The sequence below is a fragment of the Pseudophryne corroboree genome, unplaced genomic scaffold (assembly GCF_028390025.1).
Source record: "Pseudophryne corroboree isolate aPseCor3 unplaced genomic scaffold, aPseCor3.hap2 scaffold_1261, whole genome shotgun sequence".
Taxonomy (NCBI): Eukaryota; Metazoa; Chordata; class Amphibia; order Anura; family Myobatrachidae; genus Pseudophryne; species Pseudophryne corroboree.
Window position 1 is genome coordinate 8,485 of NW_026967887.1, and position 68,482 is coordinate 76,966.

The 68,482-nt window shown below is 42.2% G+C and overlaps 20 non-coding genes and 3 pseudogenes across 20 annotated transcripts; 1 reads left to right on the forward strand and 22 right to left on the reverse strand.

The window, feature by feature from the left end:
* Window positions 1-28,683: 28,683 nt before the first annotated feature.
* On the reverse strand, window positions 28,684-28,846 carry LOC134993209 (U1 spliceosomal RNA). The gene has a single exon (XR_010197090.1). It is a non-coding gene; the product is annotated as a U1 spliceosomal RNA (small nuclear RNA).
* Window positions 28,847-28,998: 152 nt separating this feature from the next.
* On the reverse strand, window positions 28,999-29,162 carry LOC134993197 (U1 spliceosomal RNA). Its single transcript, XR_010197079.1, has one exon. It is a non-coding gene; the product is annotated as a U1 spliceosomal RNA (small nuclear RNA).
* A 671-nt stretch (window positions 29,163-29,833) lies between these two features.
* On the reverse strand, window positions 29,834-29,996 carry LOC134993203 (U1 spliceosomal RNA). Its single transcript, XR_010197085.1, has one exon. It is a non-coding gene; the product is annotated as a U1 spliceosomal RNA (small nuclear RNA).
* Window positions 29,997-30,148: 152 nt separating this feature from the next.
* Window positions 30,149-30,312, reverse strand: LOC134993215 (U1 spliceosomal RNA). The gene has a single exon (XR_010197094.1). It is a non-coding gene; the product is annotated as a U1 spliceosomal RNA (small nuclear RNA).
* Window positions 30,313-30,983: 671 nt separating this feature from the next.
* On the reverse strand, window positions 30,984-31,146 carry LOC134993214 (U1 spliceosomal RNA). Its single transcript, XR_010197093.1, has one exon. It is a non-coding gene; the product is annotated as a U1 spliceosomal RNA (small nuclear RNA).
* Window positions 31,147-31,298: 152 nt separating this feature from the next.
* LOC134993202 (U1 spliceosomal RNA) lies at window positions 31,299-31,462 on the reverse strand. Its single transcript, XR_010197084.1, has one exon. It is a non-coding gene; the product is annotated as a U1 spliceosomal RNA (small nuclear RNA).
* Window positions 31,463-32,108: 646 nt separating this feature from the next.
* LOC134993210 (U1 spliceosomal RNA) lies at window positions 32,109-32,271 on the reverse strand. The gene has a single exon (XR_010197091.1). It is a non-coding gene; the product is annotated as a U1 spliceosomal RNA (small nuclear RNA).
* Window positions 32,272-32,423: 152 nt separating this feature from the next.
* On the reverse strand, window positions 32,424-32,587 carry LOC134993216 (U1 spliceosomal RNA). Its single transcript, XR_010197095.1, has one exon. It is a non-coding gene; the product is annotated as a U1 spliceosomal RNA (small nuclear RNA).
* A 698-nt stretch (window positions 32,588-33,285) lies between these two features.
* Window positions 33,286-33,421, reverse strand: LOC134993206 (U1 spliceosomal RNA; annotated as a pseudogene).
* A 152-nt stretch (window positions 33,422-33,573) lies between these two features.
* Window positions 33,574-33,737, reverse strand: LOC134993198 (U1 spliceosomal RNA). The gene has a single exon (XR_010197080.1). It is a non-coding gene; the product is annotated as a U1 spliceosomal RNA (small nuclear RNA).
* Window positions 33,738-34,417: 680 nt separating this feature from the next.
* Window positions 34,418-34,571, reverse strand: LOC134993211 (U1 spliceosomal RNA; annotated as a pseudogene).
* Window positions 34,572-34,723: 152 nt separating this feature from the next.
* On the reverse strand, window positions 34,724-34,887 carry LOC134993200 (U1 spliceosomal RNA). The gene has a single exon (XR_010197082.1). It is a non-coding gene; the product is annotated as a U1 spliceosomal RNA (small nuclear RNA).
* A 671-nt stretch (window positions 34,888-35,558) lies between these two features.
* Window positions 35,559-35,721, reverse strand: LOC134993204 (U1 spliceosomal RNA). Its single transcript, XR_010197086.1, has one exon. It is a non-coding gene; the product is annotated as a U1 spliceosomal RNA (small nuclear RNA).
* Window positions 35,722-35,873: 152 nt separating this feature from the next.
* Window positions 35,874-36,037, reverse strand: LOC134993196 (U1 spliceosomal RNA). Its single transcript, XR_010197078.1, has one exon. It is a non-coding gene; the product is annotated as a U1 spliceosomal RNA (small nuclear RNA).
* A 671-nt stretch (window positions 36,038-36,708) lies between these two features.
* Window positions 36,709-36,871, reverse strand: LOC134993208 (U1 spliceosomal RNA). The gene has a single exon (XR_010197089.1). It is a non-coding gene; the product is annotated as a U1 spliceosomal RNA (small nuclear RNA).
* Window positions 36,872-37,023: 152 nt separating this feature from the next.
* LOC134993199 (U1 spliceosomal RNA) lies at window positions 37,024-37,187 on the reverse strand. Its single transcript, XR_010197081.1, has one exon. It is a non-coding gene; the product is annotated as a U1 spliceosomal RNA (small nuclear RNA).
* A 665-nt stretch (window positions 37,188-37,852) lies between these two features.
* Window positions 37,853-38,015, reverse strand: LOC134993213 (U1 spliceosomal RNA). Its single transcript, XR_010197092.1, has one exon. It is a non-coding gene; the product is annotated as a U1 spliceosomal RNA (small nuclear RNA).
* A 152-nt stretch (window positions 38,016-38,167) lies between these two features.
* On the reverse strand, window positions 38,168-38,331 carry LOC134993207 (U1 spliceosomal RNA). Its single transcript, XR_010197088.1, has one exon. It is a non-coding gene; the product is annotated as a U1 spliceosomal RNA (small nuclear RNA).
* Window positions 38,332-39,002: 671 nt separating this feature from the next.
* On the reverse strand, window positions 39,003-39,165 carry LOC134993205 (U1 spliceosomal RNA). The gene has a single exon (XR_010197087.1). It is a non-coding gene; the product is annotated as a U1 spliceosomal RNA (small nuclear RNA).
* Window positions 39,166-39,317: 152 nt separating this feature from the next.
* On the reverse strand, window positions 39,318-39,481 carry LOC134993217 (U1 spliceosomal RNA). The gene has a single exon (XR_010197096.1). It is a non-coding gene; the product is annotated as a U1 spliceosomal RNA (small nuclear RNA).
* A 699-nt stretch (window positions 39,482-40,180) lies between these two features.
* LOC134993212 (U1 spliceosomal RNA) lies at window positions 40,181-40,315 on the reverse strand (annotated as a pseudogene).
* A 152-nt stretch (window positions 40,316-40,467) lies between these two features.
* LOC134993201 (U1 spliceosomal RNA) lies at window positions 40,468-40,631 on the reverse strand. The gene has a single exon (XR_010197083.1). It is a non-coding gene; the product is annotated as a U1 spliceosomal RNA (small nuclear RNA).
* A 1,671-nt stretch (window positions 40,632-42,302) lies between these two features.
* Window positions 42,303-42,376, forward strand: TRNAN-AUU (transfer RNA asparagine (anticodon AUU)). The gene has a single exon. It is a non-coding gene; the product is annotated as a tRNA-Asn (tRNA).
* Window positions 42,377-68,482: the final 26,106 nt, after the last annotated feature.

Below are 68,482 nucleotides of genomic sequence, written 5' to 3' on the forward strand. Positions count from 1 at the left end.
CCTAACAGGAGGCTTTAAAATTTTCTTTCTAGTGTCCTTCGTTTGGGAGAAAAATGCAATGGTACAAGACAGCTTTTCCTTGCCAATATCTCTCTTTTGCAAAGAGCTGCGCATTGGAAAATTCAGGGCTATGTCGTGTAGATGATGGCCTAACAGGAGGCTTTAAAATGTTCTTTCTAGTGTCCTTCGTTTGGGAGAAAAATGCAATGGTACAAGACAGCTTTTCCTTGCCAATATCTCTCTTTTGCAAAGAGCTGCGCATTGGAAAATTCAGGGCTATGTCGTGTAGATGATGGCCTAACAGGAGGCTTTAAAATGTTCTTTCTAGTGTCCTTCGTTTGGGAGAAAAATGCAATGGTACAAGACAGCTTTTCCTTGCCAATATCTCTCTTTTGCAAAGAGCTGCGCATTGGAAAATTCAGGGCTATGTCGTGTAGATGATGGCCTAACAGGAGGCTTTAAAATTTTCTTTCTAGTGTCCTTCGTTTGGGAGAAAAATGCAATGGTACAAGACAGCTTTTCCTTGCCAATATCTCTCTTTTGCAAAGAGCTGCGCATTGGAAAATTCAGGGCTATGTCGTGTAGATGATGGCCTAACAGGAGGCTTTAAAATGTTCTTTCTAGTGTCCTTCGTTTGGGAGAAAAATGCAATGGTACAAGACAGCTTTTCCTTGCCAATATCTCTCTTTTGCAAAGAGCTGCGCATTGGAAAATTCAGGGCTATGTCGTGTAGATGATGGCCTAACAGGAGGCTTTAAAATGTTCTTTCTAGTGTCCTTCGTTTGGGAGAAAAATGCAATGGTACAAGACAGCTTTTCCTTGCCAATATCTCTCTTTTGCAAAGAGCTGCGCATTGGAAAATTCAGGGCTATGTCGTGTAGATGATGGCCTAACAGGAGGCTTTAAAATTTTCTTTCTAGTGTCCTTCGTTTGGGAGAAAAATGCAATGGTACAAGACAGCTTTTCCTTGCCAATATCTCTCTTTTGCAAAGAGCTGCGCATTGGAAAATTCAGGGCTATGTCGTGTAGATGATGGCCTAACAGGAGGCTTTAAAATGTTCTTTCTAGTGTCCTTCGTTTGGGAGAAAAATGCAATGGTACAAGACAGCTTTTCCTTGCCAATATCTCTCTTTTGCAAAGAGCTGCGCATTGGAAAATTCAGGGCTATGTCGTGTAGATGATGGCCTAACAGGAGGCTTTAAAATTTTCTTTCTAGTGTCCTTCGTTTGGGAGAAAAATGCAATGGTACAAGACAGCTTTTCCTTGCCAATATCTCTCTTTTGCAAAGAGCTGCGCATTGGAAAATTCAGGGCTATGTCGTGTAGATGATGGCCTAACAGGAGGCTTTAAAATTTTCTTTCTAGTGTCCTTCGTTTGGGAGAAAAATGCAATGGTACAAGACAGCTTTTCCTTGCCAATATCTCTCTTTTGCAAAGAGCTGCGCATTGGAAAATTCAGGGCTATGTCGTGTAGATGATGGCCTAACAGGAGGCTTTAAAATTTTCTTTCTAGTGTCCTTCGTTTGGGAGAAAAATGCAATGGTACAAGACAGCTTTTCCTTGCCAATATCTCTCTTTTGCAAAGAGCTGCGCATTGGAAAATTCAGGGCTATGTCGTGTAGATGATGGCCTAACAGGAGGCTTTAAAATTTTCTTTCTAGTGTCCTTCGTTTGGGAGAAAAATGCAAAGGTACAAGACAGCTTTTCCTTGCCAATATCTCTCTTTTGCAAAGAGCTACGCATTGGAAAATTCAGGGCTATGTCGTGTAGATGATGGCCTAACAGGAGGCTTTAAAATTTTCTTTCTAGTGTCCTTCGTTTGGGAGAAAAATGCAATGGTACAAGACAGCTTTTCCTTGCCAATATCTCTCTTTTGCAAAGAGCTGCGCATTGGAAAATTCAGGGCTATGTCGTGTAATGATGGCCTAACAGGAGGCTTTAAAATTTTCTTTCTAGTGTCCTTCGTTTGGGAGAAAAATGCAAAGGTACAAGACAGCTTTTCCTTGCCAATATCTCTCTTTTGCAAAGAGCTACGCATTTGAAAATTCAGGGCTATGTCGTGTAGATGATGGCCTAACAGGAGGCTTTAAAATTTTCTTTCTAGTGTCCTTCGTTTGGGAGAAAAATGCAATGGTACAAGACAGCTTTTCCTTGCCAATATCTCTCTTTTGCAAAGAGCTGCGCATTGGAAAATTCAGGGCTATGTCGTGTAGATGATGGCCTAACAGGAGGCTTTAAAATTTTCTTTCTAGTGTCCTTCGTTTGGGAGAAAAATGCAAAGGTACAAGACAGCTTTTCCTTGCCAATATCTCTCTTTTGCAAAGAGCTGCGCATTGGAAAATTCAGGGCTATGTCGTGTAGATGATGGCCTAACAGGAGGCTTTAAAATGTTCTTTCTAGTGTCCTTCGTTTGGGAGAAAAATGCAATGGTACAAGACAGCTTTTCCTTGCCAATATCTCTCTTTTGCAAAGAGCTGCGCATTGGAAAATTCAGGGCTATGTCGTGTAGATGATGGCCTAACAGGAGGCTTTAAAATTTTCTTTCTAGTGTCCTTCGTTTGGGAGAAAAATGCAATGGTACAAGACAGCTTTTCCTTGCCAATATCTCTCTTTTGCAAAGAGCTGCGCATTGGAAAATTCAGGGCTATGTCGTGTAGATGATGGCCTAACAGGAGGCTTTAAAATTTTCTTTCTAGTGTCCTTCGTTTGGGAGAAAAATGCAATGGTACAAGACAGCTTTTCCTTGCCAATATCTCTCTTTTGCAAAGAGCTGCGCATTGGAAAATTCAGGGCTATGTCGTGTAGATGATGGCCTAACAGGAGGCTTTAAAATGTTCTTTCTAGTGTCCTTCGTTTGGGAGAAAAATGCAAAGGTACAAGACAGCTTTTCCTTGCCAATATCTCTCTTTTGCAAAGAGCTACGCATTGGAAAATTCAGGGCTATGTCGTGTAGATGATGGCCTAACAGGAGGCTTTAAAATTTTCTTTCTAGTGTCCTTCGTTTGGGAGAAAAATGCAATGGTACAAGACAGCTTTTCCTTGCCAATATCTCTCTTTTGCAAAGAGCTGCGCATTGGAAAATTCAGGGCTATGTCGTGTAGATGATGGCCTAACAGGAGGCTTTAAAATTTTCTTTCTAGTGTCCTTCGTTTGGGAGAAAAATGCAAAGGTACAAGACAGCTTTTCCTTGCCAATATCTCTCTTTTGCAAAGAGCTACGCATTTGAAAATTCAGGGCTATGTCGTGTAGATGATGGCCTAACAGGAGGCTTTAAAATTTTCTTTCTAGTGTCCTTCGTTTGGGAGAAAAATGCAATGGTACAAGACAGCTTTTCCTTGCCAATATCTCTCTTTTGCAAAGAGCTGCGCATTGGAAAATTCAGGGCTATGTCGTGTAGATGATGGCCTAACAGGAGGCTTTAAAATTTTCTTTCTAGTGTCCTTCGTTTGGGAGAAAAATGCAAAGGTACAAGACAGCTTTTCCTTGCCAATATCTCTCTTTTGCAAAGAGCTACGCATTGGAAAATTCAGGGCTATGTCGTGTAGATGATGGCCTAACAGGAGGCTTTAAAATTTTCTTTCTAGTGACCTTCGTTTGGGAGAAAAATGCAAAGGTACAAGACAGCTTTTCCTTGCCAATATCTCTCTTTTGCAAAGAGCTGCGCATTGGAAAATTCAGGGCTATGTCGTGTAGATGATGGCCTAACAGGAGGCTTTAAAATGTTCTTTCTAGTGTCCTTCGTTTGGGAGAAAAATGCAATGGTACAAGACAGCTTTTCCTTGCCAATATCTCTCTTTTGCAAAGAGCTGCGCATTGGTAAATTCAGGGCTATGTCGTGTAGATGATGGCCTAACAGGAGGCTTTAAAATTTTCTTTCTAGTGTCCTTCGTTTGGGAGAAAAATGCAAAGGTACAAGACAGCTTTTCCTTGCCAATATCTCTCTTTTGCAAAGAGCTGCGCATTGGAAAATTCAGGGCTATGTCGTGTAGATGATGGCCTAACAGGAGGCTTTAAAATTTTCTTTCTAGTGTCCTTCGTTTGGGAGAAAAATGCAATGGTACAAGACAGCTTTTCCTTGCCAATATCTCTCTTTTGCAAAGAGCTGCGCATTGGAAAATTCAGGGCTATGTCGTGTAGATGATGGCCTAACAGGAGGCTTTAAAATTTTCTTTCTAGTGTCCTTCGTTTGGGAGAAAAATGCAATGGTACAAGACAGCTTTTCCTTGCCAATATCTCTCTTTTGCAAAGAGCTGCGCATTGGAAAATTCAGGGCTATGTCGTGTAGATGATGGCCTAACAGGAGGCTTTAAAATTTTCTTTCTAGTGTCCTTCGTTTGGGAGAAAAATGCAATGGTACAAGACAGCTTTTCCTTGCCAATATCTCTCTTTTGCAAAGAGCTGCGCATTGGAAAATTCAGGGCTATGTCGTGTAGATGATGGCCTAACAGGAGGCTTTAAAATGTTCTTTCTAGTGTCCTTCGTTTGGGAGAAAAATGCAATGGTACAAGACAGCTTTTCCTTGCCAATATCTCTCTTTTGCAAAGAGCTGCGCATTGGAAAATTCAGGGCTATGTCGTGTAGATGATGGCCTAACAGGAGGCTTTAAAATTTTCTTTCTAGTGTCCTTCGTTTGGGAGAAAAATGCAATGGTACAAGACAGCTTTTCCTTGCCAATATCTCTCTTTTGCAAAGAGCTGCGCATTGGAAAATTCAGGGCTATGTCGTGTAGATGATGGCCTAACAGGAGGCTTTAAAATTTTCTCTCTAGTGTCCTTCGTTTGGGAGAAAAATGCAATGGTACAAGACAGCTTTTCCTTGCCAATATCTCTCTTTTGCAAAGAGCTGCGCATTGGAAAATTCAGGGCTATGTCGTGTAGATAATAGCCTAACAGGAGGCTTTAAAATTTTCTTTCTAGTGTCCTTCGTTTGGGAGAAAAATGCAATGGTACAAGACAGCTTTTCCTTGCCAATATCTCTCTTTTGCAAAGAGCTGCGCATTGGAAAATTCAGGGCTATGTCGTGTAGATGATGGCCTAACAGGAGGCTTTAAAATGTTCTTTCTAGTGTCCTTCGTTTGGGAGAAAAATGCAATGGTACAAGACAGCTTTTCCTTGCCAATATCTCTCTTTTGCAAAGAGCTGCGCATTGGAAAATTCAGGGCTATGTCGTGTAGATGATGGCCTAACAGGAGGCTTTAAAATTTTCTTTCTAGTGTCCTTCGTTTGGGAGAAAAATGCAAAGGTACAAGACAGCTTTTCCTTGCCAATATCTCTCTTTTGCAAAGAGCTACGCATTGGAAAATTCAGGGCTATGTCGTGTAGATGATGGCCTAACAGGAGGCTTTAAAATTTTCTTTCTAGTGTCCTTCGTTTGGGAGAAAAATGCAATGGTACAAGACAGCTTTTCCTTGCCAATATCTCTCTTTTGCAAAGAGCTGCGCATTGGAAAATTCAGGGCTATGTCGTGTAGATGATGGCCTAACAGGAGGCTTTAAAATTTTCTTTCTAGTGTCCTTCGTTTGGGAGAAAAATGCAAAGGTACAAGACAGCTTTTCCTTGCCAATATCTCTCTTTTGCAAAGAGCTACGTATTGGAAAATTCAGGGCTATGTCGTGTAGATGATGGCCTAACAGGAGGCTTTAAAATTTTCTTTCTAGTGTCCTTCGTTTGGGAGAAAAATGCAATGGTACAAGACAGCTTTTCCTTGCCAATATCTCTCTTTTGCAAAGAGCTGCGCATTGGAAAATTCAGGGCTATGTCGTGTAGATGATGGCCTAACAGGAGGCTTTAAAATTTTCTTTCTAGTGTCCTTCGTTTGGGAGAAAAATGCAAAGGTACAAGACAGCTTTTCCTTGCCAATATCTCTCTTTTGCAAAGAGCTACGCATTGGAAAATTCAGGGCTATGTCGTGTAGATGATGGCCTAACAGGAGGCTTTAAATTTTTCTTTCTAGTGTCCTTCGTTTGGGAGAAAAATGCAATGGTACAAGACAGCTTTTCCTTGCCAATATCTCTCTTTTGCAAAGAGCTGCGCATTGGAAAATTCAGGGCTATGTCGTGTAGATGATGGCCTAACAGGAGGCTTTAAAATTTTCTTTCTAGTGTCCTTCGTTTGGGAGAAAAATGCAAAGGTACAAGACAGCTTTTCCTTGCCAATATCTCTCTTTTGCAAAGAGCTACGCATTGGAAAATTCAGGGCTATGTCGTGTAGATGATGGCCTAACAGGAGGCTTTAAAATTTTCTTTCTAGTGACATTCGTTTGGGAGAAAAATGCAAAGGTACAAGACAGCTTTTCCTTGCCAATATCTCTCTTTTGCAAAGAGCTGCGCATTGGAAAATTCAGGGCTATGTCGTGTAGATGATGGCCTAACAGGAGGCTTTAAAATGTTCTTTCTAGTGTCCTTCGTTTGGGAGAAAAATGCAATGGTACAAGACAGCTTTTCCTTGCCAATATCTCTCTTTTGCAAAGAGCTGCGCATTGGAAAATTCAGGGCTATGTCGTGTAGATGATGGCCTAACAGGAGGCTTTAAAATTTTCTTTCTAGTGTCCTTCGTTTGGGAGAAAAATGCAATGGTACAAGACAGCTTTTCCTTGCCAATATCTCTCTTTTGCAAAGAGCTGCGCATTGGAAAATTCAGGGCTATGTCGTGTAGATGATGGCCTAACAGGAGGCTTTAAAATGTTCTTTCTAGTGTCCTTCGTTTGGGAGAAAAATGCAATGGTACAAGACAGCTTTTCCTTGCCAATATCTCTCTTTTGCAAAGAGCTGCGCATTGGAAAATTCAGGGCTATGTCGTGTAGATGATGGCCTAACAGGAGGCTTTAAAATGTTCTTTCTAGTGTCCTTCGTTTGGGAGAAAAATGCAATGGTACAAGACAGCTTTTCCTTGCCAATATCTCTCTTTTGCAAAGTGCTGCGCATTGGAAAATTCAGGGCTATGTCGTGTAGATGATGGCCTAACAGGAGGCTTTAAAATTTTCTTTCTAGTGTCCTTCGTTTGGGAGAAAAATGCAATGGTACAAGACAGCTTTTCCTTGCCAATATCTCTCTTTTGCAAAGAGCTGCGCATTGGAAAATTCAGGGCTATGTCGTGTAGATGATGGCCTAACAGGAGGCTTTAAAATTTTCTCTCTAGTGTCCTTCGTTTGGGAGAAAAATGCAATGGTACAAGACAGCTTTTCCTTGCCAATATCTCTCTTTTGCAAAGAGCTGCGCATTGGAAAATTCAGGGCTATGTCGTGTAGATGATGGCCTAACAGGAGGCTTTAAAATGTTCTTTCTAGTGTCCTTCGTTTGGGAGAAAAATGCAATGGTACAAGACAGCTTTTCCTTGCCAATATCTCTCTTTTGCAAAGAGCTGCGCATTGGAAAATTCAGGGCTATGTCGTGTAGATGATGGCCTAACAGGAGGCTTTAAAATTTTCTTTCTAGTGTCCTTCGTTTGGGAGAAAAATGCAAAGGTACAAGACAGCTTTTCCTTGCCAATATCTCTCTTTTGCAAAGAGCTACGCATTGGAAAATTCAGGGCTATGTCGTGTAGATGATGGCCTAACAGGAGGCTTTAACATTTTCTTTCTAGTGTCCTTCGTTTGGGAGAAAAATGCAATGGTACAAGACAGCTTTTCCTTGCCAATATCTCTCTTTTGCAAAGAGCTGCGCATTGGAAAATTCAGGGCTATGTCGTGTAGATGATGGCCTAACAGGAGGCTTTAAAATTTTCTTTCTAGTGTCCTTCGTTTGGGAGAAAAATGCAATGGTACAAGACAGCTTTTCCTTGCCAATATCTCTCTTTTGCAAAGAGCTGCGCATTGGAAAATTCAGGGCTATGTCGTGTAGATGATGGCCTAACAGGAGGCTTTAAAATGTTCTTTCTAGTGTCCTTCGTTTGGGAGAAAAATGCAATGGTACAAGACAGCTTTTCCTTGCCAATATCTCTCTTTTGCAAAGAGCTGCGCATTGGAAAATTCAGGGCTATGTCGTGTAGATGATGGCCTAACAGGAGGCTTTAAAATTTTCTTTCTAGTGTCCTTCGTTTGGGAGAAAAATGCAAAGGTACAAGACAGCTTTTCCTTGCCAATATCTCTCTTTTGCAAAGAGCTACGCATTGGAAAATTCAGGGCTATGTCGTGTAGATGATGGCCTAACAGGAGGCTTTAAAATTTTCTTTCTAGTGTCCTTCGTTTGGGAGAAAAATGCAATGGTACAAGACAGCTTTTCCTTGCCAATATCTCTCTTTTGCAAAGAGCTGCGCATTGGAAAATTCAGGGCTATGTCGTGTAGATGATGGCCTAACAGGAGGCTTTAAAATTTTCTTTCTAGTGTCCTTCGTTTGGGAGAAAAATGCAATGGTACAAGACAGCTTTTCCTTGCCAATATCTCTCTTTTGCAAAGAGCTGCGCATTGGAAAATTCAGGGCTATGTCGTGTAGATGATGGCCTAACAGGAGGCTTTAAAATGTTCTTTCTAGTGTCCTTCGTTTGGGAGAAAAATGCAATGGTACAAGACAGCTTTTCCTTGCCAATATCTCTCTTTTGCAAAGAGCTGCGCATTGGAAAATTCAGGGCTATGTCGTGTAGATGATGGCCTAACAGGAGGCTTTAAAATTTTCTTTCTAGTGTCCTTCGTTTGGGAGAAAAATGCAAAGGTACAAGACAGCTTTTCCTTGCCAATATCTCTCTTTTGCAAAGAGCTACGCATTGGAAAATTCAGGGCTATGTCGTGTAGATGATGGCCTAACAGGAGGCTTTAAAATTTTCTTTCTAGTGTCCTTCGTTTGGGAGAAAAATGCAATGGTACAAGACAGCTTTTCCTTGCCAATATCTCTCTTTTGCAAAGAGCTGCGCATTGGAAAATTCAGGGCTATGTCGTGTAGATGATGGCCTAACAGGAGGCTTTAAAATTTTCTTTCTAGTGTCCTTCGTTTGGGAGAAAAATGCAAAGGTACAAGACAGCTTTTCCTTGCCAATATCTCTCTTTTGCAAAGAGCTACGCATTGGAAAATTCAGGGCTATGTCGTGTAGATGATGGCCTAACAGGAGGCTTTAAAATTTTCTTTCTAGTGTCCTTCGTTTGGGAGAAAAATGCAATGGTACAAGACAGCTTTTCCTTGCCAATATCTCTCTTTTGCAAAGAGCTGCGCATTGGAAAATTCAGGGCTATGTCGTGTAGATGATGGCCTAACAGGAGGCTTTAAAATTTTCTTTCTAGTGTCCTTAGTTTGGGAGAAAAATGCAAAGGTACAAGACAGCTTTTCCTTGCCAATATCTCTCTTTTGCAAAGAGCTACGCATTGGAAAATTCAGGGCTATGTCGTGTAGATGATGGCCTAACAGGAGGCTTTAAATTTTTCTTTCTAGTGTCCTTCGTTTGGGAGAAAAATGCAATGGTACAAGACAGCTTTTCCTTGCCAATATCTCTCTTTTGCAAAGAGCTGCGCATTGGAAAATTCAGGGCTATGTCGTGTAGATGATGGCCTAACAGGAGGCTTTAAAATTTTCTTTCTAGTGTCCTTCGTTTGGGAGAAAAATGCAAAGGTACAAGACAGCTTTTCCTTGCCAATATCTCTCTTTTGCAAAGAGCTACGCATTGGAAAATTCAGGGCTATGTCGTGTAGATGATGGCCTAACAGGAGGCTTTAAAATTTTCTTTCTAGTGACCTTCGTTTGGGAGAAAAATGCAAAGGTACAAGACAGCTTTTCCTTGCCAATATCTCTCTTTTGCAAAGAGCTGCGCATTGGAAAATTCAGGGCTATGTCGTGTAGATGATGGCCTAACAGGAGGCTTTAAAATGTTCTTTCTAGTGTCCTTCGTTTGGGAGAAAAATGCAATGGTACAAGACAGCTTTTCCTTGCCAATATCTCTCTTTTGCAAAGAGCTGCGCATTGGAAAATTCAGGGCTATGTCGTGTAGATGATGGCCTAACAGGAGGCTTTAAAATTTTCTTTCTATTGTCCTTCGTTTGGGAGAAAAATGCAAAGGTACAAGACAGCTTTTCCTTGCCAATATCTCTCTTTTGCAAAGAGCTACGCATTGGAAAATTCAGGGCTATGTCGTGTAGATGATGGCCTAACAGGAGGCTTTAAAATTTTCTTTCTAGTGTCCTTCGTTTGGGAGAAAAATGCAATGGTACAAGACAGCTTTTCCTTGCCAATATCTCTCTTTTGCAAAGAGCTGCGCATTGGAAAATTCAGGGCTATGTCGTGTAGATGATGGCCTAACAGGAGGCTTTAAAATTTTCTTTCTAGTGTCCTTCGTTTGGGAGAAAAATGCAAATGTACAAGACAGCTTTTCCTTGCCAATATCTCTCTTTTGCAAAGAGCTACGCATTGGAAAATTCAGGGCTATGTCGTGTAGATGATGGCCTAACAGGAGGCTTTAAATTTTTCTTTCTAGTGTCCTTCGTTTGGGAGAAAAATGCAATGGTACAAGACAGCTTTTCCTTGCCAATATCTCTCTTTTGCAAAGAGCTGCGCATTGGAAAATTCAGGGCTATGTCGTGTAGATGATGGCCTAACAGGAGGCTTTAAAATTTTCTTTCTAGTGTCCTTCGTTTGGGAGAAAAATGCAAAGGTACAAGACAGCTTTTCCTTGCCAATATCTCTCTTTTGCAAAGAGCTACGCATTGGAAAATTCAGGGCTATGTCGTGTAGATGATGGCCTAACAGGAGGCTTTCAAATTTTCTTTCTAGTGACCTTCGTTTGGGAGAAAAATGCAAAGGTACAAGACAGCTTTTCCTTGCCAATATCTCTCTTTTGCAAAGAGCTGCGCATTGGAAAATTCAGGGCTATGTCGTGTAGATGATGGCCTAACAGGAGGCTTTAAAATGTTCTTTCTAGTGTCCTTCGTTTGGGAGAAAAATGCAATGGTACAAGACAGCTTTTCCTTGCCAATATCTCCCTTTTGCAAAGAGCTGCGCATTGGAAAATTCAGGGCTATGTCGTGTAGATGATGGCCTAACAGGAGGCTTTAAATTTTTCTTTCTAGTGTCCTTCGTTTGGGAGAAAAATGCAATGGTACAAGACAGCTTTTCCTTGCCAATATCTCTCTTTTGCAAAGAGCTGCGCATTGGAAAATTCAGGGCTATGTCGTGTAGATGATGGCCTAACAGGAGGCTTTAAAATTTTCTTTCTAGTGTCCTTCGTTTGGGAGAAAAATGCAATGGTACAAGACAGCTTTTCCTTGCCAATATCTCTCTTTTGCAAAGAGCTGCGCATTGGAAAATTCAGGGCTATGTCGTGTAGATGATGGCCTAACAGGAGGCTTTAAAATTTTCTTTCTAGTGTCCTTCGTTTGGGAGAAAAATGCAATGGTACAAGACAGCTTTTCCTTGCCAATATCTCTCTTTTGCAAAGAGCTGCGCATTGGAAAATTCAGGGCTATGTCGTGTAGATGATGGCCTAACAGGAGGCTTTAAAATGTTCTTTCTAGTGTCCTTCGTTTGGGAGAAAAATGCAATGGTACAAGACAGCTTTTCCTTGCCAATATCTCTCTTTTGCAAAGAGCTGCGCATTGGAAAATTCAGGGCTATGTCGTGTAGATGATGGCCTAACAGGAGGCTTTAAAATGTTCTTTCTAGTGTCCTTCGTTTGGGAGAAAAATGCAATGGTACAAGACAGCTTTTCCTTGCCAATATCTCTCTTTTGCAAAGAGCTGCGCATTGGAAAATTCAGGGCTATGTCGTGTAGATGATGGCCTAACAGGAGGCTTTAAAATTTTCTCTCTAGTGTCCTTCGTTTGGGAGAAAAATGCAATGGTACAAGACAGCTTTTCCTTGCCAATATCTCTCTTTTGCAAAGAGCTGCGCATTGGAAAATTCAGGGCAATGTCGTGTAGATGATGGCCTAACAGGAGGCTTTAAAATGTTCTTTCTAGTGTCCTTCGTTTGGGAGAAAAATGCAATGGTACAAGACAGCTTTTCCTTGCCAATATCTCTCTTTTGCAAAGAGCTGCGCATTGGAAAATTCAGGGCTATGTCGTGTAGATGATGGCCTAACAGGAGGCTTTAAAATGTTCTTTCTAGTGTCCTTCGTTTGGGAGAAAAATGCAATGGTACAAGACAGCTTTTCCTTGCCAATATCTCTCTTTTGCAAAGAGCTGCGCATTGGAAAATTCAGGGCTATGTCGTGTAGATGATGGCCTAACAGGAGGCTTTAAAATTTTCTTTCTAGTGTCCTTCGTTTGGGAGAAAAATGCAAATGTACAAGACAGCTTTTCCTTGCCAATATCTCTCTTTTGCAAAGAGCTACGCATTGGAAAATTCAGGGCTATGTCGTGTAGATGATGGCCTAACAGGAGGCTTTAAATTTTTCTTTCTAGTGTCCTTCGTTTGGGAGAAAAATGCAATGGTACAAGACAGCTTTTCCTTGCCAATATCTCTCTTTTGCAAAGAGCTGCGCATTGGAAAATTCAGGGCTATGTCGTGTAGATGATGGCCTAACAGGAGGCTTTAAAATTTTCTTTCTAGTGTCCTTCGTTTGGGAGAAAAATGCAAAGGTACAAGACAGCTTTTCCTTGCCAATATCTCTCTTTTGCAAAGAGCTACGCATTGGAAAATTCAGGGCTATGTCGTGTAGATGATGGCCTAACAGGAGGCTTTAAAATTTTCTTTCTAGTGACCTTCGTTTGGGAGAAAAATGCAAAGGTACAAGACAGCTTTTCCTTGCCAATATCTCTCTTTTGCAAAGAGCTGCGCATTGGAAAATTCAGGGCTATGTCGTGTAGATGATGGCCTAACAGGAGGCTTTAAAATGTTCTTTCTAGTGTCCTTCGTTTGGGAGAAAAATGCAATGGTACAAGACAGCTTTTCCTTGCCAATATCTCCCTTTTGCAAAGAGCTGCGCATTGGAAAATTCAGGGCTATGTCGTGTAGATGATGGCCTAACAGGAGGCTTTAAAATTTTCTTTCTAGTGTCCTTCGTTCGGGAGAAAAATGCAAAGGTACAAGACAGCTTTTCCTTGCCAATATCTCTCTTTTGCAAAGAGCTGCGCATTGGAAAATTCAGGGCTATGTCGTGTAGATGATGGCCTAACAGGAGGCTTTAAAATTTTCTTTCTAGTGTCCTTCGTTTGGGAGAAAAATGCAAAGGTACAAGACAGCTTTTCCTTGCCAATATCTCTCTTTTGCAAAGAGCTACGCATTGGAAAATTCAGGGCTATGTCGTGTAGATGATGGCCTAACAGGAGGCTTTAAAATTTTCTTTCTAGTGACCTTCGTTTGGGAGAAAAATGCAAAGGTACAAGACAGCTTTTCCTTGCCAATATCTCTCTTTTGCAAAGAGCTGCGCATTGGAAAATTCAGGGCTATGTCGTGTAGATGATGGCCTAACAGGAGGCTTTAAAATGTTCTTTCTAGTGTCCTTCGTTTGGGAGAAAAATGCAATGGTACAAGACAGCTTTTCCTTGCCAATATCTCCCTTTTGCAAAGAGCTGCGCATTGGAAAATTCAGGGCTATGTCGTGTAGATGATGGCCTAACAGGAGGCTTTAAAATTTTCTTTCTAGTGTCCTTCGTTCGGGAGAAAAATGCAAAGGTACAAGACAGCTTTTCCTTGCCAATATCTCTCTTTTGCAAAGAGCTACTCATTGGAAAATTCAGGGCTATGTCGTGTAGATGATGGCCTAACAGGAGGCTTTAAAATTTTCTTTCTAGTGTCCTTCGTTTGGGAGAAAAATGCAAAGGTACAAGACAGCTTTTCCTTGCCAATATCTCTCTTTTGCAAAGAGCTACGCATTGGAAAATTCAGGGCTATGTCGTGTAGATGATGGCCTAACAGGAGGCTTTAAAATTTTCTTTCTAGTGACCTTCGTTTGGGAGAAAAATGCAAAGGTACAAGACAGCTTTTCCTTGCCAATATCTCTCTTTTGCAACGAGCTGCGCATTGGAAAATTCAGGGCTATGTCGTGTAGATGATGGCCTAACAGGAGGCTTTAAAATGTTCTTTCTAGTGTCCTTCGTTTGGGAGAAAAATGCAATGGTACAAGACAGCTTTTCCTTGCCAATGTCTCTCTTTTGCAAAGAGCTGCGCATTGGAAAATTCAGGGCTATGTCGTGTAGATGATGGCCTAACAGGAGGCTTTAAAATTTTCTTTCTAGTGTCCTTCGTTTGGGAGAAAAATGCAAAGGTACAAGACAGCTTTTCCTTGCCAATATCTCTCTTTTGCAAAGAGCTGCGCATTGGAAAATTCAGGGCTATGTCGTGTAAATGATGGCCTAACAGGAGGCTTTAAAATGTTCTTTCTAGTGTCCTTCGTTTGGGAGAAAAATGCAATGGTACAAGACAGCTTTTCCTTGCCAATATCTCTCTTTTGCAAAGAGCTGCGCATTGGAAAATTCAGGGCTATGTCGTGTAGATGATGGCCTAACAGGAGGCTTTAAATTTTTCTTTCTAGTGTCCTTCGTTTGGGAGAAAAATGCAATGGTACAAGACAGCTTTTCCTTGCCAATATCTCTCTTTTGCAAAGAGCTGCGCATTGGAAAATTCAGGGCTATGTCGTGTAGATGATGGCCTAACAGGAGGCTTTAAAATTTTCTTTCTAGTGTCCTTCGTTTGGGAGAAAAATGCAAAGGTACAAGACAGCTTTTCCTTGCCAATATCTCTCTTTTGCAACGAGCTGCGCATTGGAAAATTCAGGGCTATGTCGTGTAGATGATGGCCTAACAGGAGGCTTTAAAATGTTCTTTCTAGTGTCCTTCGTTTGGGAGAAAAATGCAATGGTACAAGACAGCTTTTCCTTGCCAATGTCTCTCTTTTGCAAAGAGCTGCGCATTGGAAAATTCAGGGCTATGTCGTGTAGATGATGGCCTAACAGGAGGCTTTAAAATTTTCTTTCTAGTGTCCTTCGTTTGGGAGAAAAATGCAAAGGTACAAGACAGCTTTTCCTTGCCAATATCTCTCTTTTGCAAAGAGCTGCGCATTGGAAAATTCAGGGCTATGTCGTGTAAATGATGGCCTAACAGGAGGCTTTAAAATGTTCTTTCTAGTGTCCTTCGTTTGGGAGAAAAATGCAATGGTACAAGACAGCTTTTCCTTGCCAATATCTCTCTTTTGCAAAGAGCTGCGCATTGGAAAATTCAGGGCTATGTCGTGTAGATGATGGCCTAACAGGAGGCTTTAAATTTTTCTTTCTAGTGTCCTTCGTTTGGGAGAAAAATGCAATGGTACAAGACAGCTTTTCCTTGCCAATATCTCTCTTTTGCAAAGAGCTGCGCATTGGAAAATTCAGGGCTATGTCGTGTAGATGATGGCCTAACAGGAGGCTTTAAAATTTTCTTTCTAGTGTCCTTCGTTTGGGAGAAAAATGCAAAGGTACAAGACAGCTTTTCCTTGCCAATATCTCTCTTTTGCAAAGAGCTACTCATTGGAAAATTCAGGGCTATGTCGTGTAGATGATGGCCTAACAGGAGGCTTTAAAATTTTCTTTCTAGTGTCCTTCGTTTGGGAGAAAAATGCAAAGGTACAAGACAGCTTTTCCTTGCCAATATCTCTCTTTTGCAAAGAGCTACGCATTGGAAAATTCAGGGCTATGTCGTGTAGATGATGGCCTAACAGGAGGCTTTAAAATTTTCTTTCTAGTGACCTTCGTTTGGGAGAAAAATGCAAAGGTACAAGACAGCTTTTCCTTGCCAATATCTCTCTTTTGCAACGAGCTGCGCATTGGAAAATTCAGGGCTATGTCGTGTAGATGATGGCCTAACAGGAGGCTTTAAAATGTTCTTTCTAGTGTCCTTCGTTTGGGAGAAAAATGCAATGGTACAAGACAGCTTTTCCTTGCCAATGTCTCTCTTTTGCAAAGAGCTGCGCATTGGAAAATTCAGGGCTATGTCGTGTAGATGATGGCCTAACAGGAGGCTTTAAAATTTTCTTTCTAGTGTCCTTCGTTTGGGAGAAAAATGCAAAGGTACAAGACAGCTTTTCCTTGCCAATATCTCTCTTTTGCAAAGAGCTGCGCATTGGAAAATTCCGGGCTATGTCGTGTAGATGATGGCCTAACAGGAGGCTTTAAAATGTTCTTTCTAGTGTCCTTCGTTTGGGAGAAAAATGCAATGGTACAAGACAGCTTTTCCTTGCCAATATCTCTCTTTTGCAAAGAGCTGCGCATTGGAAAATTCAGGGCTATGTCGTGTAGATGATGGCCTAACAGGAGGCTTTAAAATTTTCTTTCTAGTGTCCTTCGTTTGGGAGAAAAATGCAATGGTACAAGACAGCTTTTCCTTGCCAATATCTCTCTTTTGCAAAGAGCTGCGCATTGGAAAATTCAGGGCTATGTCGTGTAGATGATGGCCTAACAGGAGGCTTTAAAATTTTCTTTCTAGTGACCTTCGTTTGGGAGAAAAATGCAAAGGTACAAGACAGCTTTTCCTTGCCAATATCTCTCTTTTGCAAAGAGCTGCGCATTGGAAAATTCAGGGCTATGTCGTGTAGATGATGGCCTAACAGGAGGCTTTAAAATTTTCTTTCTAGTGTCCTTCGTTTGGGAGAAAAATGCAAAGGTACAAGACAGCTTTTCCTTGCCAATATCTCTCTTTTGCAAAGAGCTGCGCATTGGAAAATTCAGGGCTATGTCGTGTAGATGATGGCCTAACAGGAGGCTTTAAAATTTTCTTTCTAGTGTCCTTCGTTTGGGAGAAAAATGCAAAGGTACAAGACAGCTTTTCCTTGCCAATATCTCTCTTTTGCAAAGAGCTGCGCATTGGAAAATACAGGACTATGTCGTGTAGATGATGGCCTAACAGGAGGCTTTAAAATGTTCTTTCTAGTGTCCTTCGTTTGGGAGAAAAATGCAATGGTACAAGACAGCTTTTCCTTGCCAATATCTCTCTTTTGCAAAGAGCTGCGCATTGGAAAATTCAGGACTATGTCGTGTAGATGATGGCCTAACAGGAGGCTTTAAAATTTTCTTTCTAGTGTCCTTCGTTTGGGAGAAAAATGCAAAGGTACAAGACAGCTTTTCCTTGCCAATATCTCTCTTTTGCAAAGAGCTGCGCATTGGAAAATTCAGGGCTATGTCGTGTAGATGATGGCCTAACAGGAGGCTTTAAAATTTTCTTTCTAGTGTCCTTCGTTTGGGAGAAAAATGCAATGGTACAAGACAGCTTTTCCTTGCCAATATCTCTCTTTTGCAAAGAGCTGCGCATTGGAAAATTCAGGGCTATGTCGTGTAGATGATGGCCTAACAGGAGGCTTTAAAATTTTCTTTCTAGTGTCCTTCGTTTGGGAGAAAAATGCAATGGTACAAGACAGCTTTTCCTTGCCAATATCTCTCTTTTGCAAAGAGCTGCGCATTGGAAAATTCAGGGCTATGTCGTGTAGATGATGGCCTAACAGGAGGCTTTAAAATTTTCTTTCTAGTGTCCTTCGTTTGGGAGAAAAATGCAAAGGTACAAGACAGCTTTTCCTTGCCAATATCTCTCTTTTGCAAAGAGCTGCGCATTGGAAAATTCAGGGCTATGTCGTGTAGATGATGGCCTAACAGGAGGCTTTAAAATGTTCTTTCTAGTGTCCTTCGTTTGGGAGAAAAATGCAATGGCACAAGACAGCTTTTCCTTGCCAATATCTCTCTTTTGCAAAGAGCTGCGCATTGGAAAATTCAGGGCTATGTCGTGTAGATGATGGCCTAACAGGAGGCTTTAAAATTTTCTTTCTAGTGTCCTTCGTTTGGGAGAAAAATGCAAAGGTACAAGACAGCTTTTCCTTGCCAATATCTCTCTTTTGCAAAGAGCTACGCATTGGAAAATTCAGGGCTATGTCGTGTAGATGATGGCCTAACAGGAGGCTTTAAAATGTTCTTTCTAGTGTCCTTCGTTTGGGAGAAAAATGCAATGGTACAAGACAGCTTTTCCTTGCCAATATCTCCCTTTTGCAAAGAGCTGCGCATTGGAAAATTCAGGGCTATGTCGTGTAGATGATGGCCTAACAGGAGGCTTTAAAATTTTCTTTCTAGTGTCCTTCGTTCGGGAGAAAAATGCAAAGGTACAAGACAGCTTTTCCTTGCCAATATCTCTCTTTTGCAAAGAGCTACTCATTGGAAAATTCAGGGCTATGTCGTGTAGATGATGGCCTAACAGGAGGCTTTAAAATTTTCTTTCTAGTGTCCTTCGTTTGGGAGAAAAATGCAAAGGTACAAGACAGCTTTTCCTTGCCAATATCTCTCTTTTGCAAAGAGCTACGCATTGGAAAATTCAGGGCTATGTCGTGTAGATGATGGCCTAACAGGAGGCTTTAAAATGTTCTTTCTAGTGTCCTTCGTTTGGGAGAAAAATGCAATGGTACAAGACAGCTTTTCCTTGCCAATATCTCTCTTTTGCAAAGAGCTGCGCATTGGAAAATTCAGGGCTATGTCGTGTAGATGATGGCCTAACAGGAGGCTTTAAATTTTTCTTTCTAGTGTCCTTCGTTTGGGAGAAAAATGCAATGGTACAAGACAGCTTTTCCTTGCCAATATCTCTCTTTTGCAAAGAGCTGCGCATTGGAAAATTCAGGGCTATGTCGTGTAGATGATGGCCTAACAGGAGGCTTTAAAATTTTCTTTCTAGTGTCCTTCGTTTGGGAGAAAAATGCAAAGGTACAAGACAGCTTTTCCTTGCCAATATCTCTCTTTTGCAACGAGCTGCGCATTGGAAAATTCAGGGCTATGTCGTGTAGATGATGGCCTAACAGGAGGCTTTAAAATGTTCTTTCTAGTGTCCTTCGTTTGGGAGAAAAATGCAATGGTACAAGACAGCTTTTCCTTGCCAATGTCTCTCTTTTGCAAAGAGCTGCGCATTGGAAAATTCAGGGCTATGTCGTGTAGATGATGGCCTAACAGGAGGCTTTAAAATTTTCTTTCTAGTGTCCTTCGTTTGGGAGAAAAATGCAAAGGTACAAGACAGCTTTTCCTTGCCAATATCTCTCTTTTGCAAAGAGCTGCGCATTGGAAAATTCAGGGCTATGTCGTGTAAATGATGGCCTAACAGGAGGCTTTAAAATGTTCTTTCTAGTGTCCTTCGTTTGGGAGAAAAATGCAATGGTACAAGACAGCTTTTCCTTGCCAATATCTCTCTTTTGCAAAGAGCTGCGCATTGGAAAATTCAGGGCTATGTCGTGTAGATGATGGCCTAACAGGAGGCTTTAAATTTTTCTTTCTAGTGTCCTTCGTTTGGGAGAAAAATGCAATGGTACAAGACAGCTTTTCCTTGCCAATATCTCTCTTTTGCAAAGAGCTGCGCATTGGAAAATTCAGGGCTATGTCGTGTAGATGATGGCCTAACAGGAGGCTTTAAAATTTTCTTTCTAGTGTCCTTCGTTTGGGAGAAAAATGCAAAGGTACAAGACAGCTTTTCCTTGCCAATATCTCTCTTTTGCAAAGAGCTACTCATTGGAAAATTCAGGGCTATGTCGTGTAGATGATGGCCTAACAGGAGGCTTTAAAATTTTCTTTCTAGTGTCCTTCGTTTGGGAGAAAAATGCAAAGGTACAAGACAGCTTTTCCTTGCCAATATCTCTCTTTTGCAAAGAGCTACGCATTGGAAAATTCAGGGCTATGTCGTGTAGATGATGGCCTAACAGGAGGCTTTAAAATTTTCTTTCTAGTGACCTTCGTTTGGGAGAAAAATGCAAAGGTACAAGACAGCTTTTCCTTGCCAATATCTCTCTTTTGCAACGAGCTGCGCATTGGAAAATTCAGGGCTATGTCGTGTAGATGATGGCCTAACAGGAGGCTTTAAAATGTTCTTTCTAGTGTCCTTCGTTTGGGAGAAAAATGCAATGGTACAAGACAGCTTTTCCTTGCCAATGTCTCTCTTTTGCAAAGAGCTGCGCATTGGAAAATTCAGGGCTATGTCGTGTAGATGATGGCCTAACAGGAGGCTTTAAAATTTTCTTTCTAGTGTCCTTCGTTTGGGAGAAAAATGCAAAGGTACAAGACAGCTTTTCCTTGCCAATATCTCTCTTTTGCAAAGAGCTGCGCATTGGAAAATTCCGGGCTATGTCGTGTAGATGATGGCCTAACAGGAGGCTTTAAAATGTTCTTTCTAGTGTCCTTCGTTTGGGAGAAAAATGCAATGGTACAAGACAGCTTTTCCTTGCCAATATCTCTCTTTTGCAAAGAGCTGCGCATTGGAAAATTCAGGGCTATGTCGTGTAGATGATGGCCTAACAGGAGGCTTTAAAATTTTCTTTCTAGTGTCCTTCGTTTGGGAGAAAAATGCAATGGTACAAGACAGCTTTTCCTTGCCAATATCTCTCTTTTGCAAAGAGCTGCGCATTGGAAAATTCAGGGCTATGTCGTGTAGATGATGGCCTAACAGGAGGCTTTAAAATTTTCTTTCTAGTGACCTTCGTTTGGGAGAAAAATGCAAAGGTACAAGACAGCTTTTCCTTGCCAATATCTCTCTTTTGCAAAGAGCTGCGCATTGGAAAATTCAGGGCTATGTCGTGTAGATGATGGCCTAACAGGAGGCTTTAAAATTTTCTTTCTAGTGACCTTCGTTTGGGAGAAAAATGCAAAGGTACAAGACAGCTTTTCCTTGCCAATATCTCTCTTTTGCAAAGAGCTACGCATTGGAAAATTCAGGGCTATGTCGTGTAGATGATGGCCTAACAGGAGGCTTTAAAATTTTCTTTCTAGTGACCTTCGTTTGGGAGAAAAATGCAAAGGTACAAGACAGCTTTTCCTTGCCAATATCTCTCTTTTGCAACGAGCTGCGCATTGGAAAATTCAGGGCTATGTCGTGTAGATGATGGCCTAACAGGAGGCTTTAAATTTTTCTTTCTAGTGTCCTTCGTTTGGGAGAAAAATGCAATGGTACAAGACAGCTTTTCCTTGCCAATATCTCTCTTTTGCAAAGAGCTGCGCATTGGAAAATTCAGGGCTATGTCGTGTAGATGATGGCCTAACAGGAGGCTTTAAAATTTTCTTTCTAGTGTCCTTCGTTTGGGAGAAAAATGCAAAGGTACAAGACAGCTTTTCCTTGCCAATATCTCTCTTTTGCAAAGAGCTACTCATTGGAAAATTCAGGGCTATGTCGTGTAGATGATGGCCTAACAGGAGGCTTTAAAATTTTCTTTCTAGTGTCCTTCGTTTGGGAGAAAAATGCAAAGGTACAAGACAGCTTTTCCTTGCCAATATCTCTCTTTTGCAAAGAGCTACGCATTGGAAAATTCAGGGCTATGTCGTGTAGATGATGGCCTAACAGGAGGCTTTAAAATTTTCTTTCTAGTGACCTTCGTTTGGGAGAAAAATGCAAAGGTACAAGACAGCTTTTCCTTGCCAATATCTCTCTTTTGCAACGAGCTGCGCATTGGAAAATTCAGGGCTATGTCGTGTAGATGATGGCCTAACAGGAGGCTTTAAAATGTTCTTTCTAGTGTCCTTCGTTTGGGAGAAAAATGCAATGGTACAAGACAGCTTTTCCTTGCCAATGTCTCTCTTTTGCAAAGAGCTGCGCATTGGAAAATTCAGGGCTATGTCGTGTAGATGATGGCCTAACAGGAGGCTTTAAAATTTTCTTTCTAGTGTCCTTCGTTTGGGAGAAAAATGCAAAGGTACAAGACAGCTTTTCCTTGCCAATATCTCTCTTTTGCAAAGAGCTGCGCATTGGAAAATTCCGGGCTATGTCGTGTAGATGATGGCCTAACAGGAGGCTTTAAAATGTTCTTTCTAGTGTCCTTCGTTTGGGAGAAAAATGCAATGGTACAAGACAGCTTTTCCTTGCCAATATCTCTCTTTTGCAAAGAGCTGCGCATTGGAAAATTCAGGGCTATGTCGTGTAGATGATGGCCTAACAGGAGGCTTTAAAATTTTCTTTCTAGTGTCCTTCGTTTGGGAGAAAAATGCAATGGTACAAGACAGCTTTTCCTTGCCAATATCTCTCTTTTGCAAAGAGCTGCGCATTGGAAAATTCAGGGCTATGTCGTGTAGATGATGGCCTAACAGGAGGCTTTAAAATTTTCTTTCTAGTGACCTTCGTTTGGGAGAAAAATGCAAAGGTACAAGACAGCTTTTCCTTGCCAATATCTCTCTTTTGCAAAGAGCTGCGCATTGGAAAATTCAGGGCTATGTCGTGTAGATGATGGCCTAACAGGAGGCTTTAAAATTTTCTTTCTAGTGACCTTCGTTTGGGAGAAAAATGCAAAGGTACAAGACAGCTTTTCCTTGCCAATATCTCTCTTTTGCAAAGAGCTACGCATTGGAAAATTCAGGGCTATGTCGTGTAGATGATGGCCTAACAGGAGGCTTTAAAATTTTCTTTCTAGTGACCTTCGTTTGGGAGAAAAATGCAAAGGTACAAGACAGCTTTTCCTTGCCAATATCTCTCTTTTGCAACGAGCTGCGCATTGGAAAATTCAGGGCTATGTCGTGTAGATGATGGCCTAACAGGAGGCTTTAAAATATTCTTTCTAGTGTCCTTCGTTTGGGAGAAAAATGCAATGGTACAAGACAGCTTTTCCTTGCCAATGTCTCTCTTTTGCAAAGAGCTGCGCATTGGAAAATTCAGGGCTATGTCGTGTAGATGATGGCCTAACAGGAGGCTTTAAAATTTTCTTTCTAGTGTCCTTCGTTTGGGAGAAAAATGCAAAGGTACAAGACAGCTTTTCCTTGCCAATATCTCTCTTTTGCAAAGAGCTGCGCATTGGAAAATTCCGGGCTATGTCGTGTAGATGATGGCCTAACAGGAGGCTTTAAAATGTTCTTTCTAGTGTCCTTCGTTTGGGAGAAAAATGCAATGGTACAAGACAGCTTTTCCTTGCCAATATCTCTCTTTTGCAAAGAGCTGCGCATTGGAAAATTCAGGGCTATGTCGTGTAGATGATGGCCTAACAGGAGGCTTTAAAATTTTCTTTCTAGTGTCCTTCGTTTGGGAGAAAAATGCAATGGTACAAGACAGCTTTTCCTTGCCAATATCTCTCTTTTGCAAAGAGCTGCGCATTGGAAAATTCAGGGCTATGTCGTGTAGATGATGGCCTAACAGGAGGCTTTAAAATTTTCTTTCTAGTGACCTTCGTTTGGGAGAAAAATGCAAAGGTACAAGACAGCTTTTCCTTGCCAATATCTCTCTTTTGCAAAGAGCTGCGCATTGGAAAATTCAGGGCTATGTCGTGTAGATGATGGCCTAACAGGAGGCTTTAAAATTTTCTTTCTAGTGACCTTCGTTTGGGAGAAAAATGCAAAGGTACAAGACAGCTTTTCCTTGCCAATATCTCTCTTTTGCAAAGAGCTACGCATTGGAAAATTCAGGGCTATGTCGTGTAGATGATGGCCTAACAGGAGGCTTTAAAATTTTCTTTCTAGTGACCTTCGTTTGGGAGAAAAATGCAAAGGTACAAGACAGCTTTTCCTTGCCAATATCTCTCTTTTGCAACGAGCTGCGCATTGGAAAATTCAGGGCTATGTCGTGTAGATGATGGCCTAACAGGAGGCTTTAAAATATTCTTTCTAGTGTCCTTCGTTTGGGAGAAAAATGCAATGGTACAAGACAGCTTTTCCTTGCCAATGTCTCTCTTTTGCAAAGAGCTGCGCATTGGAAAATTCAGGGCTATGTCGTGTAGATGATGGCCTAACAGGAGGCTTTAAAATTTTCTTTCTAGTGTCCTTCGTTTGGGAGAAAAATGCAAAGGTACAAGACAGCTTTTCCTTGCCAATATCTCTCTTTTGCAAAGAGCTGCGCATTGGAAAATTCCGGGCTATGTCGTGTAGATGATGGCCTAACAGGAGGCTTTAAAATGTTCTTTCTAGTGTCCTTCGTTTGGGAGAAAAATGCAATGGTACAAGACAGCTTTTCCTTGCCAATATCTCTCTTTTACAAAGAGCTGCGCATTGGAAAATTCAGGGCTATGTCGTGTAGATGATGGCCTAACAGGAGGCTTTAAAATTTTCTTTCTAGTGTCCTTCGTTTGGGAGAAAAATGCAAAGGTACAAGACAGCTTTTCCTTGCCAATATCTCTCTTTTGCAAAGAGCTGCGCATTGGAAAATACAGGACTATGTCGTGTAGATGATGGCCTAACAGGAGGCTTTAAAATGTTCTTTCTAGTGTCCTTCGTTTGGGAGAAAAATGCAATGGTACAAGACAGCTTTTCCTTGCCAATATCTCTCTTTTGCAAAGAGCTGCGCATTGGAAAATTCAGGACTATGTCGTGTAGATGATGGCCTAACAGGAGGCTTTAAAATTTTCTTTCTAGTGTCCTTCGTTTGGGAGAAAAATGCAAAGGTACAAGACAGCTTTTCCTTGCCAATATCTCTCTTTTGCAAAGAGCTGCGCATTGGAAAATTCAGGGCTATGTCGTGTAGATGATGGCCTAACAGGAGGCTTTAAAATGTTCTTTCTAGTGTCCTTCGTTTGGGAGAAAAATGCAATGGTACAAGACAGCTTTTCCTTGCCAATATCTCTCTTTTGCAAAGAGCTGCGCATTGGAAAATTCAGGGCTATGTCGTGTAGATGATGGCCTAACAGGAGGCTTTAAAATTTTCTTTCTAGTGTCCTTCGTTTGGGAGAAAAATGCAATGGTACAAGACAGCTTTTCCTTGCCAATATCTCTCTTTTGCAAAGAGCTGCGCATTGGAAAATTCAGGGCTATGTCGTGTAGATGATGGCCTAACAGGAGGCTTTAAAATTTTCTTTCTAGTGTCCTTCGTTTGGGAGAAAAATGCAATGGTACAAGACAGCTTTTCCTTGCCAATATCTCTCTTTTGCAAAGAGCTGCGCATTGGAAAATTCAGGGCTATGTCGTGTAGATGATGGCCTAACAGGAGGCTTTAAAATTTTCTTTCTAGTGTCCTTCGTTTGGGAGAAAAATGCAAAGGTACAAGACAGCTTTTCCTTGCCAATATCTCTCTTTTGCAAAGAGCTGCGCATTGGAAAATTCAGGGCTATGTCGTGTAGATGATGGCCTAACAGGAGGCTTTAAAATGTTCTTTCTAGTGTCCTTCGTTTGGGAGAAAAATGCAATGGCACAAGACAGCTTTTCCTTGCCAATATCTCTCTTTTGCAAAGAGCTGCGCATTGGAAAATTCAGGGCTATGTCGTGTAGATGATGGCCTAACAGGAGGCTTTAAAATTTTCTTTCTAGTGTCCTTCGTTTGGGAGAAAAATGCAAAGGTACAAGACAGCTTTTCCTTGCCAATATCTCTCTTTTGCAAAGAGCTACGCATTGGAAAATTCAGGGCTATGTCGTGTAGATGATGGCCTAACAGGAGGCTTTAAAATTTTCTTTCTAGTGTCTTTCGTTTGGGAGAAAAATGCAAAGGTACAAGACAGCTTTTCCTTGCCAATATCTCTCTTTTGCAAAGAGCTGCGCATTGGAAAATTCAGGGCTATGTCGTGTAGATGATGGCCTAACAGGAGGCTTTAAAATTTTCTTTCTAGTGTCCTTCGTTTGGGAGAAAAATGCAAAGGTACAAGACAGCTTTTCCTTGCCAATATCTCTCTTTTGCAAAGAGCTGCGCATTGGAAAATTCAGGGCTATGTCGTGTAGATGATGGCCTAACAGGAGGCTTTAAAATTTTCTTTCTAGTGACCTTCGTTTGGGAGAAAAATGCAAAGGTACAAGACAGCTTTTCCTTGCCAATATCTCTCTTTTGCAACGAGCTGCGCATTGGAAAATTCAGGGCTATGTCGTGTAGATGATGGCCTAACAGGAGGCTTTAAAATATTCTTTCTAGTGTCCTTCGTTTGGGAGAAAAATGCAATGGTACAAGACAGCTTTTCCTTGCCAATGTCTCTCTTTTGCAAAGAGCTGCGCATTGGAAAATTCAGGGCTATGTCGTGTAGATGATGGCCTAACAGGAGGCTTTAAAATTTTCTTTCTAGTGTCCTTCGTTTGGGAGAAAAATGCAAAGGTACAAGACAGCTTTTCCTTGCCAATATCTCTCTTTTGCAAAGAGCTGCGCATTGGAAAATTCCGGGCTATGTCGTGTAGATGATGGCCTAACAGGAGGCTTTAAAATGTTCTTTCTAGTGTCCTTCGTTTGGGAGAAAAATGCAATGGTACAAGACAGCTTTTCCTTGCCAATATCTCTCTTTTGCAAAGAGCTGCGCATTGGAAAATTCAGGGCTATGTCGTGTAGATGATGGCCTAACAGGAGGCTTTAAAATTTTCTTTCTAGTGTCCTTCGTTTGGGAGAAAAATGCAATGGTACAAGACAGCTTTTCCTTGCCAATATCTCTCTTTTGCAAAGAGCTGCGCATTGGAAAATTCAGGGCTATGTCGTGTAGATGATGGCCTAACAGGAGGCTTTAAAATTTTCTTTCTAGTGACCTTCGTTTGGGAGAAAAATGCAAAGGTACAAGACAGCTTTTCCTTGCCAATATCTCTCTTTTGCAAAGAGCTGCGCATTGGAAAATTCAGGGCTATGTCGTGTAGATGATGGCCTAACAGGAGGCTTTAAAATGTTCTTTCTAGTGTCCTTCGTTTGGGAGAAAAATGCAATGGTACAAGACAGCTTTTCCTTGCCAATATCTCTCTTTTACAAAGAGCTGCGCATTGGAAAATTCAGGGCTATGTCGTGTAGATGATGGCCTAACAGGAGGCTTTAAAATTTTCTTTCTAGTGTCCTTCGTTTGGGAGAAAAATGCAAAGGTACAAGACAGCTTTTCCTTGCCAATATCTCTCTTTTGCAAAGAGCTGCGCATTGGAAAATACAGGACTATGTCGTGTAGATGATGGCCTAACAGGAGGCTTTAAAATGTTCTTTCTAGTGTCCTTCGTTTGGGAGAAAAATGCAATGGTACAAGACAGCTTTTCCTTGCCAATATCTCTCTTTTGCAAAGAGCTGCGCATTGGAAAATTCAGGACTATGTCGTGTAGATGATGGCCTAACAGGAGGCTTTAAAATTTTCTTTCTAGTGTCCTTCGTTTGGGAGAAAAATGCAAAGGTACAAGACAGCTTTTCCTTGCCAATATCTCTCTTTTGCAAAGAGCTGCGCATTGGAAAATTCAGGGCTATGTCGTGTAGATGATGGCCTAACAGGAGGCTTTAAAATGTTCTTTCTAGTGTCCTTCGTTTGGGAGAAAAATGCAATGGTACAAGACAGCTTTTCCTTGCCAATATCTCTCTTTTGCAAAGAGCTGCGCATTGGAAAATTCAGGGCTATGTCGTGTAGATGATGGCCTAACAGGAGGCTTTAAAATTTTCTTTCTAGTGTCCTTCGTTTGGGAGAAAAATGCAATGGTACAAGACAGCTTTTCCTTGCCAATATCTCTCTTTTGCAAAGAGCTGCGCATTGGAAAATTCAGGGCTATGTCGTGTAGATGATGGCCTAACAGGAGGCTTTAAAATTTTCTTTCTAGTGTCCTTCGTTTGGGAGAAAAATGCAATGGTACAAGACAGCTTTTCCTTGCCAATATCTCTCTTTTGCAAAGAGCTGCGCATTGGAAAATTCAGGGCTATGTCGTGTAGATGATGGCCTAACAGGAGGCTTTAAAATTTTCTTTCTAGTGTCCTTCGTTTGGGAGAAAAATGCAAAGGTACAAGACAGCTTTTCCTTGCCAATATCTCTCTTTTGCAAAGAGCTGCGCATTGGAAAATTCAGGGCTATGTCGTGTAGATGATGGCCTAACAGGAGGCTTTAAAATGTTCTTTCTAGTGTCCTTCGTTTGGGAGAAAAATGCAATGGCACAAGACAGCTTTTCCTTGCCAATATCTCTCTTTTGCAAAGAGCTGCGCATTGGAAAATTCAGGGCTATGTCGTGTAGATGATGGCCTAACAGGAGGCTTTAAAATTTTCTTTCTAGTGTCCTTCGTTTGGGAGAAAAATGCAAAGGTACAAGACAGCTTTTCCTTGCCAATATCTCTCTTTTGCAAAGAGCTACGCATTGGAAAATTCAGGGCTATGTCGTGTAGATGATGGCCTAACAGGAGGCTTTAAAATTTTCTTTCTAGTGTCTTTCGTTTGGGAGAAAAATGCAAAGGTACAAGACAGCTTTTCCTTGCCAATATCTCTCTTTTGCAAAGAGCTGCGCATTGGAAAATTCAGGGCTATGTCGTGTAGATGATGGCCTAACAGGAGGCTTTAAAATTTTCTTTCTAGTGTCCTTCGTTTGGGAGAAAAATGCAAAGGTACAAGACAGCTTTTCCTTGCCAATATCTCTCTTTTGCAAAGAGCTGCGCATTGGAAAATTCAGGGCTATGTCGTGTAGATGATGGCCTAACAGGAGGCTTTATCTACACATGGGAGGCCAGAAGGCTGCCTAATACTGAAGCACCCCCAAACAACAAACCAAATGCAACAACTAGTGCAAGCATTCCTGGGGGAAGGCCTGCAGCAGATTGATTTGCATATGGTAATGCCATCCAAGCAGTGGGTCAAAGTTGGCTTCAACCCTCGTCTGCATATCAAAAAAGAGAAAAGGGGCGTGCAGGGCATGGCGGCCTTTTGCGGCGCTTGGATGACCCCTAGTTCGCATTAAACACCTCCACCCTCCTTCGGTGTGGGGCTCATGTTGGCTATGCCCCAGCCCCTGAAGCATTCAAGCTGATTTCTTGCAGCAGCTGGGCACTGTAACAGCTCCAGAGCTGCTCTGTAAGGCAAGTAAAAAAGGGTGTGGGCCCTGCAGCACTACCTGTAGTTTGCATTGTGCATTGGAAGGCACAAAGTAAGCAGACGGGAGAAGTCAGGATAGTGCACAAGGGCATAGAAGGGAGCGGCTCAAGAAAAGAGAAGGGGAAACAGACAGCAAACTAGGCTGGAGAGAGACCTGAGACAAAGAGATCTGAATTATACGAGAGCCGACCAGGGGAAACACAAATTATGCAGTCAAGTGTCCCACATTTGGGGAAATTGCAGGTGTAGCACACCCAGAGTGCAATGGGTGAGCCTTGCCCTGGGAGAAGCACCTTCATGATCATAGTATCTCACCTGGCAGGTAAGTAGGAGTTGGGCTAGAGCTGGGGAGGGTCGATGCTCGGGCACCCCCCTGTCAAGTGAAGGAGATCCAACTGAGGCAGCACTAGGGAACTCTTGAAAGAGGAACAAGGCTAGAGGAAGATCTGAGACAAAGAAATCTGACTTTTACCAGAGCTGACCAGAAGAAAGCACAAACACAGTCCCCCACTACCACAAATAATGCAGTCGAGTTTCCCACATTTGGGGAAATCACAGGGGTCAGCATACCCAGAATGCAATGAATGAACCTCACCCTGGGAGAACAATCTTCATGACCATGGTATCTCCTATGCAAAATAAGTATGATTTGGGATAGGGCTGGGGAGGGCCGCTGCCCAGGCACATCTCTGTCAAGTAAAGGAGATTCAACTGAGGCAGCACAAGGGAACTCTCATCTGGGGACAACAACTGCAGGGAGAACACATATTTTCAGATGAACATGGGAGGGCAGAAGGCTGCCTAATACTGAAGCACCCCCAAACAACAAACCAAATGCAACAACTAGTGTAAGCATTCCTGGGGGAAGGCCTGCAGCAGATGGATTTGCATATGGTGATGTCATCCAAGCAGTGGGTCAAAGTTGGCTTCAACCCTCGTCTGCATATGAAAAGAAAAAAGGGATGTGCAGGGCATGGCGTCCTTTTGTGGCGCTTGGATGACCCTTAATTCGCATTAAACATCTCCACCCTCCTTCGGTGTGGGGCTCATGTTGGCTATGCCCCAGCCCCTGAAGCATTCAAGATGATTTCTTGCAGCAGCTGGGCACTGTAACAGCTCCAGAGCTGTTCTGTAAAGCATGTAAAAGGGTGTGGGCCCTGCAGCACTACCTGTAGTATGCATTGTGCGTTGGAAGGCACAAAGTAAGCAGACGGGAGAGGTCAGGAAAGTGCGCAAGGGCATAGAAGGGAGCGGCTCAAGAAAAGAGAAGTGGAAACAGACAGCAAACTAGGCTGGAGAAAGACCTGAGACAAAGAGATCTGAATTATACGAGAGCCGACCAGAGGAAACACAAATTATGCAGTCAAGTTTCCCACATTTGGGGAAATCGCAGGAGCAGCACACCCAGAGTGCAATGGGTGAGCCTTGCCCTGGGAGAAGCACCTTCCTGATCATAGTATCTCACCTGGCAGGTAAGTAGGAGTTGGGCTAGAGCTGGGGAGGGTCGCTGCTCGGGCACCCCCCTGTCAAGTGAAGGAGATCCAACTGAGGCAGCACAAGGGAACTCTCGAAAGAAGAACAAGGCTTGAGGAAGATCTGAGACAAAGAAATCTGACTTTTACCAGAGCTGAGCAGAGGAAAGCACAAACACAGTCCCCCACTACCACAAATAATGCAGTCGAGTTTCCCACATTTGGGGAAATCACAGGGGTCAGCATACCCAGAATGCAATGAATGAACCTCACCCTGGGAGAACAATCTTCATGACCATGGTATCTCCTATGCAAAATAAGTATGATTTGGGATAGGGCTGGGGAGGGCCGCTGCTCAGGCACATCTCTGTCAAGTAAAGGAGATTCAACTGAGGCAGCACAAGGGAACTCTCATCTGGGGACAACAACTGCAGGGAGAACACATATTTTCAGATGAACATGGGAGGGCAGAAGGCTGCCTAATACCGAAGCACCCCCAAACAACAAACCAAATGCAACAACTAGTGCAAGCATTCCTGGGGGAAGGCCTGCAGCAGATTGATTTGCATATGGTAATGCCATCCAAGCAGTGGGTCAAAGTTGGCTTCAACCCTCGTCTGCATATGAAAAGAGAAAAGGGGCGTGCAGGGCATGGCGGCCTTTTGCGGCGCTTGGGTGACCCTTAGTTCGCATTAAACACCTCCACCCTCCTTCGGTGTGGGGCTCATGTTGGCAATGCCCCAGCCCCTGAAGCATTCAAGCTGATTTCTTGCAGCAGCTGGGTACTGTAACAGCTCCAGAGCTGCTCTGTGAGGCAAGTAAAAGGGTGTGGGCCCTGCAGCACTACCTGTAGTTTGCATTGTGTGTTGGAAGGCACAAAGTAAGCAGACGGGAGAAGTCAGGATAGTGCGCAAGGGCATAGAAGGGAGCGGCTCAAGAAAAGAGAAGTGGAAACAGACAGCAAACTAGGCTGGAGAGAGACCTGAGACAAAGAGATCTGAATTATACGAGAGACGACCAGGGTAAACACAAATTATGCAGTCAAGTTTCCCACATTTGGGGAAATCACAGGGGCAGCACACCCAGAGTGCAATGGGTGAGCCTTGCCCTGGTAGAAGCACCTACATGATCATAGTATCTCACCTGGCAGGTAAGTAGGAGTTGGGCTAGAGCTGGGGAGGGTCGCTGCTCGGGTACCCCCCTGTCAAGTGAAGGAGATCCAACTGAGGCAGCACAAGGGAACTCTCGAAAGAGGAACAAGGCTAGAGGAAGATCTGAGACAAAGAAATCTGATTTTTACCAGAGTTGACCAGAAGAAAGCACAAACACAGTCCCCCACTACCACAAATAATGCTGTCGAGTTTCCCACATTTGGGGAAATCACAGGGGTCAGCATACCCAGAATGCAATGAATGAACCTCACCCTGGGAGAACAATCTTCATGACCATGGTATCTCCTATGCAAAATAAGTATGATTTGGGATAGGGCTGGGGAGGGCCGCTGCTCAGGCACATCTCTGTCAAGTAAAGAAGATTCAACTGAGGCAGCACAAGGGAACTCTCATCTGGGGACAACAACTGCAGGGAGAACACATATTTTCAGATGAACATGGGAGGGCAGAAGGCTGCCTAATACTGAAGCACCCCCAAACAACAAACCAAATGCAACAACTAGTGCAAGCATTCCTGGGGGAAGGCCTGCAGCAGATGGATTTGCATATGGTGATGTCATCCAAGCAGTGGGTCAAAGTTGGCTTCAACCCTCGTCTGCATATGAAAAGAAAAAAGGGATGTGCAGGGCATGGTGTCCTTTTGTGGCGCTTGGATGACCCCTCCTTCGGTGTGGGGCTCATGTTGGCTATGCCCCAGCCCCTGAAGCATTCAAGATGATTTCTTGCAGCAGCTGGGCACTGTAACAGCTCCAGAGTTGCTCTGTAAAGCATGTAAAAGGGTGTGGGCCCTGCAGCACTACCTGTAGTATGCATTGTGCGTTGGAAGGCACAAAGTAAGCAGACGGGAGAGGTCAGGATAGTGCGCAACTGCATAGAAGGGAGCGGCTCAAGAAAAGAGAAGTGGAAACAGACAGCAAACTAGGCTGGAGAAAGACCTGAGACAAAGAGATCTGAATTATATGAGAGCCGACCAGAGGAAACACAAATTATGCAGTCAAGTGTCCCACATTTGGGGAAATCGCAGGAGCAGCACACCCAGAGTGCAATGGGTGAGCCTTGCCCTGGGAGAAGCACCTTCCTGATCATAGTATCTCACCTGGCAGGTAAATAGGAGTTGGGCTAGAGCTGGGGAGGGTCGCTGCTCGTGCACCCCCCTGTCAAGTGAAGGAGATCCAACTGAGGCAGCACAAGGGAACTCTCGAAAGAAGAACAAGGCTAGAGGAAGATCTGAGACAAAGAAATCTGACTTTTACCAGAGCTGACCAGAGGAAAGCACAAACACAGTCCCCCACTACCACAAATAATGCAGTCGAGTTTCCCACATTTGGGGAAATCACAGGGGTCAGCATACCCAGAATGCAATGAATGAACCTCACCCTGGGAGAACAATCTTCATGACCATGGTATCTCCTATGCAAAATAAGTATGATTTGGGATAGGGCTGGGGAGGGCCGCTGCTCAGGCACATCTCTGTCAAGTAAAGGAGATTCAACTGAGGCAGCACAAGGGAACTCTCATCTGGGGACAACAACTGCAGGGAGAACACATATTTTCAGATGAACATGGGAGGGCAGAAGGCTGCCTAATACTGAAGCACCCCCAAACAACAAACCAAATGCAACAACTAGTGCAAGCATTCCTGGGGGAAGGCCTGCAGCAGATTGATTTGCATATGGTAATGCCATCCAAGCAGTGGGTCAAAGTTGGCTTCTACCCTCGTCTGCATATGAAAAGAGAAAAGGGGTGTGCAGGGCATGGCGGCCTTTTGCGGCGCTTGGATGACCCTTAGTTCGCATTAAACACCTCCGCCCTCCTTCGGTGTGGGGCTCATGTTGGCTATGCCCCAGCCCCTGAAGCATTCAAGCTGATTTCTTGCAGCAGCTGGGCACTGTAACAGCTCCAGAGCTGCTCTGTAAGGCAAGTAAAAGGGTGTGGGCCCTGCAGCACTACCTGTAGTTTGCATTGTGCATTGTAAGGCACAAAGTAAGCAGACGGGAGAAGTCAGGATAGTGCGCAAGGGCATAGAAGGGAGCGGCTCAAGAAAAGAGAAGTGGAAACAGACAGCAAACTAGGCTGGAGAGAGACCTGAGACAAAGAGATCTGAATTATACGAGAGCCGACAAGGGGAAACACAAATTATGCAGTCAAGTGTCCCACATTTGGGGAAATTGCAGGAGCAGCACACCCAGAGTGCAATGGGTGAGCCTTGCCCTGGGAGAAGCACCTTCATGATCATAGTATCTCACCTGGCAGGTAAGTAGGAGTTGGGCTAGAGCTGGGGAGGGTCGCTGCTCGGGCACCCCCCTGTCAAGTGAAGGAGATCCAACTGAGGCAGCACAAGGGAACTCTCGAAAGAGGAACAAGGCTAGAGGAAGATCTGAGACAAAGAAATCTGACTTTTACCAGAGCTGACCAGAGGAAAGCACAAACACAGTCCCCCTCTACCACAAATAATGCAGTCGAGTTTCCCACATTTGGGGAAATCACAGGGGTCAGCATACCCAGAATGCAATGAATGAACCTCACCCTGGGAGAACAATCTTCATGACCATGGTATCTCCTATGCAAAATAGGTATGATTTGGGATAGGGCTGGGGAGGGCCGCTGCTCAGGCACATCTCTGTCAAGTAAAGGAGATTCAACTGAGGCAGCACAAGGGAACTCTCATCTGGGGACAACAACTGCAGGGAGAACACATATTTTCAGATGAACATGGAAGGGCAGAAGGCTGCCTAATACTGAAGCAGCCCCAAACAATAAACCAAATGCAACTACTAGTACAAGCATTCCTGGGGGTAGGCCTGCAGCAGATGGATTTGCATATGGTGATGTCATCCAAGCAGTGGGTCAAAGTTGGCTTCAACCCTCATCTGCATATGAAAAGAGAAAAGGGGCGTGCAGGGCATGGCGGCCTTTTGCGGCGCTTGGATGACCCCTAGTTCGCATTAAACACCTCCACCCTCCTTCGGTGTGGGGCTCATGTTGGCTATGCCCCAGCCCCTGAAGCATTCAAGCTGATTTCTTGCAGCAGCTGGGCACTGTAACAGCTCCAGAGCTGCTCTGTAAGGCAAGTAAAAGGGTGTGGGCCCTGCAGCACTACCTGTAGTTCGCATTGTGCGTTGGAAGGCACAAAGTAAGCAGATGGGAGAAGTCAGGATAGTGCGCAAGGGCATAGAAGGGAGCGGCTCAAGAAAAGAGAAGTGGAAACAGACAGCAAACTAGGCTGAAGAGAGACCTGAGACAAAGAGATCTGAATTATATGAGAGCCGACCATGGGAAACACAAATTATGCAGTTAAGTTTCCCACATTTGGGGAAATCAAAGAAGCAGCACACCCAGAGTGCAATGGGTGAGCCTTGCCCTGGGAGAAGCACCTACATGATCATAGTATCTCACCTGGCAGGTAAGTAGGAGTTGGGCTAGAGCTGGGGAGGGTCGCTGCTCGGGCACCCCCCTGTCAAGTGAAGGAGATCCAACTGAGGCAGCACAAGGGAACTCTCGAAAGAAGAACAAGGCTAGAGGAAGATCTGAGACAAAGAAATCTGACTTTTACCAGAGCTGACCAGAGGAAAGCACAAACACAGTCCCCCACTACCACAAATAATGCAGTCGAGTTTCCCACATTTGGGGAAATCACAGGGGTCATCATACCCAGAATGCAATGAATGAACCTCACCCTGGGAGAACAATCTTCATGACCATGATATCTCCTATGCAAAATAAGTATGATTTGGGATAGGGCTGGGGAGGGCCGCTGCTCAGGCACATCTCTGTCAAGTAAAGGCGATTCAACTGAGGCAGCACAAGGGAACTCTCATCTGGGGACAACAACTGCAGGGAGAACACATATTTTCAGATGAACATGGGAGGGCAGAAGGCTGCCTAATACTGAAGCACCCCCAAACAACAAACCAAATGCAACAACTAGTGCTAGCATTCCTGGGGGAAGGCCTGCAGCAGATGGATTTGCATATGGTGATGTCATCCAAGCAGTGGGTCAAAGTTGGCTTCAACCCTCGTCTGCATATGAAAAGAAAAAAGGGATGTGCAGGGCATGGCGGCCTTTTGCGGCGCTTGGATGACTTCTAATTCGCATTAAACACCTCCACCCTCCTTCGGTGTGGGGCTCATGTTGGCTATGCCCCAGCACCTGAAGCATTCAAGCTGATTTCTTGAAGCAGCTGGGCACTGTAACAGCTCCAGAGCAGCTCTGTAAGGCAAGTAAAAGGGTGTGGGCCCTGCAGCACTACCTGTAGTTCGCATTGTGCGTTGGAAGGCACAAAGTAAGCAGACGGGAGAAGTCAGGATAGTGCGCAAGGGCATAGAAGGGAACGGCTCAAGAAAAGAGAAGTGGAAACAGACAGCAAACTAGGCTGGAGAGAGACCTGAGACAAAGAGATCTGAATTATACGAGAGCCGACCAGAGAAAACACAAATTATGCAGTCAAGTGTCCCACATTTGGGGAAATCGCAGGAGCAGCACACCCAGAGTGCAATGGGTGAGCCTTGCCCTGGGAGAAGCACCTTCCTGATCATAGTATCTCACCTGGCAGGTAAGTAGGAGTTGGGCTAGAGCTGGGGAGGGTCGCTGCTCGGGCACCCCCCTGTCAAGTGAAGGAGATCCAACTGAGGCAGCACAAGGGAACTCTCGAAAGAAGAACAAGGCTAGAGGAAGATCTGAGACAAAGAAATCTGACTTTTACCAGAGCTGACCAGAGGAAAGCACAAACACAGTCCCCCACTACCACAAATAATGCAGTTGAGTTTCCCACATTTGGGGAAATCACAGGGGTCAGCATACCCAGAATGCAATGAATGAACCTCACCCTGGGAGAACAATCTTCATGACCATGGTATCTCCTATGCAAAATAAGTATGATTTGGGATAGGGCTGGGGAGGGCCGCTGCTCAGGCATATATCTGTCAAGTAAAGGAGATTCAACTGAGGCAGCACAAGGGAACTCTCATCTGGGGACAACAACTGCAGGGAGAACACATATTTTCAAATGAACATGGGAGGGCAGAAGGCTGCCTAATACTGAAGCACCCCCAAACAACAAACCAAATGCAACAACTAGTACAAGCATTCCTGGGGGAAGGTCTGCAGAAGACGGATTTGCATACAGTGATGTCATCCAAGCAGTGGGCCAAAGTTGGCTGGAACCCTCATCTGCATATGAAAAGAGAAAAGGGGTATGCAGGGCATGGCGGCCTTTTGCGGCGCTTGGATGACCCTTAGTTCGCATTAAACACCCCCACCCTCCTTCGGTGTGGGGCTCATGTTGGCAATGCCCCAGCCCCTGAAGCATTCAAGCTGATTTCTTGCAGCAGCTGGGCACTGTAACAGCTCCAGAGCTGCTCTGTAAGGCAACTAAAAGGGTGTGGGCCCTGCAGCACTACCTGTAGTTCGCATTGTGCGTTGGAAGGCACAAAGTTAGCAGACGGGAGAAGTCAGGATAGTGCGCAAGGGCATAGAAGGGAGCAGCTCAAGAAAAGAGAAGTGGAAACAGACAGCAAACTAGGCTGGAGAGAGACCTGAGACAAAGAGATCTGAATTATACGAGAGCCGACCAGAGGAAACACAAATTATGCAATCAAGTGTCCCACATTTGGGGAAATCGCAGGAGCAGCACACCCAGAGTGCAATGGGTGAGCCTTGCCCTGGGAGAAGCACCTTCCTGATCATAGTATCTCACCTGGCAGGTAAGTAGGAGTTGGGCTAGAGCTGGGGAGGGTCGCTGCTCGGGCACCCCCCTGTCAAGTGAAGGAGATCCAACTGAGGCAGCACAAGGGAACTCTCGAAAGAAGAACAAGGCTAGAGGAAGATCTGAGACAAAGAAATCTGACTTTTACCAGAGCTGACCAGAGGAAAGCACAAACACAGTCCCCCACTACGACAAATAATGCAGTCGAGTTTCCCACATTTGGGGAAATCACAGGGGTCAGCATACCCAGAATGCAATGAATGAACCTCTCCCTGGGAGAACAATCTTCATGACCATGGTATCTCCTATGCAAAATAAGTATGATTTGGGATAGGGCTGGGGAGGGCCGCTGCTCAGGCATATCTCTGTCAAGTAAAGGAGATTCAACTGAGGCAGCACAAGGGAACTCTCATCTGGGGACAACAACTGCAGGGAGAACACATATTTTCAAATGAACATGGGAGGGCAGAAGGCTGCCTAATACTGAAGCACCCCCAAACAACAAACCAAATGCAACAACTAGTACAAGCATTCCTGGGGGAAGGTCTGCAGAAGACGGATTTGCATACAGTGATGTCATCCAAGCAGTGGGCCAAAGTTGGCTGGAACCCTCATCTGCATATGAAAAGAGAAAAGGGGTATGCAGGGCATGGCGGCCTTTTGCGGCGCTTGGATGACCCTTAGTTCGCATTAAACACCCCCACCCTCCTTCGGTGTGGGGCTCATATTGGCAATGCCCCAGCCTTCAAGCTGATTTCTTGCAGCAGCTTGGCACTGTAACAGCTCCAGAGCTGCTCTGTAAGGCAAGTAAAAGGTTGTGGGCCCTGCAGCACTACCTGTAGTTTGCATTGTGCATTGGAAGGCACAAAGTAAGCAGACAGGAGTAGAAGTCAGGATAGTGCACAAGGGTATAGAAGGGAGGGGCTCAAAAAAAAAGAAGTGGAAACAGACAGCAAACTAGGCTGGAGAGAGACCTTAGACAAAGAGATCTGAATTATATGAAAGCCGACCAGTGGAAACACAAATTATGCCGTCAAGTTTCCCACATTTGGGGAAATCACAGAGGCAGCACACCCAGAGTGCAATGGATGAGCCTTGCCCTGGGAGAAGCACCTTCATGATCATAGTATCTCACCTGGCAGGTAAGTAGGAGTTGGGCTAGAGCTGGGGAGGGTCGCTGCTCGGGCACCCCCCTGTCAAGTGAAGGAGATCCAACTGAGGCAGCACAAGGGAACTCTCGAAAGAAGAACAAGGCTAGAGGAAGATCTGAGACAAAGAAATCTGACTTTTACCAGAGCTGACCAGAGGAAAGCACAAACACAGTCCCCCACTACCACAAATAATGCAGTTGAGTTTCCCACATTTGGGGAAATCACAGGGGTCAGCATACCCAGAATGCAATGAATGAACCTCACCCTGGGAGAACAATCTTCATGACCATGGTATCTCCTATGCAAAATAAGTATGATTTGGGATAGGGCTGGGGAGGGCCGCTGCTCAGGCACATCTCTGTCAAGTAAAGGAGATTCAACTGAGGCAGCACAAGGGAACTCTCATCTGGGGACAACAACTGCAGGGAGAACACATATTTTCAGATGAACATGGGAGGGCAGAAGGCTGCCTAATACTGAAGCACCCCCAAACATCAAACCAAATGCAACAACTAGTGCAAGCATTCCTGGGGGAAGGCCTGCAGCAGATGGATTTGCATATGGTGATGTCATCCAAGCAGTGGGTCAAAGTTGGCTTCAACCCTCGTCTGCATATGAAAAGAGAAAAGGGGCGTGCAGGGCATGGCGGCCTTTTGCGGCGCTTGGATGACCCCTAGTTCGCATTAAACACCTCCACCCTCCTTCGGTGTGGGGCTCATGTTGGCTATGCCCCAGCCCCTGAAGCATTCAAGCTGATTTCTTGCAGCAGCTGGGCACTGTAACAGCTCCAGAGCTGCTCTGTAAGGCAAGTAAAAGAGTGTGGGCCCTGCAGCACTACCTGTAGTTCGCATTGTGCGTTGGAAGGCACAAAGTAAGCAGACGGGAGAAGTCAGGATAGTGCGCAAGGGCATAGAAGGGAGCGGCTCAAGAAAAGAGAAGTGGAAACAGACAGCAAACTAGGCTGGAGAGAGACCTGAGACAAAGAGATCTGAATTATACGAGAGCCGACCAGAGGAAACACAAATTATGCAGTCAAGTGTCCCACATTTGGGGAAATCGCAGGAGCAGCACACCCAGAGTGCAATGGGTGAGCCTTGCCCTGGGAGAAGCACCTTCCTGATCATAGTATCTCACCTGGCAGGTAAGTAGGAGTTGGGCTAGAGCTGGGGAGGGTCGCTGCTCGGGCACCCCCCTGTCAAGTGAAGGAGATCCAACTGAGGCAGCACAAGGGAACTCTCGAAAGAAGAACAAGGCTAGAGGAAGATCTGAGACAAAGAAATCTGACTTTTACCAGAGCTGACCAGAGGAAAGCACAAACACAGTCCCCCACTACCACAAATAATGCAGTCGAGTTTCCCACATTTGGGGAAATCACAGGGGTCAGCATACCCAGAATGCAATGAATGAACCTCACCCTGGGAGAACAATCTTCATGACCATGGTATCTCCTATGCAAAATAAGTATGATTTGAGATAGGGCTGGGGAGGGCCGCTGCTCAGGCACATCTCTGTCAAGTAAAGGAGATTCAACTGAGGCAGCACAAGGGAACTCTCATCTGGGGACAACAACTGCAGGGAGAACACATATTTTCAGATGAACATGGGAGGGCAGAAGGCTGCCTAATACTGAAGCACCCCCAAACAACAAACCAAATGCAACAACTAGTGCAAGCATTCCTGGGGGAAGGCCTGCAGCAGATTGATTTGCATATGGTAATGCCATCCAAGCAGTGGGTCAAAGTTGGCTTCAACCCTCGTCTGCATATGAAAAGAGAAAAGGGGCGTGCAGGGCATGGCAGCCTTTTGCGGCGCTTGGATGACCCCTAGTTCGCATTAAACACCTTCACCCTCCTTCGGTGTGGGGCTCATGTTGGCTATGCCCCAGCACCTGAAGCATTCAAGCTGATTTCTTGCAGCAGCTGGGCACTGTAACAGCCCCAGAGCTGCTCTGTAAGGCAAGTAAAAGGGTGTGGGCCCTGCAGTACTACCTGTAGTTTGCATTGTGCAATGGAAAGCACAAAGTAAGCAGACGGGAGAAGTCAGGATAGTGCGCTAGGGCATAGAAGGGAGCGGCTCAAGAAAAGAGAAGTGGAAACAGACAGCAAACTAGGCTGGAGAGAGACCTGAGACAAAGAGATCTGAATTATACGAGAGCCGACCAGGGGAAAATCAAATTATGCAGTCAAGTTTCCCACATTTGGGGAAATCGCAGGAGCAGCACACCCAGAGTGCAATGGGTGAGCCTTGCCCTGGGAGAAGCACCTTCATGATCATAGTATCTCACCTGGCAGGTAAGTAGGAGTTGGGCTAGAGCTGGGGAGGGTTGCTGCTCGGGTACCCCCCTGTCAAGTGAAGGAGATCCAACTGAGGCAGCGCAAGGGAACTCTAAAAAAAAGAACAAGGCTAGAGGAAGATCTGAGACAAAGAAATCTGACTTTTACCAGAGCTGACCAGAGGAAAGCACAAACACAGTCCCCCACTACCACAAATAATGCAGTCGAGTTTCCCACATTTGTGGAAATCATAGGGGTCAGCATACCCAGAATGCAATGAATGAACCTCACCCTGGGAGAACAATCTTCATGACCATGGTATCTCCTATGCAAAATAAGTATGATTTGGGATAGAGCTGGGGAGGGCCACTGCTCAGGCACATCTCTGTCAAGTAAAGGAGATTCAACTGAGGCAGCACAAGGGAACTCTCATCTGGGGACAACAACTGCAGGGAGAACACATATTTTCAGATGAACATGGGAGGGCAGAAGGCTGCCTAATACTGAAGCACCCCCAAACAACAAACCAAATGCAACAACTAGTGCAAGCATTCTTGGGGGAAGGCCTGCAGCAGATGGATTTGCATATGGTGATGTCATCCAAGCAGTGGGTCAAAGTTGGCTTCAACCCTCGTCTGCATATGAAAAGAGAAAAGGGGCGTGCAGGGCATGGCGGCCTTTTGCGGCGCTTGGATGACCCCTAGTTCGCATTAAACACCTCCACCCTCCTTCGGTGTGGGGCTCATGTTGGCTATGCCCCAGCCCCTTAAGCATTCAAGCTGATTTCTTGCAGCAGCTGGGCACTGTAACAGCTCCAGAGCTGCTCTGTAAGGCAAGTAAAAGGGTCTCTGTGGCGCAATCAGTTAGTATGTACGGCTATTAACCAAAAGGTTGGTGGTTCAATCCCACCCAGGGACCTAATTGACCTTGTTATCAGATTTTGGTGATCTTAAAGTAGACAAGTCAAAATTTCAAACCCCCTGTTATGGTGTAGGGTACCTGGCCTTCTCTGATGTAAACAGAGTTAGATTTGATTCAGTAATTTTAAAAAAACATCTAGGAAGCACAATTTAGCAGTGGGTTGCAGAGAAAAAGAAATATGCTGGCAAAAAAATCAAATTGTGTGATTAAACAGCTCTTCATTTTCTGGCTTTATTTTTATGCTAACAAATTTGTTCTCTGAAAAGTGTCCACAAAGCCAAGTCTCTGATTAACACCTTTGTAGGGATGGTTTTTCACCTATTACTAAATTAAACTTGCTTCATTGGAAAGGCAGCAAGATGCATCCTCATTTCAATGTCTACTGAAATAATACAGGTTGACACCAGGAAACATTAACGCCACTGCATCCTTGCTGCTTTCTCATGTGGAAGTCTGTTTAATGTGAAAACAAGGTGATATCTAATTAGCACACAGGTAAGAAATTACGAAAATCTTTATTTAAGGGTGAAGATGTTTCTCACAAAATTGTTGCCCCAATGCATCATTGAAATTCAAGCTGGAAAGATGATTTTAATATATCACTTGTACATTTTGTATTGCTCTTCTGGTGACAATGTAGTTTGTTTTTGTCAATTACCATTTTAATAATAGGGTAAAGAAAATTAAGTGGATTTTTGAAAGAAAACTATACTGTCAATATACTATTAAAACAAATTAAAATGGTAAAAGTTATTGTACTTTAAGTAAAAATAAAAGAGCAAAAATATCAATCCCAGTTTTGATTACTTAAATTAACAAAAAAAAATGCATATAGCAAAGGATAGTTTCAATCTGCCTACCTCTGGGTTATGGGCCCAGCATGCTTCCATTGCAGTACTCTGCTGCACATGTAAGTGCAAGAGATCCTGAAGCACTCACTCATCATGGGAAAGTACCAATGTGTTTCTTCGTTGGTTGATGGAAGAAACATCTTACAAAAACTCTCCAGATTATTGACTTTTTAAAGTTTTTCTAGGAAACGTTTTAGATGAATGCTTATTAGCCTTTGTCAGTATGTACTTTTTGCAAAGTGTCTCTGTGGCGCAATCGGTTAGTGTGTTTGGCTATTAACCAAAAGGTTGGTGGTTCAATCCCACCCAGGGACGTAATTAACCTTGTGATCAGATTTTGGTGATATTTATGTAGACAAGTCAAAATTTCAAACCTCCTCTTATGGTGTAGGGTACATGGCCTTCTCTGATGTAATCAGAGTTAGATTTGATTCAGTGATTTTATAAAAAACAGCTAGGAAGCACAATTTAGCAGTGGGTTGCAGAGAAAAAAAATATGCTGGCAGAAAAATCCAATCGAGTGATTAAACAGCTCTTCATTTTCTGGCTTTATTTTTATGCTAACAAATTTGTTCTCTGAAAAGTGTCCACAAAGCCAAGTCTCTGATTAACACCTTTGTAAGGATGGTTTTTCACCTATTACTAAATTAAACTTGCTTCATTGGAAAGGCAGCAAGATGCATCCTCATTTCAATGTCTACTGAAATAATACAAGTTGACACCAGGAAACATTAACGCCACTGCATCCTTGCTGCTTTCTCATGTGGAAGTCTGTTTAATGTGAAAACAAGGTGATATCAAATTAGCACACAGGTAAGGAATTAAGAAAATCTTTATTTAAGGGTGAAGATGTTTCTCACAAAATTGTTGACCCAATGCATCATTGAAATTCAAGCTGGAAAGATGATTTTAATATATCACTTGTACATTTTGTATTGCTCTTCTGGTGACAATGTAGTTTGTTTTTGTCAATTACCATTTTAATAATAGGGTAAAGAAAATGAAGTGGATTTTTGAAAGAAAACAATACTGTCAATATACTATTAAAACAAATTAAAATGGTACAAGTTATTGTACTTTAAGTAAAAATAAAAGAGACTAAAATTTCAATCCCAGTTTTGGATTACTTTAATTAACAAAAAAAAATGCATATAGCAGAGGATAGTTTCAATCTGCCTACCTCTGGGTTATGGGCCCAGCATGCTTCCATTGCAGTACTCTGCTGCACATGTAAGTTCAAGAGATCCTGAAGCACTCACTCATCATGGGAAAGTACCAATGTGTTTCTTCGTTGGTTGATGGAAGAAACATCTTACAAAAACTCTCCAGATTATTGACTTTTTAAAGTTTTTCTAGGAAACGTTTTAGATGAATGCTTATTAGCCTTTGTCAGTATGGACTTTTGCAAAGTGTCTCTGTGGCGCAATCAGTTAGTATGTACGGCTATTAACCAAAAGGTTGGTGGTTCAATCCCACCCAGGGACCTAATTGACCTTGTTATCAGATTTTGGTGATCTTTAAGTAGACAAGTCAAAATTTCAAACCCCCTGTTATGGTGTAGGGTACCTGGCCTTCTCTGATGTAATCAGAGTTAGATTTGATTCAGTGATTTTATAAAAACAGCTAGGAAGCACAATTTAGCAGTGGGTTGCAGAGAAAAAAAATATGCTGGCAGAAAAATCCAATTGAGTGATTAAACAGCTCTTTATTTTCTGGCTTTATTTTTATGCTAACAAATTTGTTCTCTGAAAAGTGTCCACAAAGCCAAGTCTCTGATTAACACCTTTGTAAGGATGGTTTTTCACCTATTACTAAATTAAACTTGCTTCATTGGAAAGGCAGCAAGATGCATCCTCATTTCAATGTCTACTGAAATAATACAGGTTGACACCAGGAAACATTAACGCCACTGCATCCTTGCTGCTTTCTCATGTGGAAGTCTGTTTAATGTGAAAACAAGGTGATATCTAATTAGCACACAGGTAAGGAATTAAGAAAATCTTTATTTAAGGGTGAAGATGTTTCTCACAAAATCGTTGCCCCAATGCATCATTGAAATTCAAGCTGGAAAGATGATTTTAATATATCGCTTGTACATTTTGTATTGCTCTTCTGGTGACAATGTAGTTTGTTTTTGTCAATTACCATTTTAATAATAGGGTAAAGAAAATTAAGTGGATTTTTGAAAGAAAACAATACTGTCAATATACTATTAAAACAAATTAAAATGGTAAAAGTTATTGTACTTTAAGTAAAAATAAAAGAGCCAAAATATCAATCCCAGTTTTGGATTACTTTAATTAACCAAAAAAAAAAAATGCATATAGCAGAGGATAGTTTCAATCTGCCTACCTCTGGGTTATGGGCCCAGCATGCTTCCATTGCTGTACTCTGCTGCACATGTAAGTGCAAGAGATCCTGAAGCACTCACTCATCATGGGAAAGTACCAATGTGTTTCTTTGTTGGTTGATAGAAGAAACATCTTACAAAAACTCTCCAGATTATTGACTTTTTAAAGTTTTTCTTGGAAACGTTTTAGATGAATGCTTATTAGCCTTTGTCAGTATGAACTTTTGCAAAGTGTCTCTGTGGCGCAATCAGTTAGTGTGTACGACTATTAACCAAAAGGTTGGTGGTTCAATCCCACCCAGGGACCTAATTGACCTTGTTATCAGATTTTGGTGATCTTTAAGTAGACAAGTTAAATTTCATACCCCCTGTTATGGTGTAGGGTACCTGGCCTTCTCTGATGTAATCAGAGTTAGATTTGATTCAGTGATTTTATAAAAACATCTAGGAAGCACAATTTAGCAGTGGGTTGCAGAGAAAAAGAAATATGCTGGCAAAAAAATCAAATTGCGTGATTAAACAGCTCTTCATTTTCTGGCTTTATTTTTATGCTAACAAATTTGTTCTCTGAAAAGTGTCCACAAAGCCAAGTCTCTGATTAACACCTTTGTAGGGATGGTTTTTCACCTATTACTAAATTAAACTTGCTTCATTGGAAAGGCAGCAAGATGCATCCTCATTTCAATGTCTACTGAAATAATACAGGTTGACACCAGGAAACATTAACGCCACGGCATCCTTGCTGCTTTCTCATGTGGAAGTCTGTTTAATGTGAAAACAAGGTGATATCTAATTAGCACACAGGTAAGGATTTAAGAAAATCTTTATTTAAGGGTGAAGATGTTTCTCACAAAATCGTTGCCCCAATGCATCATTGAAATTCAAGCTGGAAAGATGATTTTAATATATCACTTGTACATTTTGTATTGCTCTTCTGGTGACAATGTAGTTTGTTTTTGTCAATTACCATTTTAATAATAGGGTAAAGAAAATTAAGTGGATTTTTGAAAGAAAACAATTCTGTCAATATACTATTAAAACAAATTAAAATGGTAAAAGTTATTGTACTTTAAGTAAAAATAAAAGAGCCAAAATATCAATCCCAGTTTTGGATTACTTTAATTAACAAAAAAAAAAAAAAGCATACAGCAGAGGATAGTTTCAATCTGCCTACCTCTGGGTTATGGGTCCAGCATGCTTCCATTGCAGTACTCTGCTGCACATGTAAGTGCAAGAGATCCTGAAGCACTCACTCATCATGGGAAAGTACCAATGTGTTTCTTCGTTGGTTGATGGAAGAAACATCTTACAAAAACTCTCCAGATTATTGACTTTTTAAAGTTTTGCTAGGAAACGTTTTAGATGAATGCTTATTAGCCTTTGTCAGTATGGACTTTTGCAAAGTGTCTCTGTGGCGCAATCAGTTAGTATGTACGGCGATTAACCAAAAGGTTGGTGGTTCAATCCCACCCAGGGACCTAATTGACCTTGTTATCAGATTTTGGTGATCTTTAAGTAGACAAGTCAAAATTTCAAACCCACTGTTATGGTGTAGGGTACTTGGCCTTCTCTGATGTAATCAGATTTAGATTTGATTCAGTGATTTTATAAAAACAGCTAGGAAGCACAATTTAGCAGTGGGTTGCAGAGAAAAAAAATATGCTGGCAGAAAAATCCAATTGAGTGATTAAACAGCTCTTTATTTTCTGGCTTTATTTTTATGCTAACAAATTTGTTCTCTGAAAAGTGTCCACAAAGCCAAGTCTCTGATTAACACCTTTGTAAGGATGGTTTTTCACCTATTACTAAATTAAACTTGCTTCATTGGAAAGGCAGCAAGATGCATCCTCATTTCAATGTCTACTGAAATAATACAGGTTGACACCAGGAAACATTAACGCCACTGCATCCTTGCTGCTTTCTCATGTGGAAGTCTGTTTAATATGAAAACAAGGTGATATCTAATTAGCACACAGGTAAGGAATTAAGAAAATCTTTATTTAAGGGTGAAGATGTTTCTCACAAAATCGTTGCCCCAATGCATCATTGAAATTCAAGCTGGAAAGATGATTTTAATATATCACTTGTACATTTTGTATTGCTCTTCTGGTGACAATGTAGTTTGTTTTTGTCAATTACCATTTTAATAATAGGGTAAAGAAAATGAAGTGGATTTTTGAAAGAAAACAATACTGTCAATATACTATTAAAACAAATTAAAATGGTAAAAGTTATTGTACTTTAAGTAAAAATAAAAGAGACAAAATATCAATCCCAGTTTTGGATTACTTTAATTAACAAACAAAAAAATGCATATAGCAGAGGATAGTTTCAATCTGCCTACCTCTTGGTTATGGGCCCAGCATGCTTCCATTGCAGTACTCTGCTGCACATGTAAGTGCAAGAGATCCTGAAGCACTCACTCATCATGGGAAAGTACCAATGTGTTTCTTCGTTGGTTGATGGAAGAAACATCTTACAAAAACTCTCCAGATTATTGACTTTTTAAAGTTTTTCTAGGAAACGTTTTAGATGAATGCTTATTAGCCTTTGTCAGTATGAACTTTCGCAAAGTGTCTCAGTGGCGCAATCAGTTAGTATGTACGGCTATTAACCAAAAGGTTGGTGGTTCAATCCCACCCAGGGACCTAATTGACCTTGTTATCAGATTTTGGTGATCTTTAAGTAGACAAGTCAAATTTCATACCCCCTGTTATGGTGTAGGGTACCTGGCCTTCTCTGATGTAATCAGAGTTAGATTTGATTCAGTGATTTTATAAAAACATCTAGGAAGCACAATTTAGCAGTGGGTTGCAGAGAAAAAGAAATATGCTGGCAAAAAAATCAAATTGCGTGATTAAACAGCTCTTCATTTTCTGGCTTTATTTTTATGCTAACAAATTTGTTCTCTGAAAAGTGTCCACAAAGCCAAGTCTCTGATTAACACCTTTGTAGGGATGGTTTTTCACCTATTACTAAATTAAACTTGCTTCATTGGAAAGGCAGCAAGATGCATCCTCATTTCAATGTCTACTGAAATAATACAGGTTGACACCAGGAAACATTAACGCCACTGCATCCTTGCTGCTTTCTCATGTGGAAGTCTGTTTAATGTGAAAACAAGGTGATATCTAATTAGCACACAGGTAAGGAATTAAGAAAATCTTTATTTAAGGGTGAAGATGTTTCTCACAAAATCGTTGCCCCAATGCATCATTGAAATTCAAGCTGGAAAGATGATTTTAATATATCACTTGTACATTTTGTATTGCTCTTCTGGTGACAATGTAGTTTGATTTTGTCAATTACCATTTTAATAATAGGGTAAAAAAAATTAAGTGGATTTTTGAAAGAAAACAATACTGTCAATATACTATTAAAACAAATTAAAATGGTAAAAGTTATTGTACTTTAAGTAAAAATAAAAGAGCCAAAATATCAATCCCAGTTTTGGATTACTTTAATTAACAAACAAAAAAATGCATATAGCAGAGGATAGTTTCAATCTGCCTACCTCTTGGTTATGGGCCCAGCATGCTTCCATTGCAGTACTCTGCTGCACATGTAAGTGCAAGAGATCCTGAAGCACTCACTCATCATGGGAAAGTACCAATGTGTTTCTTCGTTGGTTGATGGAAGAAACATCTTACAAAAACTCTCCAGATTATTGACTTTTTAAAGTTTTTCTAGGAAACGTTTTAGATGAATGCTTATTAGCCTTTGTCAGTATGAACTTTTGCAAAGTGTCTCTGTGGCGCAATCAGTTAGTATGTACGGCTATTAACCAAAAGGTTGGTGGTTCAATCCCACCCAGGGACCTAATTGACCTTGTTATCAGATTTTGGTGATCTTTAAGTAGACAAGTCAAATTTCATACCCCCTGTTATGGTGTAGGGTACCTGGCCTTCTCTGATGTAATCAGAGTTAGATTTGATTCAGTGATTTTATAAAAACATCTAGGAAGCACAATTTAGCAGTGGGTTGCAGAGAAAAAGAAATATGCTGGCAAAAAAATCAAATTGCGTGATTAAACAGCTCTTCATTTTCTGGCTTTATTTTTATGCTAACAAATTTGTTCTCTGAAAAGTGTCCACAAAGCCAAGTCTCTGATTAACACCTTTGTAGGGATGGTTTTTCACCTATTACTAAATTAAACTTGCTTCATTGGAAAGGCAGCAAGATGCATCCTCATTTCAATGTCTACTGAAATAATACAGGTTGACACCAGGAAACATTAACGCCACTGCATCCTTGCTGCTTTCTCATGTGGAAGTCTGTTTAATGTGAAAACAAGGTGATATCTAATTAGCACACAGGTAAGGAATTAAGAAAATCTTTATTTAAGGGTGAAGATGTTTCTCACAAAATCGTTGCCCCAATGCATCATTGAAATTCAAGCTGGAAAGATGATTTTAATATATCACTTGTACATTTTGTATTGCTCTTCTGGTGACAATGTAGTTTGTTTTTGTCAATTACCATTTTAATAATAGGGTAAAGAAAATTAAGTGGATTTTTGAAAGAAAACAATACTGTCAATATACTATTAAAACAAATTAAAATGGTAAAAGTTATTGTACTTTAAGTAAAAATAAAAGAGCCAAAATATCAATCCCAGTTTTGGATTACTTTAATTAACAAAAAAAAAAAAAAAAGCATACAGCAGAGGATAGTTTCAATCTGCCTACCTCTGGGTTATGGGCCCAGCATGCTTCCATTGCAGTACTCTGCTGCACATGTAAGTGCAAGAGATCCTGAAGCACTCACTCATCATGGGAAAGTACCAATGTGTTTCTTCGTTGGTTGATGGAAGAAACATCTTACAAAAACTCTCCAGATTATTGACTTTTTAAAGTTTTTCTAGGAAACGTTTTAGATGAATGCTTATTAGCCTTTGTCAGTATGAACTTTTGCAAAGTGTCTCTGTGGCGCAATCAGTTAGTATGTACGGCTATTAACCAAAAGGTTGGTGGTTCAATCCCACCCAGGGACCTAATTGACCTTGTTATCAGATTTTGGTGATCTTTAAGTAGACAAGTCAAAATTTCAAACCCATTGTTATGGTGTAGGGTACTTTGCCTTCTCTGATGTAATCAGATTTAGATTTGATTCAGTGATTTTATAAAAACAGCTAGGAAGCACAATTTAGCAGTGGGTTGCAGAGAAAAAAAATATGCTGGCAGAAAAATCCAATTGAGTGATTAAACAGCTCTTTATTTTCTGGCTTTATTTTTATGCTAACAAATTTGTTCTCTGAAAAGTGTCCACAAAGCCAAGTCTCTGATTAACACCTTTGTAAGGATGGTTTTTCACCTATTACTAAATTAAACTTGCTTCATTGGAAAGGCAGCAAGATGCATCCTCATTTCAATGTCTACTGAAATAATACAGGTTGACACCAGGAAACATTAACGCCACTGCATCCTTGCTGCTTTCTCATGTGGAAGTCTGTTTAATATGAAAACAAGGTGATATCTAATTAGCACACAGGTAAGGAATTAAGAAAATCTTTATTTAAGGGTGAAGATGTTTCTCACAAAATCGTTGCCCCAATGCATCATTGAAATTCAAGCTGGAAAGATGATTTTAATATATCACTTGTACATTTTGTATTGCTCTTCTGGTGACAATGTAGTTTGTTTTTGTCAATTACCATTTTAATAATAGGGTAAAGAAAATGAAGTGGATTTTTGAAAGAAAACAATACTGTCAATATACTATTAAAACAAATTAAAATGGTAAAAGTTATTGTACTTTAAGTAAAAATAAAAGAGACAAAATATCAATCCCAGTTTTGGATTACTTTAATTAACAAAAAAAAATGCATATAGCAGAGGATAGTTTCAATCTGCCTACCTCTGGGTTATGGGCCCAGCATGCTTCCATTGCAGTACTCTGCTGCACATGTAAGTGCAAGAGATCCTGAAGACATACATAAACATGTACATACGTGTATTTGTGTATACATGTATATACATGAGTGTGTGTGCATATATATATATATATATATACAGCCAGTTCCCAGGAACAAAAGTCCTCCCCCGCTTCCGCTAAGTCCACAGCATGACGCTGGGGCTCCACTGGTGGAGCCAGGTGCGGTGGGGGCCCATCTCAAGTGCTTCAGCAATCAGTGGGCTTGCTCACAGGTGGATCCCTGGATTCTACAAGTAGTGTCTCAGGGATTCAAGCTGGAATTCGAGACGTCTCCCCCTCGCCGTTTCCTAAAATCTGCCTTGCCAACATCTCCCTTGGACAGGGAGGCTGTGATAGAGGCAAATTCACAAGCTGTATTTGCAGCAGGTGATAGTCAAGGTACCCCTCCTTCAACAAGGAAGGGGTTACTATTCCACAATGTTTGTGGTACCGAAACCGGACGGTTCGGTGAGACCCATTTTAAATTTTAAATCTTTGAACACGTATATAAAACGGTTCAAGTTCAAGATGGAATCGCTCAGGGCGGTTATCTCAAGCCTGGAGGAAGGGGATTACATGGTATCACTGGACATCAAGGATGCTTACCTGCATGTCCCCATTTACTCTCCTCACCAGGAGTACCTCAGATTTGTGGTACAGGACTGTCATTACCAATTCCAGACGCTGCCGTTTGGTCTGTCCACGGCACCGAGGGTGTTTACCAAGGTAATGGCCGAGATGATGATACTCCTGCGAAAAAAGGGAGTTATAATTATCCCGTACTTGGACGATCTCCTGATAAAGGCGAGGTCCAAGGAACAGTTGTTGATCGGAGTAGCACTTGCTCGGCAGGTGCTACAACAGCACGGCTGGATCCTGAATATTCCAAAGTCGCAGCTGGTTCCTGCAACACGTCTATTGTTCCTGGGGATGGTTCTGGACACAGAACAGAAAAGGGTGTTTCTCCCGGAGGAGAAGGACAAGGAGTTGTCATCGCTAGTCAGAGACCTCCTAAGACCAAAACAGGTGTCGGTGCACCACTGCACGCGAGTCCTGGGAAAGATGGTAGCTTCTTACGAAGCAATTCCGTTCGGAAGGTTCCATGCAATTCCGTTCGGAAGGTTCCATGCACGGATCTTTCAGTGGGATCTGTTGGACAAGTGGTCCGGATCGCATCTTCAGATGCATCAGAGGATAACCCTGTCTGCACGACATAGCCCTGAATTTTCCAATGCGCAGCTCTTTGCAAAAGAGAGATATTGGCAAGGAAAAGCTGTCTTGTACCATTGCATTTTTCTCCCAAACGAAGGACACTAGAAAGAACATTTTAAAGCCTGCTGTTAGGCCATCATCTACACGACATAGCCCTGAATTTTCCAATGCGCAGCTCTTTGCAAAAGAGAGATATTGGCAAGGAAAAGCTGTCTTGTACCTTTGCATTTTTCTCCCAAACGAAGGACACTAGAAAGAAAATTTTAAAGCCTCCTGTTAGGCCATCATCTACACGACATAGCCCTGAATTTTCCAATGCGCAGCTCTTTGCAAAAGAGAGATATTGGCAAGGAAAAGCTGTCTTGTACCATTGCATTTTTCTCCCAAACGAAGGACACTAGAAAGAAAATGTTAAAGCCTCCTGTTAGGCCATCATCTACACGACATAGCCCTGAATTTTCCAATGCGCAGCTCTTTGCAAAAGAGAGATATTGGCAAGGAAAAGCTGTCTTGTACCTTTGCATTTTTCTCCCAAACGAAGGTCACTAGAAAGAAAATTTTAAAGCCCCCTGTTAGGCCATCATCTACACGACATAGCCCTGAATTTTCCAATGCGCAGCTCTTTGCAAAAGAGAGATATTGGCAAGGAAAAGCTGTCTTATACCTTTGCATTTTTCTCCCAAACGAAGGTCACTAGAAAGAAAATTTTAAAGCCTCCTGTTAGGCCATCATCTACACGACATAGCCCTGAATTTTCCAATGCGCAGCTCTTTGCAAAAGAGAGATATTGGCAAGGAAAAGCTGTCTTGTACCATTGCATTTTTCTCCCAAACGAAGGACACTAGAAAGAAAATTTTAAAGCCTCCTGTTAGGCCATCATCTACACGACATAGCCCTGAATTTTCCAATGCGCAGCTCTTTGCAAAAGAGAGATATTGGCAAGGAAAAGCTGTCTTGTACCTTTGCATTTTTCTCCCAAACGAAGGTCACTAGAAAGAAAATTTTAAAGCCTCCTGTTAGGCCATCATCTACACGACATAGCCCTGAATTTTCCAATGCGTAGCTCTTTGCAAAAGAGAGATATTGGCAAGGAAAAGCTGTCTTGTACCTTTGCATTTTTCTCCCAAACGAAGGACACTAGAAAGAAAATTTTAAAGCCTCCTGTTAGGCCATCATCTACACGACATAGCCCTGAATTTTCCAATGCGCAGCTCTTTGCAAAAGAGAGATATTGGCAAGGAAAAGCTGTCTTGTACCATTGCATTTTTCTCCCAAACGAAGGACACTAGAAAGAACATTTTAAAGCCTGCTGTTAGGCCATCATCTACACGACATAGCCCTGAATTTTCCAATGCGCAGCTCTTTGCAAAAGAGAGATATTGGCAAGGAAAAGCTGTCTTGTACCTTTGCATTTTTCTCCCAAACGAAGGACACTAGAAAGAAAATTTTAAAGCCTCCTGTTAGGCCATCATCTACACGACATAGCCCTGAATTTTCCAATGCGCAGCTCTTTGCAAAAGAGAGATATTGGCAAGGAAAAGCTGTCTTGTACCATTGCATTTTTCTCCCAAACGAAGGACACTAGAAAGAAAATTTTAAAGCCTCCTGTTAGGCCATCATCTACACGACATAGCCCTGAATTTTCCAATGCGCAGCTCTTTGCAAAAGAGAGATATTGGCAAGGAAAAGCTGTCTTGTACCATTGCATTTTTCTCCCAAACGAAGGACACTAGAAAGAAAATGTTAAAGCCTCCTGTTAGGCCATCATCTACACGACATAGCCCTGAATTTTCCAATGCGCAGCTCTTTGCAAAAGAGAGATATTGGCAAGGAAAAGCTGTCTTGTACCTTTGCATTTTTCTCCCAAACGAAGGTCACTAGAAAGAAAATTTTAAAGCCTCCTGTTAGGCCATCATCTACACGACATAGCCCTGAATTTTCCAATGCGTAGCTCTTTGCAAAAGAGAGATATTTGCAAGGAAAAGCTGTCTTGTACCTTTGCATTTTTTCCCAAACGAAGGACACTAGAAAGAAAATTTTAAAGCCTCCTGTTAGGCCATCATCTACACGACATAGCCCTGAATTTTCCAATGCGCAGCTCTTTGCAAAAGAGAGATATTGGCAAGGAAAAGCTGTCTTGTACCTTTGCATTTTTCTCCCAAACGAAGGACACTAGAAAGAAAATTTTAAAGCCTCCTGTTAGGCCATCATCTACACGACATAGCCCTGAATTTTCCAATGCGCAGCTCTTTGCAAAAGAGAGATATTGGCAAGGAAAAGCTGTCTTGTACCATTGCATTTTTCTCCCAAACGAAGGACACTAGAAAGAAAATGTTAAAGCCTCCTGTTAGGCCATCATCTACACGACATAGCCCTGAATTTTCCAATGCGCAGCTCTTTGCAAAAGAGAGATATTGGCAAGGAAAAGCTGTCTTGTACCTTTGCATTTTTCTCCCAAACGAAGGTCACTAGAAAGAAAATTTTAAAGCCCCCTGTTAGGCCATCATCTACACGACATAGCCCTGAATTTTCCAATGCGCAGCTCTTTGCAAAAGAGAGATATTGGCAAGGAAAAGCTGTCTTGTACCATTGCATTTTTCTCCCAAACGAAGGACACTAGAAAGAAAATTTTAAAGCCTCCTGTTAGGCCATCATCTACACGACATAGACCTGAATTTTCCAATGCGTAGCTCTTTGCAAAAGAGAGATATTGGCAAGGAAAAGCTGTCTTGTACCTTTGGATTTTTCTCATAAACGAAGGACGCTAGAAAGAAAATTTTAAAGCCTCCTGTTAGGCCATCATCTACACGAAATAGCCCTGAATTTTCCAATGCGCAGCTCTTTGCAAAAGAGAGATATTGGCAAGGAAAAGCTGTCTTGTACCTTTGCATTTTTCTCCCAAACGAAGGTCACTAGAAAGAAAATTTTAAAGCCTCCTGTTAGGCCATCATCTACACGACATAGCCCTGAATTTTCCAATGCGTAGCTCTTTGCAAAAGAGAGATATTGGCAAGGAAAAGCTGTCTTGTACCTTTGCATTTTTCTCCCAAACGAAGGACACTAGAAAGAACATTTTAAAGCCTGCTGTTAAGCCATCATCTACACGACATAGCCCTGAATTTTCCAATGCGCAGCTCTTTGCAAAAGAGAGATATTGGCAAGGAAAAGCTGTATTGTACCTTTGCATTTTTCTCCCAAACGAAGGTCACTAGAAAGAAAATTTTAAAGCCTCCTGTTAGGCCATCATCTACACGACATAGCCCTGAATTTTCCAATGCGTAGCTCTTTGCAAAAGAGAGATATTGGCAAGGAAAAGCTGTCTTGTACCTTTGCATTTTTCTCCCAAACGAAGGACACTAGAAAGAAAATTTTAAAGCCTCCTGTTAGACCATCATCTACACGACATAGCCCTGAATTTTCCAATGCGCAGCTCTTTGCAAAAGAGAGATATTGGCAAGGAAAAGCTGTCTTGTACCATTGCATTTTTCTCCCAAACGAAGGACACTAGAAAGAACATTTTAAAGCCTGCTGTTAGGCCATCATCTACACGACATAGCCCTGAATTTTCCAATGCGTAGCTCTTTGCAAAAGAGAGATATTTGCAAGGAAAAGCTGTCTTGTACCTTTGCATTTTTCTCCCAAACGAAGGACACTAGAAAGAAAATTTTAAAGCCTCCTGTTAGGCCATCATCTACACGACATAGCCCTGAATTTTCCAATGCGCAGCTCTTTGCAAAAGAGAGATATTGGCAAGGAAAAGCTGTCTTGTACCTTTGCATTTTTCTCCCAAACGAAGGACACTAGAAAGAAAATTTTAAAGCCTCCTGTTAGGCCATCATCTACACGACATAGCCCTGAATTTTCCAATGCGCAGCTCTTTGCAAAAGAGAGATATTGGCAAGGAAAAGCTGTCTTGTACCATTGCATTTTTCTCCCAAACGAAGGACACTAGAAAGAAAATTTTAAAGCCTCCTGTTAGGCCATCATCTACACGACATAGCCCTGAATTTTCCAATGCGCAGCTCTTTGCAAAAGAGAGATATTGGCAAGGAAAAGCTGTCTTGTACCATTGCATTTTTCTCCCAAACGAAGGACACTAGAAAGAAAATGTTAAAGCCTCCTGTTAGGCCATCATCTACACGACATAGCCCTGAATTTTCCAATGCGCAGCTCTTTGCAAAAGAGAGATATTGGCAAGGAAAAGCTGTCTTGTACCTTTGCATTTTTCTCCCAAACGAAGGTCACTAGAAAGAAAATTTTAAAGCCTCCTGTTAGGCCATCATCTACACGACATAGCCCTGAATTTTCCAATGCGTAGCTCTTTGCAAAAGAGAGATATTGGCAAGGAAAAGCTGTCTTGTACCTTTGCATTTTTCTCCCAAACGAAGGACACTAGAAAGAAAATTTTAAAGCCTCCTGTTAGGCCATCATCTACACGACATAGCCCTGAATTTTCCAATGCGCAGCTCTTTGCAAAAGAGAGATATTGGCAAGGAAAAGCTGTCTTGTACCTTTGCATTTTTCTCCCAAACGAAGGACACTAGAAAGAAAATTTTAAAGCTTCCTGTTAGGCCATCATCTACACGACATAGCCCTGAATTTTCCAATGCGCAGCTCTTTGCAAAAGAGAGATATTGGCAAGGAAAAGCTGTCTTGTACCATTGCATTTTTCTCCCAAACGAAGGACACTAGAAAGAAAATTTTAAAGCCTCCTGTTAGGCCATCATCTACACGACATAGCCCTGAATTTTCCAATGCGCAGCTCTTTGCAAAAGTGAGATATTGGCAAGGAAAAGCTGTCTTGTACCATTGCATTTTTCTCCCAAACGAAGGACACTAGAAAGAAAATGTTAAAGCCTCCTGTTAGGCCATCATCTACACGACATAGCCCTGAATTTTCCAATGCGCAGCTCTTTGCAAAAGAGAGATATTGGCAAGGAAAAGCTGTCTTGTACCTTTGCATTTTTCTCCCAAACGAAGGTCACTAGAAAGAAAATTTTAAAGCCCCCTGTTAGGCCATCATCTACACGACATAGCCCTGAATTTTCCAATGCGCAGCTCTTTGCAAAAGAGAGATATTGGCAAGGAAAAGCTGTCTTGTACCATTGCATTTTTCTCCCAAACGAAGGACACTAGAAAGAACATTTTAAAGCCTGCTGTTAGGCCATCATCTACACGACATAGCCCTGAATTTTCCAATGCGCAGCTCTTTGCAAAAGAGAGATATTGGCAAGGAAAAGCTGTCTTGTACCTTTGCATTTTTCTCCCAAACGAAGGTCACTAGAAAGAAAATTTTAAAGCCTCCTGTTAGGCCATCATCTACACGACATAGCCCTGAATTTTCCAATGCGTAGCTCTTTGCAAAAGAGAGACATTTGCAAGGAAAAGCTGTCTTGTACCTTTGCATTTTTCTCCAAAACGAAGGACACTAGAAAGAAAATTTTAAAGCCTCCTGTTAGGCCATCATCTACACGACATAGCCCTGAATTTTCCAATGCGCAGCTCTTTGCAAAAGAGAGATATTGGCAAGGAAAAGCTGTCTTGTACCTTTGCATTTTTCTCCCAAACGAAGGACACTAGAAAGAAAATTTTAAAGCCTCCTGTTAGGCCATCATCTACACGACATAGCCCTGAATTTTCCAATGCGCAGCTCTTTGCAAAAGAGAGATATTGGCAAGGAAAAGCTGTCTTGTACCATTGCATTTTTCTCCCAAACGAAGGACACTAGAAAGAAAATTTTAAAGCCTCCTGTTAGGCCATCATCTACACGACATAGCCCTGAATTTTCCAATGCGCAGCTCTTTGCAAAATAGACATATTGGCAAGGAAAAGCTGTCTTGTACCTTTGCATTTTTCTCCCAAACGAAGGTCACTAGAAAGAAAATTTTAAAGCCCCCTGTTAGGCCATCATCTACACGACATAGCCCTGAATTTTCCAATGCGCAGCTCTTTGCAAAAGAGAGATATTGGCAAGGAAAAGCTGTCTTGTACCATTGCATTTTTCTCCCAAACGAAGGACACTAGAAAGAAAATGTTAAAGCCTCCTGTTAGGCCATCATCTACACGACATAGCCCTGAATTTTCCAATGCGCAGCTCTTTGCAAAAGAGAGATATTGGCAAGGAAAAGCTGTCTTGTACCATTGCATTTTTCTCCCAAACGAAGGACACTAGAAAGAAAATGTTAAAGCCTCCTGTTAGGCCATCATCTACACGACATAGCCCTGAATTTTCCAATGCGCAGCTCTTTGCAAAAGAGAGATATTGGCAAGGAAAAGCTGTCTTGTACCTTTGCATTTTTCTCCCAAACGAAGGTCACTAGAAAGAAAATTTTAAAGCCCCCTGTTAGGCCATCATCTACACGACATAGCCCTGAATTTTCCAATGCGCAGCTCTTTGCAAAAGAGAGATATTGGCAAGGAAAAGCTGTCTTGTACCATTGCATTTTTCTCCCAAACGAAGGACACTAGAAAGAACATTTTAAAGCCTGCTGTTAGGCCATCATCTACACGACATAGCCCTGAATTTTCCAATGCGTAGCTCTTTGCAAAAGAGAGATATTTGCAAGGAAAAGCTGTCTTGTACCTTTGCATTTTTCTCCCAAACGAAGGACACTAGAAAGAAAATTTGAAAGCCTCCTGTTAGGCCATCATCTACACGACATAGCCCTGAATTTTCCAATGCGCAGCTCTTTGCAAAAGAGAGATATTGGCAAGGAAAAGCTGTCTTGTACCTTTGCATTTTTCTCCCAAACGAAGGACACTAGAAAGAACATTTTAAAGCCTCCTGTTAGGCCATCATCTACACGACATAGCCCTGAATTTTCCAATGCGCAGCTCTTTGCAAAAAAGAGATATTGGCAAGGAAAAGCTGTCTTGTACCATTGCATTTTTCTCCCAAACGAAGGACACTAGAAAGAAAATTTTAAAGCCTCCTGTTAGGCCATCATCTACACGACATAGCCCTGAATTTTCCAATGCGCAGCTCTTTGCAAAAGAGAGATATTGGCAAGGAAAAGCTGTCTTGTACCTTTGCATTTTTCTCCCAAACGAAGGTCACTAGAAAGAAAATTTTAAAGCCCCCTGTTAGGCCATCATCTACACGACATAGCCCTGAATTTTCCAATGCGCAGCTCTTTGCAAAAGAGAGATATTGGCAAGGAAAAGCTGTCTTGTACCATTGCATTTTTCTCCCAAACGAAGGACACTAGAAAGAAAATGTTTAAGCCTCCTGTTAGGCCATCATCTACACGACATAGCCCTGAATTTTCCAATGCGCAGCTCTTTGCAAAAGAGAGATATTGGCAAGGAAAAGCTGTCTTGTACCATTGCATTTTTCTCCCAAACGAAGGACACTAGAAAGAAAATGTTTAAGCCTCCTGTTAGGCCATCATCTACACGACATAGCCCTGAATTTTCCAATGCGCAGCTCTTTGCAAAAGAGAGATATTGGCAAGGAAAAGCTGTCTTGTACCTTTGCATTTTTCTCCCAAACGAAGGACACTAGAAAGAAAATTTTAAAGCCTCCTGTTAGGCCATCATCTACACGACATAGCCCTGAATTTTCCAATGCGCAGCTCTTTGCAAAAGAGAGATATTGGCAAGGAAAAGCTGTCTTGTACCATTGCATTTTTCTCCCAAACGAAGGACACTAGAAAGAAAATTTTAAAGCCTCCTGTTAGGCCATCATCTACACGACATAGCCCTGAATTTTCCAATGCGCAGCTCTTTGCAAAAGAGAGATATTGGCAAGGAAAAGCTGTCTTGTACCTTTGCATTTTTCTCCCAAACGAAGAACACTAGAAAGAAAATTTTAAAGCCTCCTGTTAGGCCATCATCTACACGACATAGCCCTGAATTTTCCAATGCGCAGCTCTTTGCAAAAGAGAGATATTGGCAAGGAAAAGCTGTTTTGTACCATTGCATTTTTCTCCCAAACGAAGGACACTAGAAAGAAAATTTTAAAGCCTCCTGTTAGGCCATCATCTACACGACATAGCCCTGAATTTTCCAATGCGCAGCTCTTTGCAAAAGAGAGATATTGGCAAGGAAAAGCTGTCTTGTACCTTTGCATTTTTCTCCCAAACGAAGGAAACTAGAAAGAAAATTTTAAAGCCTCCTGTTAGGCCGTCGTCTACACGACATAGCCCTGAATTTTCCAATGCGCAGCTCTTTGCAAAAGAGAGATATTGGCAAGGAAAAGCTGTCTTGTACCATTGCATTTTTCTCCCAAACGAAGGACACTAGAAAGAAAATTTTAAAGCCTCCTGTTAGGCCATCATCTACACGACATAGCCCTGAATTTTCCAATGCGCAGCTCTTTGCAAAAGAGAGATATTGGCAAGGAAAAGCTGTCTTGTACCTTTGCATTTTTCTCCCAAACGAAGGACACTAGAAAGAAAATTTTAAAGCCTCCTGTTAGGCCATCATCTACACGACATAGCCCTGAATTTTCCAATGCGCAGCTCTTTGCAAAAGAGAGATATTGGCAAGGAAAAGCTGTCTTGTACCATTGCATTTTTCTCCCAAACGAAGGACACTAGAAAGAAAATTTTAAAGCCTCCTGTTAGGCCATCATCTACACGACATAGCCCTGAATTTTCCAATGCGCAGCTCTTTGCAAAATAGACATATTGGCAAGGAAAAGCTGTCTTGTACCTTTGCATTTTTCTCCCAAACGAAGGTCACTAGAAAGAAAATTTTAAAGCCCCCTGTTAGGCCATCATCTACACGACATAGCCCTGAATTTTCCAATGCGCAGCTCTTTGCAAAAGAGAGATATTGGCAAGGAAAAGCTGTCTTGTACCATTGCATTTTTCTCCCAAACGAAGGACACTAGAAAGAAAATGTTAAAGTCTCCTGTTAGGCCATCATCTACACGACATAGCCCTGAATTTTCCAATGCGCAGCTCTTTGCAAAAGAGAGATATTGGCAAGGAAAAGCTGTCTTGTACCATTGCATTTTTCTCCCAAACGAAGGACACTAGAAAGAAAATGTTAAAGCCTCCTGTTAGGCCATCATCTACACGACATAGCCCTGAATTTTCCAATGCGCAGCTCTTTGCAAAAGAGAGATATTGGCAAGGAAAAGCTGTCTTGTACCTTTGCATTTTTCTCCCAAACGAAGGTCACTAGAAAGAAAATTTTAAAGCCCCCTGTTAGGCCATCATCTACACGACATAGCCCTGAATTTTCCAATGCGCAGCTCTTTGCAAAAGAGAGATATTGGCAAGGAAAAGCTGTCTTGTACCATTGCATTTTTCTCCCAAACGAAGGACACTAGAAAGAACATTTTAAAGCCTGCTGTTAGGCCATCATCTACACGACATAGCCCTGAATTTTCCAATGCGTAGCTCTTTGCAAAAGAGAGATATTTGCAAGGAAAAGCTGTCTTGTACCTTTGCATTTTTCTCCCAAACGAAGGACACTAGAAAGAAAATTTGAAAGCCTCCTGTTAGGCCATCATCTACACGACATAGCCCTGAATTTTCCAATGCGCAGCTCTTTGCAAAAGAGAGATATTGGCAAGGAAAAGCTGTCTTGTACCTTTGCATTTTTCTCCCAAACGAAGGACACTAGAAAGAACATTTTAAAGCCTCCTGTTAGGCCATCATCTACACGACATAGCCCTGAATTTTCCAATGCGCAGCTCTTTGCAAAAAAGAGATATTGGCAAGGAAAAGCTGTCTTGTACCATTGCATTTTTCTCCCAAACGAAGGACACTAGAAAGAAAATTTTAAAGCCTCCTGTTAGGCCATCATCTACACGACATAGCCCTGAATTTTCCAATACGCAGCTCTTTGCAAAAGAGAGATATTGGCAAGGAAAAGCTGTCTTGTACCTTTGCATTTTTCTCCCAAACGAAGGTCACTAGAAAGAAAATTTTAAAGCCCCCTGTTAGGCCATCATCTACACGACATAGCCCTGAATTTTCCAATGCGCAGCTCTTTGCAAAAGAGAGATATTGGCAAGGAAAAGCTGTCTTGTACCATTGCATTTTTCTCCCAAACGAAGGACACTAGAAAGAAAATGTTTAAGCCTCCTGTTAGGCCATCATCTACACGACATAGCCCTGAATTTTCCAATGCGCAGCTCTTTGCAAAAGAGAGATATTGGCAAGGAAAAGCTGTCTTGTACCATTGCATTTTTCTCCCAAACGAAGGACACTAGAAAGAAAATGTTTAAGCCTCCTGTTAGGCCATCATCTACACGACATAGCCCTGAATTTTCCAATGCGCAGCTCTTTGCAAAAGAGAGATATTGGCAAGGAAAAGCTGTCTTGTACCTTTGCATTTTTCTCCCAAACGAAGGACACTAGAAAGAAAATTTTAAAGCCTCCTGTTAGGCCATCATCTACACGACATAGCCCTGAATTTTCCAATGCGCAGCTCTTTGCAAAAGAGAGATATTGGCAAGGAAAAGCTGTCTTGTACCATTGCATTTTTCTCCCAAACGAAGGACACTAGAAAGAAAATTTTAAAGCCTCCTGTTAGGCCATCATCTACACGACATAGCCCTGAATTTTCCAATGCGCAGCTCTTTGCAAAAGAGAGATATTGGCAAGGAAAAGCTGTCTTGTACCTTTGCATTTTTCTCCCAAACGAAGGACACTAGAAAGAAAATTTTAAAGCCTCCTGTTAGGCCATCATCTACACGACATAGCCCTGAATTTTCCAATGCGCAGCTCTTTGCAAAAGAGAGATATTGGCAAGGAAAAGCTGTTTTGTACCATTGCATTTTTCTCCCAAACGAAGGACACTAGAAAGAAAATTTTAAAGCCTCCTGTTAGGCCATCATCTACACGACATAGCCCTGAATTTTCCAATGCGCAGCTCTTTGCAAAAGAGAGATATTGGCAAGGAAAAGCTGTCTTGTACCTTTGCATTTTTCTCCCAAACGAAGGAAACTAGAAAGAAAATTTTAAAGCCTCCTGTTAGGCCGTCGTCTACACGACATAGCCCTGAATTTTCCAATGCGCAGCTCTTTGCAAAAGAGAGATATTGGCAAGGAAAAGCTGTCTTGTACCATTGCATTTTTCTCCCAAACGAAGGACACTAGAAAGAAAATTTTAAAGCCTCCTGTTAGGCCATCATCTACACGACATAGCCCTGAATTTTCCAATGCGTAGCTCTTTGCAAAAGAGAGATATTGGCAAGGAAAAGCTGTCTTGTACCTTTGGATTTTTCTCATAAACGAAGGACGCTAGAAAGAAAATTTTAAAGCCTCCTGTTAGGCCATCATCTACACGAAATAGCCCTGAATTTTCCAATGCGCAGCTCTTTGCAAAAGAGAGATATTGGCAAGGAAAAGCTGTCTTGTACCTTTGCATTTTTCTCCCAAACGAAGGTCACTAGAATGAAAATTTTAAAGACTCCTGTTAGGCCATCATCTACACGACATAGCCCTGAATTTTCCAATGCGTAGCTCTTTGCAAAAGAGAGATATTGGCAAGGAAAAGCTGTCTTGTACCTTTGCATTTTTCTCCCAAACGAAGGACACTAGAAAGAAAATTTTAAAGCCTCCTGTTAGACCATCATCTACACGACATAGCCCTGAATTTTCCAATGCGCAGCTCTTTGCAAAAGAGAGATATTGGCAAGGAAAAGCTGTCTTGTACCATTGCATTTTTCTCCCAAACGAAGGACACTAGAAAGAACATTTTAAAGCCTGCTGTTAGGCCATCATCTACACGACATAGCCCTGAATTTTCCAATGCGCAGCTCTTTGCAAAAGAGAGATATTGGCAAGGAAAAGCTGTCTTGTACCTTTGCATTTTTCTCCCAAACGAAGGTCACTAGAAAGAAAATTTTAAAGCCTCCTGTTAGGCCATCATCTACACGACATAGCCCTGAATTTTCCAATGCGTAGCTCTTTGCAAAAGAGAGATATTTGCAAGGAAAAGCTGTCTTGTACCTTTGCATTTTTCTCCCAAACGAAGGACACTAGAAAGAAAATTTTAAAGCCTCCTGTTAGGCCATCATCTACACGACATAGCCCTGAATTTTCCAATGCGCAGCTCTTTGCAAAAGAGAGATATTGGCAAGGAAAAGCTGTCTTGTACCTTTGCATTTTTATCCCAAACGAAGGACACTAGAAAGAAAATTTTAAAGCCTCCTGTTAGGCCATCATCTACACGACATAGCCCTGAATTTTCCAATGCGCAGCTCTTTGCAAAAGAGAGATATTGGCAAGGAAAAGCTGTCTTGTACCATTCCATTTTTCTCCCAAACGAAGGACACTAGAAAGAAAATTTTAAAGCCTCCTGTTAGGCCATCATCTACACGACATAGCCCTGAATTTTCCAATGCGCAGCTCTTTGCAAAAGTGAGATATTGGCAAGGAAAAGCTGTCTTGTACCATTGCATTTTTCTCCCAAACGAAGGACACTAGAAAGAAAATGTTAAAGCCTCCTGTTAGGCCATCATCTACACGACATAGCCCTGAATTTTCCAATGCGCAGCTCTTTGCAAAAGAGAGATATTGGTAAGGAAAAGCTGTCTTGTACCTTTGCATTTTTCTCCCAAACGAAGGTCACTAGAAAGAAAATTTTAAAGCCTCCTGTTAGGCCATCATCTACACGACATAGCCCTGAATTTTCCAATGCGTAGCTCTTTGCAAAAGAGAGATATTGGCAAGGAAAAGCTGTCTTGTACCTTTGCATTTTTCTCCCAAACGAAGGACACTAGAAAGAAAATTTTAAAGCCTCCTGTTAGACCATCATCTACACGACATAGCCCTGAATTTTCCAATGCGCAGCTCTTTGCAAAAGAGAGATATTGGCAAGGAAAAGCTGTCTTGTACCATTGCATTTTTCTCCCAAACGAAGGACACTAGAAAGAACATTTTAAAGCCTGCTGTTAGGCCATCACCTACACGACATAGCCCTGAATTTTCCAATGCGCAGCTCTTTGCAAAAGAGAGATATTGGCAAGGAAAAGCTGTCTTGTACCTTTGCATTTTTCTCCCAAACGAAGGTCACTAGAAAGAAAATTTTAAAGCCTCCTGTTAGGCCATCATCTACACGACATAGCCCTGAATTTTCCAATGCGTAGCTCTTTGCAAAAGAGAGATATTTGCAAGGAAAAGCTGTCTTGTACCTTTGCATTTTTCTCCCAAACGAAGGACACTAGAAAGAAAATTTTAAAGCCTCCTGTTAGGCCATCATCTACACGACATAGCCCTGAATTTTCCAATGCGCAGCTCTTTGCAAAAGAGAGATATTGGCAAGGAAAAGCTGTCTTGTACCTTTGCATTTTTCTCCCAAACGAAGGACACTAGAAAGAAAATTTTAAAGCCTCCTGTTAGGCCATCATCTACACGACATAGCCCTGAATTTTCCAATGCGCAGCTCTTTGCAAAAGAGAGATATTGGCAAGGAAAAGCTGTCTTGTACCATTGCATTTTTCTCCCAAACGAAGGACACTAGAAAGAAAATTTTAAAGCCTCCTGTTAGGCCATCATCTACACGACATAGCCCTGAATTTTCCAATGCGCAGCTCTTTGCAAAAGTGAGATATTGGCAAGGAAAAGCTGTCTTGTACCATTGCATTTTTCTCCCAAACGAAGGACACTAGAAAGAAAATTTTAAAGCCTCCTGTTAGGCCATCATCTACACGACATAGCCCTGAATTTTCCAATGCGCAGCTCTTTGCAAAAGAGAGATATTGGCAAGGAAAAGCTGTCTTGTACCATTGCATTTTTCTCCCAAACGAAGGACACTAGAAAGAAAATTTTAAAGCCTCCTGTTAGGCCATCATCTACACGACATAGCCCTGAATTTTCCAATGCGCAGCTCTTTGCAAAAGAGAGATATTTGCAAGGAAAAGCTGTCTTGTACCTTTGCATTTTTCTCCCAAACGAAGGACACTAGAAAGAAAATTTTAAAGCCTCCTGTTAGGCCATCATCTACACGACATAGCCCTGAATTTTCCAATGCGCAGCTCTTTGCAAAAGAGAGATATTGGCAAGGAAAAGCTGTCTTGTACCTTTGCATTTTTCTCCCAAACGAAGGACACTAGAAAGAAAATTTTAAAGCCTCCTGTTAGGCCATCATCTACACGACATAGCCCTGAATTTTCCAATGCGCAGCTCTTTGCAAAAGAGAGATATTGGCAAGGAAAAGCTGTCTTGTACCATTGCATTTTTCTCCCAAACGAAGGACACTAGAAAGAAAATTTTAAAGCCTCCTGTTAGGCCATCATCTACACGACATAGCCCTGAATTTTCCAATGCGCAGCTCTTTGCAAAAGTGAGATATTGGCAAGGAAAAGCTGTCTTGTACCATTGCATTTTTCTCCCAAACGAAGGACACTAGAAAGAAAATTTTAAAGCCTCCTGTTAGGCCATCATCTACACGACATAGCCCTGAATTTTCCAATGCGCAGCTCTTTGCAAAAGAGAGATATTGGCAAGGAAAAGCTGTCTTGTACTATTGCATTTTTCTCCCAAACGAAGGACACTAGAAAGAAAATTTTAAAGCCTCCTGTTAGGCCATCATCTACACGACATAGCCCTGAATTTTCCAATGCGCAGCTCTTTGCAAAAGAGAGATATTGGCAAGGAAAAGCTGTCTTGTACCTTTGCATTTTTCTCCCAAACGAAGGTCACTAGAAAGAAAATTTTAAAGCCCCCTGTTAGGCCATCATCTACACGACATAGCCCTGAATTTTCCAATGCGCAGCTCTTTGCAAAAGAGAGATATTGGCAAGGAAAAGCTGTCTTGTACCATTGCATTTTTCTCCCAAACGAAGGACACTAGAAAGAAAATGTTAAAGCCTCCTGTTAGGCCATCATCTACACGACATAGCCCTGAATTTTCCAATGCGCAGCAATTTGCAAAAGAGAGATATTGGCAAGGAAAAGCTGTCTTGTACCTTTGCATTTTTCTCCCAAACGAAGGTCACTAGAAAGAAAATTTTAAAGCCTCCTGTTAGGCCATCATCTACACGACATAGCCCTGAATTTTCCAATGCGCAGCTCTTTGCAAAAGAGAGATATTGGCAAGGAAAAGCTGTATTGTACCATTGCATTTTTCTCCCAAACGAAGGACACTAGAAAGAAAATGTTAAAGCCTCCTGTTAGGCCATCATCTACACGACATAGCCCTGAATTTTCCAATGCGCAGCTCTTTGCAAAAGAGAGATATTGGCAAGGAAAAGCTGTCTTGTACCTTTGCATTTTTCTCCCAAACGAAGGACACTAGAAAGAAAATTTTAAAGCCTCCTGTTAGGCCATCATCTACACGACATAGCCCTGAATTTTCCAATGCGCAGCTCTTTGCAAAAGAGAGATATTGGCAAGGAAAAGCTGTCTTGTACCATTGCATTTTTCTCCCAAACGAAGGACACTAGAAAGAAAATGTTAAAGCCTCCTGTTAGGCCATCATCTACACGACATAGCCCTGAATTTTCCAATGCGCAGCAATTTGCAAAAGAGAGATATTGGCAAGGAAAAGCTGTCTTGTACCTTTGCATTTTTCTCCCAAACGAAGGTCACTAGAAAGAAAATTTTAAAGCCTCCTGTTAGGCCATCATCTACACGACATAGCCCTGAATTTTCCAATGCGCAGCTCTTTGCAAAAGAGAGATATTGGCAAGGAAAAGCTGTATTGTACCATTGCATTTTTCTCCCAAACGAAGGACACTAGAAAGAACATTTTAAAGCCTCCTGTTAGGCCATCATCTACACGACATAGCCCTGAATTTTCCAATGCGCAGCTCTTTGCAAAAGAGAGATATTGGCAAGGAAAAGCTGTCTTGTACCTTTGCATTTTTCTCCCAAACGAAGGTCACTAGAAAGAAAATTTTAAAGCCTCCTGTTAGGCCATCATCTACACGACATAGCCCTGAATTTTCCAATGCGTAGCTCTTTGCAAAAGAGAGATATTTGCAAGGAAAAGCTGTCTTGTACCTTTGCATTTTTCTCCCAAACGAAGGACACTAGAAAGAAAATTTTAAAGCCTCCTGTTAGGCCATCATCTACACGACATAGCCCTGAATTTTCCAATGCGCAGCTCTTTGCAAAAGAGAGATATTGGCAAGGAAAAGCTGTCTTGTACCTTTGCATTTTTCTCCCAAACGAAGGACACTAGAAAGAAAATTTTAAAGCCTCCTGTTAGGCCATCATCTACACGACATAGCCCTGAATTTTCCAATGCGCAGCTCTTTGCAAAAGAGAGATATTGGCAAGGAAAAGCTGTCTTGTACCATTGCATTTTTCTCCCAAACGAAGGACACTAGAAAGAAAATGTTAAAGCCTCCTGTTAGGCCATCATCTACACGACATAGCCCTGAATTTTCCAATGCGCAGCTCTTTGCAAAAGAGAGATATTTGCAAGGAAAAGCTGTCTTGTACCTTTGCATTTTTCTCCCAAACGAAGGTCACTAGAAAGAAAATTTTAAAGCCCCCTGTTAGGCCATCATCTACACGACATAGCCCTGAATTTTCCAATGCGCAGCTCTTTGCAAAAGAGAGATATTGGCAAGGAAAAGCTGTCTTGTACCATTGCATTTTTCTCCCAAACGAAGGACACTAGAAAGAACATTTTAAAGCCTGCTGTTAGGCCATCATCTACACGACATAGCCCTGAATTTTCCAATGCGTAGCTCTTTGCAAAAGAGAGATATTTGCAAGGAAAAGCTGTCTTGTACCTTTGCATTTTTCTCCCAAACGAAGGACACTAGAAAGAAAATTTGAAAGCCTCCTGTTAGGCCATCATCTACACGACATAGCCCTGAATTTTCCAATGCGCAGCTCTTTGCAAAAGAGAGATATTGGCAAGGAAAAGCTGTCTTGTACCTTTGCATTTTTCTCCCAAACGAAGGACACTAGAAAGAACATTTTAAAGCCTCCTGTTAGGCCATCATCTACACGACATAGCCCTGAATTTTCCAATGCGCAGCTCTTTGCAAAAAAGAGATATTGGCAAGGAAAAGCTGTCTTGTACCAT